The following is a 72,089-nucleotide window of genomic DNA, read 5'->3' on the forward strand; positions in this document are numbered from 1 at the left end:
AAACACGACGACTTTATATTTAATGAGTTTATTCTCAAGATTGTATTTCAACTTTTTTCTCGAAATGTGACGAGTTTTTTTCTCGAAACAACGACTTTATTCTCAAAATTTAATGAGTTTATTCTCAAGATTGTATTTCAACTTTTTTCTCGAAATGTAACAAGTTTTTTTCTCGAAACACGACTTTATTCTCAAAATTTAATGAGTTTATTCTCAAGATTGTATTTCAACTTTTTTTCTCTAAATTTAACGAGTTTTTTTTTCTCGAACACGACTTTATACTTAATGAGTTTATTCTCAAGATTGTATTTAAACTTTTTTCTTGAAATTTAACGCGTTTTTTTTCTCGAAACACGACTTTATTCTCGATATTTAATGAGTACATTCTCAAGATTGTATTTCGACTTTTTTCTTGAAATTTAACGAATTTAATCTCGCATTACAATGACTTTAAACTCGAGATGGTTTTATTTTTTATTATTGCTTGGCGCTAATCCTCTTCCGTAACAAGGCGACAGCGTTTTTGGGGCTTAAAAACACAAAAAAAGAGAAACCACCCTCCAGAGTGGAAATTTTAAAAACGCTCCACTGTCGCGTTCCAATCTAAATGGTAAAAACGCAAAAGTCTGCTAGATTGTAGGTTGTACGCAGGGGCGCGGACTTGGTGTTGTTGTGTGGCAGTGCTGGAATGCATACTACATTGAATTTCACACACTTTTGCGTCACCGTATGCGTCACCCATAAAGCTTGTCTAAACGCAGAATAAAAAGGGATAACGCAATGCCACTTTTGCGTTTTTTCTTCAGATTGTTTCCGTGTAAACATAGCTTAAAAACAGAGTTGCCAACTTAGCCCTGGAAAATAACACTCTTAGTTTCTTTAAGTTTGTTGATTCTTTCTTTGCAACACATATGCCATTTGAGTTTTATAGGTCAACCACTGAATACAGGTGACCACGTTGTAAACAAAAACAAGATGCTACAATTACAGTATGCCTACGGCTATGTATGTGAAGAATCACTGATTGACTGAATCGAGCACTAAAATGAATTTAATATGCTCCATTACAAAGAGTAAAGATGGAAAAAAAATGTCACGCACTACGCACATATGAATTTTGTTTTAACCAAATGTGACTGTACATAATTATTTTTTATGAGGTCACAGTTATAAACATATAGTATAAAATCTGCTGTCAGAGAAGACGGCCCCGAGCTCGGAATTTGGCCTGAACCCAGAGCACTCACTCCCCTATTTTTATACCACATGTTTACTGTGTTTATATGTGGTTTAAAAGTTCTACAGACTCATCAAGTGTCCTCCACTAACCAGATTGCCTGCGGATAAAAACTCCTCCACAGTCTCAGTCTCTGTGTTTTTTATTTACAAAGTTATCATTTCTTTAAAGTCCCCCCAGTCCCCCAATCAAGCTTTTAATGTTGTTTATGTCTATGTGGTGTTTTTAGTATGCTTTAAGTCATGTACAATTCATAAGTCAACACCATTCCTGTGTATTTTATTTTTAAAACTGCAGTGAACCAAAAGACAGTCTCAAAACACGGTTTGAAATCGCTGGTGCTTCTAACGTCACAAACTACCTTGTAACCAATCAATGACAGGATTTCTGAGCTGGTGTGAGTGAGTGAAGGTGGGGTGAATTTGCATAGTCATAGAACTGCGCATACTAAATAAGTGCTGATCATGTCACGCATATTTAATACGAAAACATCTGTTTGAACGGGTCGTTGTCTGTTGGGGATTATCAAAATAAAGAGTTAACCGATATTAAGCAGACAGTCTGCAACTCTAATGAGAGTTAGTTGACATGTACTGTAGTTGCAAAGTACTGTAGTAGAATGTCTAAAGAGGATCATCAAAATGAAGTGTTACCAGATAAATAATTTATAATAAATACAGCAAAATACTAAATAAATAATTAAATTTTAGGGTTAGTAAGTAGCCCTGTTAATGCAAAATGCAAAAGCAAACATGCATAATAAAACAGCTTTTCATGTAATTATCTTGTCTGTATTTTTCCAGATATTAGAAGTATCAAACCGAGAGAGCAAATAGGGCAAAAAATTAGTGCAATGATATGTTTGCTCTTTCTCTCTCACTTTCTATAACTCTCGCCCACTCATGTTCTCTTTCTTCATCGTCCACCTCCTCTTTCTGTCTGCTTTTCTCAATAAGGCTGCTGAAGGCTTGTCAGCAGGCCTCCATGTTTTTCCATCGTTCAGCTCTAGGGCTTGACACATCACAATGATAAGAAAGCAGTGGGGATACATTAATGCAAAGATGATGTCACATCTCTTTTAATTAACCCCATGTGAACTGATGCCCAGCTGCCTGATTCCCACAGGGGAGGAACTTAACATTGCAGGCTATTGCTTTTATCTTGAGAAGTCCCGACATCAAGAGAAACATCACATTTACAGATGGCTACTCCTTACTTTAACAATCACAATGCCCAATAATGTATAAGTCTAGTCAAAATCTGCAAGACATCTGACTGAACCAGAGAATTATAACAGCTAAATCAGTTAGTTCCTGTGAACACAAATGTGCATTTACAGCCATGTTTACAGTAATATGTTGTACCTTTTTTTCAGGGTTGGTGAACTATTTTATTGCTGTAGTTGTCTAGAGTTGATGTTATTAATAATGAAGTGGCAGGTTAGAGATAGTATTAGTTGGATCATCCAATCAGTATGGGCCAACATTTCTAAAGAATGCTTTCAGCACCTTGTTGAATCAATGCCACGTAGAATTAAGGCAGTTCTGAAGGTGAAAGAGGGTCAAACACAGTATTAGTATGGTGTTCCTAATAATCCTTTAGGTGCGTGTATCATAGTTTAGTCTCAAATAGAAGTATACATGAAGACCAAAATAAGGACAAGTAGGTTGAGGATGGTTCCAGCAATCCCCCCAAAGCCAGGATGGACTCTTCCTTACTCTTTATCTTTTGTGGTCTTGAGGATTGATGGAGGATTGCATAGTCCAGTGTTTTCGCCTGGTGGGTCAGCGTCTTTTTGAAACTGGTCTGCATGAGAATGATAGATTCCTTTTACACAGAGAGGTGAACAAAAGATGAAAGAGAGAGCTTTCATCAATTACACCATGGCTAATGAAGAAGACAGATTTAGCACACACTGAGTGCGATAGTAATGATGTCATAAAATCTAGTGTAAATTTTGTCTTAAAATTAATTATACTAATTTGCACTCTCTGAATGTCTGGTGCTTTCATCAAGGCAAGATTAACAAAGGGATTGATGACATCACACTCATGTTAACTCCTTTCCATTAATTTATTAAAAAATGTATTAGAAAATGCAATTCATACATACAGTGACTTGAATAAACTCTTCTATGAAGAATGTGTTTTAATCCGTCATTCAATCTAATTTAATTTCTTACCGTTTTGTAGAGAAATGTTGTAGCACGTTAATCTGCCAGTCCTCGTGTGTTTGCAATTTGAATATAACGATGTATTTAAAAGTTAATGGCTAAACCTATCTTTCCAAAAGTACACAATGCTTCTGCAGATGCAATATAAAAAATGTAGCCAACATTGAATATATACATCTTCGTCAGAATAGATACTGATAATAAAACCCCTTTATCTAAACCTCTATACAACCGCCGGACTCCCACGCCCTCCATGTCTGTAGTTGTTTAACACTTTTCACTCGTTTTTGTAGTTCTAAGCAAATCCTCGTACAACGCGCGATGGTTTGTGGGCAATATCAGCCGTTGATTCTGTCCGGATAAAGTAGACCATACGGGTCTCTATGGAACACTCATTTCAACAAACAACGATTTGGGATGTACTAATTCTATTTTCGAATACTATTTAGGATGGATAGTATGCGAATTGGAATGCAGAAAATGTGATTGGACTCTTCACTAACGAGCTGATGGGTTAAATCAGGTGTGTTTAATTAGGAAGACATCTGAGGCCCTGTTTACACGAGAACGATTCCGGGTGAAAACGTAAAAATATTTTATCGGATATGCCTTTCGTTTACACGGCAACGGCGTTTTTGAGGCTTAAAAACGCAAAAAAGTGAAACCACCCTCCAGAGTGGAAATCTTAAAAACGCTCCACCGCCGTGTTCCCGTGTAAACGGTAAAAACGCAAAAGTCAGCTTGACAGTGAAGATTGTACGCAGGCGCGCGGACTTGGTGTAGTTGTGGTATGCACTCCTAGCTGCCTGAAGTGCATACTACATTGAATTTCACACACTTTTGCGTCACCATTTGCACGCGGATTTCCCACACAAAACACTCATCTAAACGCAGGATAAAAAGTGATGACGCAACGCCACTTTTGCGTTTTCTCTTCAGAATCGTTTCCGGGTAAACATAGCCTAAAATGTGCAGTGCTGGGGGACCTCCAGGACCAGGATTGGGGACTACTAAAGTTTCTTTAGAGGGTTCAGCCCATAGATATCCATAATAAAGGTTCGATATCTTGTCCACGCTGCTGGCCAATGGAGGTCGACGTCTGCACCTGGCGGCCATCTTGTCACAGACAGGGTTAGTTAAAACATTGTGTTTTAAAACATGGTGCATGTACTTTTTAAATAACCATAACTTGCTCAATTTTCTACTGATTTTCAAACGGTTTGGTTTGTTATAAATGTGACAATGCATACTTATGAATAATAAGTGTATAAATAATCATCCAGAATTATAGCCGCGCTAATAACGTTTGTAAGAAACCAAACCGTTTGTAAATCCGTCAAGATTTTAACGAGATAAGAGTGTTTGTGTTCGTGCTGATCACTCATCTTACATCAGCTTGCCTGTGACAAGATGGCCGCCGGTGATGACGATAGAAACTCGACCGTAAGACATCTAGCCTTTATTGTGGATATCTATGGTTCAGCCCTGGAATGGGCAACGTTTGTCCTGGAGTGTATCCACAAGTTTCCTACGCCCCATGAGGCCTTGCGTCAAAAGTGGGCGCGACTTCCGGTTGGAAGTAAACAAAGCGCGATTTGACATGCGTGACACTCGTTCATTCAACAGTTGACAGTCATTCAAGTTATAGCGATCCAAACTAGCTAACGATGTGGGAACACAACCTTAACGAAATTCAAAAGGGTGAAATAACAGTACCTTTACCCTCCGCAGTAGTTGATTGGGAGTATTATAATAACATTATTAATAATCAATACTCATCAAGGCATGGTGACAGACAGTTGTGCGAGCTGACAAACAATTAAAATAAAAAATACACACTTAGTCATTGTGCTTTGGAGTTTATTCAAAATTATAAATGAATGTGCTGCTTGAATACATTAACTGGCACATTTGGTATTCTGTCAACACAGGCTTTGATCCTGAGTTTAGCTGTAACATCAGTAGAAAACAGCCAAACACATGCTGATAGAGTTTATAGAATATTAAGAATTTAAACAAATGTACACAGGAAGATTCGTCGTCTTTTGGGAGGTGATGGAAACTACAGTCGTTGGCAGGATCACTCTGATTTCGTTTTCAGCTTATGTTCAAAACAATCACGTTTAAGCCACTAAATTAGTTTAGTCCGGCTCTACATACAACCGCGAACAGCACATGTTGTCCCTGAGCTCCGTAACGACATCTCTCATAAAGATTTGCGTCTTTAAATAGTAAAATAATTCTCCGAAAAACAGCTAGCCTCTTCGCTAACTAACACACAAAATACCATTGGAATGCTACTTCCGCCGCGTCACCGGAAGTTTCACCCACTTTATTTTTTACAGGAGCGCCCCTCGGAAACTTGTGGATATATCCTGCAGAGCTTAGCCCCAATTTCGATAAAATAAAACAAAACTCACCTGCCTGGGGCCTTAGTAATCCTGAAGACATCGATTAGCCGATTAGCTTGTTCGGGTGTGTTATAGGCTTGGAGCAAAACTCTGCAGGACAGTGGCACTCCAGAACCGACGCTGCCCATCCCTGGTTCGGCCAGATCTTTTGCTCTTGGACTAATAGTTCATTACACTAACTCAGACTGAGTGCTTTTGGTGTACAAAGCCTGGTTCTACATAAACACTGCAATATAAGGCAGGCTGCTGACCCCCAGTGGCTATTTAATCCTGTTTGATTTCAACTGCTTTAACTTTCTTTTAACTGTGAGGGGGTTTGGGGGGGTTTAAACTCGGTAGTTTAGATCATATTTAGATAAAAAATGTATGACAAATAAGGGCGGTTAACTTTGATTGACAGCTGTGGGCTGCGCCGAGTGAATTTGACGTCTCGGCCATGATCTGACACAACAGATCATACCACATACCGTATTTTGTATTTCCCTTGATTTTCCAGTATTGCGCCGCCCATACCCCCCATAAACAGCCTCAAACCCGTTCTTCAGAGAGTCTATGGGTGACGTCACAGACACTTTGTCCATATTTTTTACAGTCTATGTCCTCAGCCCTAATATGTATAATAGTTTATTTCAGCCCACCTTCATACAGTAAGTGTTGACTGGCTATAAATGATATAGACCATTTCACAAGATGTAAACAACACTGGTCCAGAAGCACTTCCTGTTTCAGTTTGTAGCTGTTTTCTTTATTTCACATGTAAAGAAAACATCTTAAAGATGTTTGTTTAACCTTTTGATTCAGTTTTAAATGTTCTGTTGGTTGTTTTTTATCCCAGCATTTATGTAGTGTTAAAAAACTGAAACAGGAAGTGCTTCTGGACCAGTGTTGTTTACATCTTGTGAAATGGTCTATATGACATCATTTCCATTTATGCCCCCCCCCCTCCCCCCTCCTCAAGAGTCAGGGATTTCTTCTCAGCACCAGAACGCCGTAGAAATTTTTAGCAACTTCTACATTTATGTGTGTTCTTGAAAATGTATTTCTGACAACTGCTGTACAAACCTTCTTTCCTCCTGGAGTCTCAAATGTTTACACGTACCTGCAGAACAGAGGTGTCAGACGCTCTTCAGGCACCGGCACCAATGACCTGATTCTGTTTGCAAACCAAATCGACATGGAGAATTGTGACGATCCTTGTTTCTGTGCCTCATATTTGAGAAAACCTGAGCTGTGTTTAAAATTGCCCCCTATACCCTCATTGACTATTCCCTACATTACTTCAGTAATACAGTCCCCTTGACGGAGTGAATGAAAGCGGTGGAGTGAATTCAGACACTGAGAGCGCCAGAAGGGCTGCCGCTTTTGCAGTTTCTTCTTGCTGTTTAGTAATCCTTTGAAACTTACCAAACTGGCTGTATGAAAAGATTTATTTTGAACTCTGTAATGAAAGCTGTATAAACCATAATAATCAAATGGATAGATGACTCGGTGGCGGACGCATCGAGATGCGGGAATTAATTCGGCGTGACCCTCATAGTGCATTTTGGTTATTTACTTGCCGTGGAGTGTGTTGGTTGCATTGTTGTTGTGGTGCATTATGGGTTTAAAAGAGAGCACTTGATAACGTCCACCACACTGTTAAAAAAGTTGCTGCCTACAATTTTAAATTTTTTATTTTTTTCTTTACATTAAACTGACTTAAATCAGTTGAGTTTTGAATAACATAAAAAAGTTGAAAATTGCTCAACTTATTTTTGATGAGTTAAAGCAATGTAAAATCATATGTTGTGATAACTTTTTGCTCATATAATTTTTTACAGGGCATTGTTTCGGACAGCACTACAAATTGCTGTCCCCTCAAATAGTGCCCCCTATTTAAGGGTATAGGGCACAGCTGTGGTGTTGCCTAGCAACCAGCTTAGAGGGAGGAGTGCTGGGATATGAAAGCTTTTGAGAGGATGGCAAGTCAAGCATGGTTTACCATTTTTTTAAAAAGGAGTAAACAAAAGTGTTACCATGTTACCTTGCCTAATACATCTCCACATCTCAATCTATTCATTTATTTAAGAATTAACTTAGAAAATGCCTCCTGAATGATTTGATTTTTCTATTTAATTATTTATTTATAAATTAAACTATCAATTTGAACAGTCATTATAATGAAGGTACAAATATAGACCAAGTATATATATATATATACACATATATATATCATTTGTAATTTCCTTGAAACATTTAAAAACATAAATATGTGCTTTTCGAAACAACATGAAATCAAGGAATTTTAATTTAAAAAAAGCAATTTCTAAACTTTTTCAAAGTCCACCCCCCACCCCCCTCACTCTTTTCAGTCCTCTATCCTTAATGACATCATCTTTGGTGTTCTATGATCAGTCAGAAAACAATTATAAGAGTATTGCGTCCTCTAGTGGACACACGTGAAGCTACAATCATCAAAACTTCAATATACTTGGAATGTTATTCGTCAATTCAGATCTTTAACCTATTCTTCTAGACCTATATTTTTTGATTAACGTCCTTCATGATTATCAATTTCTAAATTTGTCAAAGATACAAACATTAACACGATCAACAAAATTAAACTCTTTAAACTTTAAAGTGTTATCGTTCTGAACCAATGAAAAAAATCTTTACAATAAGTCTTACCATTAAAGCCAAATAGATACCTTTGACCCAAAAAATGTCAACATCTTAGGAGTAAACGGGGCAAATAATCTACAACAGGACAACTTCCAATCATGTTTTTAGACAAGACTCATACTAAGGGTTTAAAGAATGCAGAATTCATAATCATAATTCATAAATCAAAACAATGGGCGAATTAAATTATTTTATTGACAAAAACAACTGATATACATCTAAAATACATGTAATAATATATTTCAAAATACAACATTTTAAATATGCACTGGTCTAACATTAGAGTATCTGAAATAAAGGCAAGCATTTGCAATAGATACGTAATCATTATCTGTGTAATACGGTAATTCTATGTCAAGTGTTTTACAGTGATTTCTCAGGATTTCGGAGTCTTGACATCCTATCCTTTAGTTTGGACTTCAGCAGGTCAAATCACCCTTCACAAGTCAACCTTCGAGAAGTTTCCATCGATGGACCCTACGGATGCAGCTTCGCTGACTAGGACTGTTTTTCTTGATCCAGGAGAGCGGATCTGATTCCCATCTTCTGGAGTTCTTCTACCAGGTCGCCGCTCTGATGCATCTGAAGGAGGATGTCGCAGCCCCCGACGAACTCCCCGTTGAAGTACACCTGTGGTATCGTCGGCCAGTTGGAGAACTTCTTTATTCCTTTCAGGTGGAACAAAGTCGCATGTCAGTAAACAGTTTAGTCCTTAACTCTTACATGCACAACTCTGGAAATCATCTTGCATAACCTGATATTCCCTTTTTAATTCCACTTAAGTATTTCAGGCTAGGCTTTGCTGTTTGGAAACTAACCTCAGGGGTCTAAGGGTTAACACCCCTTTCTTCCTGCTGCGCAAAACTGATAAAGGAGCTGACCGGGTGACTGCTGGTGCCGTTAACCTACTCGTGCTGGATTGATCAAAGTTTCAGACCCAAACTAAAGTGCATTGTATGGAAGCTCATTTCTGCCAAAAAAATTCAAACTTTCTCATAATAGTGAGTCATTATAATGAAAATGTTTCTAATTATTATGAGATGTTTTCTCGTATTAATGAGAAACGTATTCATCAGTTACTATTTATTACTGTGAGATGTCGTTATTACAAGGAAACATCACATAATAATGAGAAACTTTATTTATTTATTTTTTTCAAAATACAATTTATCATTAATATCTCGTAATGATAGATCAACATAATAATGAGAAACTTTCATGTAATAATGTCTTGGTTACTCAAAAAAAAGAAGAAGAAACTTTCTTATAACAATAACTTAGGCCTAACATCTTGTAATAATGAGACATTTCTGATTACTATTATGATATGCTTTTTTTATTACAAGGAAACATCACATAATAATGTAAAACTTTCATAAAAACGAGTTTTTATAATCAAGTTTCTCATTAATATCCCATAATAATGGATCAACATAAAATGTATTCTCATGACTTAATATCTCACGATGAGAACATTTTTAGTATTAATGATTTTATGTAGTAATTCATTTATTTTAGTAATGCCTTTCTCATAATAATGACTTTGTGTCTCATTAATATCTTGTAATAATGACTTCTTTTCTAATTATTATGTGATGTCAAGCAATTACAATGAGATGCTAAGTCATTATTATGAGATGTTTTCTCATAATTATGAAAAACTATTTTATAATTAGTTTCTTATTACCGTGAGTTGTCAAGTCACTATCACAAGGAAATTATTCTTTCTCATAAAAAGATCAACATAATGATGAGATACTTTCCCATAATGACTCAATATGTCATAATAATGAGAAACCTTAATAATCTTTATAAACTTTTACGTAGTAATGCCTTGGTTTCTAATAAAATGAGAAACTTTCTCATGTCTCACCTTCTCTGACAAGATTCTCGTGAATATTTCGTAATAATTACTTCACAGCTCATAATGAGAAACTGACTTTTAATAAAGACTAGTCTTTGAATAATTGAAGTTTGTAATAATAATAATAATTCTAATTAAACTCATGTTAAAGTTTGATGTAGTAATACTGATAAACTTCCTCATAATAGCGTGTCATTCTTTTGAGATAGGAGGGTTTCCCCAAAAATTCCCTACCTTATACACGCACTTAGAAAGTCTCTCACAATTATGAGATACTAAGTCACAATTATGATAACTTTTCTTAATTTTATGATTAAAAATTGACAGCTTAAAATAGAAATTTTCCAAAAAGGTCAGTAACTTTTTTAGTATGTCAGACGTTTAAGAAGACCCACACATCAGATACAACCGTCCAAGCTTAAGGTTATCAAATTGTAACGTTTTAAACTCCCAAAACTCTTCAAACAACAATGACCACCTTCTCTGATATCCTGATCATCCAGCACGTTAAAAGAAGCGTAGCTGTCGACCCCGTGCATTCTGAGGATCTGAACGACGGCGTTGCTGAAACCGCACATGGGCTGACCAGGAGTGCCTTTCATGAAGACCACCACCTTGTCCTTCTTCACAATCTCCTCCATATTATGCTTGCCCGCCGAGGAGCACATGAGGCGGGCCCAACCAGACAGGTTCTCTCCATTATTCTGCGCTGTTCTGTAATGCCACGCGCCCGGTCGAAGACACCGAGCTGTCGATCTGAGAATGTTGTTCATTGTACAAATCTGAAGGGTTTTGGTGAAGATATTAAGTGGTATTGTGTATGTGTGTTACGTCCTTTAACTGAAGCCACAGTGACAGAACTTCACCGAAGAAACTCCCTGACCGTAAGCTCCGCCTCATAGAGAATAAACACTCAACAAAGGAAAGCTATTGGTTCTCGTCATTTTCCTGTCCTCTATGATTGGTTGAATCCTACGTCAGTCATGAAGATTACACAATTTGCTTTTTATCTCTTGACAGCTTATATTTTAGCGAAGCAAAATGTGTATCTAATATTACACGCACATTCACTGCAATTTAAAAACGCCTAATTTTTCTTTCTTTTGTAATTTTTTTTATAAGTAGTAATTAGTGGAGGCATTTACATCCGGTTAGAATAACAGTGACCTTTTTTCTTCCGGTACGTACATGCTCCAACTCATTTCTTTGAATCGGTTCTTTGAAACTCTCTTAAGGATTCTTTTAAAAATGATTCAGTGATTCGTCTATATTGCCGGAATTTCAGTTAATTTGCAGTGATTGAAACACACACAGCCATTTAAAAACACTATAATCTAGTTATAATTTTGTCATAGTTTTATAACAAGTAAAAACAGTGATCACTCGTGATCACTCGACATTGCTCGAACGGATAAAGAATCGTTCGTTCGTTCGTTTGTTTTTTAAACGATTCAACCGATCAAGCGCAAACAATGAGCCGAATGATTCAGTCACGGGTCTGTATTTCAGTGCATCTTTTAGTTCGTGTTCGGGTTGATGAAGTCTGCGGTTGTTGAAAACTTCGTGAATTTTCTTAGTGTTTGTAAGTAAGATGTCTGCTACATTTGTCCACATAAGTAAGTGCAGTCTCGCGATCCTGTCTCCGCTTGCAGTTTGGCTGGAGACTCGACGAGGCTGCATAGACTAAAATGAAGGAACAAAAGGCGTGACTTCTCTAGACTTTGAAGTTTTACGTGCGATATTCTTTCAACAAATCTCGTCCTGTTTCCACAGCGGTAATGGTTTGTTTTATACCGTTACCAGTTTCAAAACAGGCAGAGTAATACAGCGTTGGCAGTCAGATATTGTCTGACAGGAGATCTGCGCGCCTTTCAGACACTTAGAATTGCCACAGTGAAACGTTATGTTGTGAATGTAGGAAAACCCTTACATTGTCTAATTCAGACTTGTTTTATATATCCGTAGGTTCGCCCGGATTCCATCATTGCTCATCATAATCTCAGTAAAGTGTAAAGGTTTGTTTTATTGACTTTTCAATAAAATACATGCTCACTAAAACAAATCCCAGATTTGCACGTTTTTTTTTACTACCATAAGTCAAACAAGTGTTTACTATTAGGTGTTTAAGTGTTTACTTATAGCATAACAATATAATGCTGACGACACTGCTGTTTGAAAAGGTTCTGCCAAAATTTTTCTCTAAATTTCGAGAAAAAAGTCGAAATACAATCTTGAGAATAAACTCATCAAATATCGAGATTAAAGTTATTATAATGCATTTCATGTTGGATAAAAGCATCGCGCAAATTAGACTGATTTTTCCTTTTAAAAATTAGACTGATTTTTCCTTCTAAAAGAATTTGCCACTTGCAAATTATCTTTAAAGGTGCCATCTGTAAAAATTGAGGTTAAAATATCCCAAAAATGAGCTACACGCATCAAAAGAATGAGAAGAAATAAGGTTGATGATGTCATAAAAAAAATTACAAGTTATAGTGCTGCCGAGATATTAACCTGAATTAGCATGCTAAATTACTAGCCCCAGCTCGGCAGGTGTCGTAATACCAGTTTCGGCCATGGGAGGCGGTATGCGGGCAGGCAACATTACCAACAGCCAAACTGCAATACACGAGTAAGTCGGCGGCTTGTGTGTACTTGAACCTGATGTCAGTCGTGTGGAAAATACAGCCCACTACTACATTTCAGTTCAGGGAAGAGTTAAAAAAATTATTGGTCGATAGAAATGATTCGTGTAAAGTGCCAAAACTGCGTTTATTGTTTGAATTGTGTAATAAAATTAACAGAATCTGTGAGCTGACATCGGTCTCCGTGTCTTTTTCTGTGCATGACAAAATTGATGTGTCGTGAGAGTGCGTGAAAAGTGTTGTGAGAGTTGGCAGCTCTGAAAGACGCTAGCTTGGTCCACATCAGAGAATGCTGTCTGTCAAATTAATTAAAACTAATGATAAAAATATAATATGAACAAAACGAATATCATAAAACTAATAATAATAGCCTGGGCTTTAATTTTCCCATATCGTCGAAATGCACCGGCTTGTCTATGAGACGGCCTTTATAATTTAGTATTGAGATGTTGTTCATTTAGTCTCTAATCTGTAAAAATCTTCAAATGCTCCACGTGAAACTGCTGTCTTCCAACCTTTTACTATCGTGTCAAATGATTTGATTAATATGCACGAGGGAGACAGAGCGACACAGTGCTCGCCCGTGTTGTTTGAAGACATGAGAGAGCGCGTGGCCGTGGAGGTATTTCTGGAGGTATACTGCCCCCATCTGGTATTGAATATGTTGTATGATTTGATTTTAAAGGTTCTATAAGCGATGCTGGGCCAAAACATTTTTTGTCACATACATCAAACGTCTCCTCACTATCGGCTAGCTGCCTGTCCCCTAAACACACTGTAAAAAAACGCGGTCTCTGTAGACACCACAGGCTCCACAAACGGCAACAAAAACAATCATGTCTTACCCGGACCACGAAACCTAACAAACAGTGTTCCAGCCAATCACTGGCAAGAAGTATTTGAGGGTGGGTCTGTGGGGTTAGTGCACGTGCACATGAAGGGTGTGTGTGTGAAGGAGAGCAGCGAAGCATCAGAGGGAAGTTTGAAAAATTACCGACACACGACCAAAGAGACGTCGTTCTGAGGAACAAATTAAAAAGAAGAAGGAGTCGGATAAAGAACGTGCGAAGTTCCGAATTTACATCGGTAGCAAAGCTTTTGAACGATGGCGAGAACTCCGGCGGTAGAAGGGCTTCCAGTCCGACATTCAGGTTGCTCTGTTTTTGCTTGACAGGTGGGTAACGTTAAATAGTTTTTTTTCTTCTAAATTGACGCTTATGTTCGCCAAACCCACACAAGGATATAATTAGCTAGAACTATGCACGTTCACAATTATTTCAGGAAGCACGGAAGGGAGGGGGAGGAGATGAGATGCGGAGGAGGGAGGGTCTAGCTCCGATTTGTTTGAAAATATTCGAACGTTACACCCAGGATCGCTTTGAGAACCTTTAAATGCCAGAGGGCACCAGTTTGTATGCTAATTATTATTCTGTCATAGTTAGCTAAAGTCAATAGTATTTCTTTGTTATTGAAAGAAAGTCTAAAATATAGCTTGATCAAGCGATTCAACTCTGCCATGTCCTCTATGGCTATATGTGAACACTGTTTTCATTTCGAATTTTTTCTCAAAACACTACTTTATTCTCAAAATTTAACGAGTTTAATCTCGCATTATAATGACTCTCGATATTTAATGAGTTTATTCTCAAGATTGTATTTCGACTTTTTTCTCGAAATTTAACGAGTTTAATCTCGCATTATAATGACTTTAATCTCGTTATTAAATACTTTTATTCTCAAGATTGCATTTCGACTTTTTTCTCGAAATTTAACAAGTTTAATCTCGTATTATAATGACTTTAATCACGAGATGGTTTTATTTATTTTTTATTATTATTGGTTGACCCTAATCCTCTTCCGTAGTGCGCGTCATGTTTTGGTACATCCAGACATATTTAATTGCATGATGTTTTTTTTTTTTTTTTTTTGCCAGATGACAACATTTATCAAAGCGATCCTGCTCACATGGATCCGCGAAAAAAATAAATAAAAAAATTTGACGCTGTATTATTCATGCCAGGCCAGTAGTTGGCGACTGAACATGCATGCGCATGACATCACTGTTTTCACAAATTTTTGTAGTTTACATGGGGACGAGAACAAGGGGGTAATACATCAACCGGAAGTTGAAGCCTTTGCGGGAGCTGCCATCTTGTCGCAGAACTTCACTTGCATCAGCATTTCCATTGACTCCCATTCATTTTGGCGTCACTTTGACAGCGAATAACTTTACATCTGAGGCGTTTGAAGACCCAATTTGTCCTTTATTTATTTCTAAAGAAACACGACAATGTACAAAATGCTCCATTACCTTGTAGCTTATGTTATGGCCCCGTAGAAGCAGTTTTTTGTAAAAGTAGGCTAACGATTGTGTCATACCCATGCGACTCTCTGTCGCACAGTGGAGAGATTACCGTATGGACAGGAGAAGAAGCTCGCGCGCAATCGGGGAAACGTGGAGGTAAAATGACAAAATAATTCATCAGAATACCTAGCAAAAGTTTCTCCTGCTCCTACTCACACTCTCTGCCTCTGTGAGATTTGGAAGGGAATGATTCAGATTTCTCATGCCACAGCCACTAGTAGAATAGAAGTAGTACTATGGAAGACAGACGGGTTGCTCTCGTCACATCTACGTCGTCAAGTTTTGTTTGAGTCTGCGCGTCAGGGACAGAAGTGCTAAAAAAATCGCCAAAAACGGGCTTCAATCGTCTCAATGGAGTTCCAATGAGATCGCTCTGTTCACTTCTCATACTGTCTATGGACGAGAACGGTATAGTTTTCAAAACCCGTTTTCAAAAGTTTGCATTTACAGGTCCCCAAAACGTGTAAACAAAGAGCCAAAATGCTTAACTTTTCCGTTTTTTTTTTTGTTCAAATATCCTTTGATGATGAGGATTATCATCAAGTATTAAAAAATTATTTTACAAAAAAGAAAAGAAACTTGAACCCCCAAATGATAGTTATACTATGAACAAACCATCCATTCAAGTATCCACATTATTTGTTAAAAGTGAAGGTGAAATCTCAACACATAACATGACTATGAATGAGTATTATATTGGCTTGAGGCGGTAAAGGATTTGCAGGAGCTGCCACAGGTGTATGGAGGAGACGGGCGTGTGCTGGCAGGATTTGACGCTCTTCTCAAACCCGACGACTGGATTTCCTCAAATGCTCTCCTGTAGCGTCACTGCAGCTATGCTTGGAGCATATTCCTGACTTTGAGAAGTTTTTGTGGTCCTGTTCAGGATGTCCTTAACATCGAGTAAGAGAGATGGACGTGTAAAAGACAAGAAGTGCGCGAAAAGAGCCCAAGGTAATATAACCCATAACGGTGTACATATATCATTTAAAGGTAAAGTTCTTAGAATGATTGATATTTGTATGATTACGCAATGTTTTTAATGGCAAGTTTGCTCCATTGTATCATAATATATATTATATTTTCCTGTTCTGTTCTTTTTTTGTATTTGTTCTTATTTTATATTAAATTACAAACTCAATTTGACTGAAATGGACATAAAACAGCAGTCTGAAAATAAAATGGAACTTTTTTTAAGGCAAACTTCCTCGTTTCATTTCACTCAGTGCATGTCTCTTAAATGAAAGCGAACCTGCTTGTACCTGTTCTCACCCGCTCTAAACCTGTTACAATGTTCTGAAATGACTGCATGCACAAATGTTGACTCGAAAAGTTGTTCACGTGCTCTGAGAAAAAGCCTGAGTTAGATTGCTTTGTTGACAGAGAAGCAGGCAGTCCAACAGAGAACCTTCACCAAGTGGATAAACATGCATTTGAAGAGAGTGAGAATTGTTTTTATTACTAAATGCCAGTTTATTAATAATGAGAAATTAGCATATACATTTAAAAGTAGTCATTAACTGCCATGTCTACTTCATTTAAGTTCCCTTTTGTGCTGTAGTGTGACCCACCTTTACAGGTCAATAACTTATTCACTGATGTTCAAGATGGAAAGGTTCTCATGGCTCTTCTGGAGGAACTGTCAGGCTGTAATATGGTTTGTCATCATCACATATTTTACTGAAATATACAAAGTTTGATCTATATAAATCTGTCGTACATAAATGCGGCTTTCCTAAACACATACGAAGCATTTTTCATGTGCTTTAGCTTGATCGATTCAGGCCATTCCAGCATCACATCTTCAGACTGAACAATATTGTGAAGGTCTTGAATTTCCTCGAGGACAGAAATGTAAGTCCTAATTTATTTATTTTTCCCCATGTCTTAAAGTGAATCCCTGTACATACATGGTGGGTGGGAAATATGGTCAAAGTAAATGGGTAGTTCACTCAAAAATGAAAATTTTGTCATAATTTACTCACCTTCAAGTTGAGGGTTGCCATTTAATTCCATAGTAGGAAAAAAATAGAAATAAATAAACTCATACAGCTTGAAGGTGAGTAAATTCTGACTATATATATATATATATATATATTGTGGCCATTTTGTACAAAATGAAACAAGGGGGTAACACTTTAGAATACGGTTACTTTGTTGATGAATAACTACCAGTGAACCAATGAGTAACACAATATTAACAATCTACTATTATTAACTAACAAGAAACTCTGATTAACGAACTAGTAAGTAATAGTGCACATAATAAAGTATTTAACTATTAATTAATCAATAACTACATCATGATTTGTGCAACCAAACACAAAAGATTTTTGGGGAACTTTTTAGAAGTATGTGATGACACTTGAGTCATTACTAGTTGGTTCCCATGATCTTCACTTTAGAATACGGATTCAAATAATAAGTAATAGAGTGCCGAAGTGATGACATCACTTTGTAGAACATTTCAGAAGCTAGCGGCGCATGGGTTCCCTCGATCCAAAAGCTATGCTTTTTCCCCATAGACTTTTGGAAAATCGCAAAAAAATAAGATTTGTGTTCAACAAAGAGTCGTGACCCTTACACGTTTTGTCTATCAAGATAATCTTTACAAGTTAATCCAAAATGTATACATTTTAAGCCTATATAACGTTTAAAAAAGCACAAGCAGGTTATAACTGGTGTGTTTTATGTCATAGATAAAAAACGTGAAAATATTTAGAGGCTTTGTTCAGCACAGACCAACCCGGTCTCATCCGAAGACGTCATATAACTGACGTTTTGGGACGTCTTTTGACCATACGTCAATATTCGCCTTTTTAGGGCCCCCTTAAACGTCGGTAGATGAGGTTATGGGATCCTAACTCTACCCCATACCTAAACCTAACCCTAAACCTAACTCGTCACCTAACTGACGTTAAAGGTAAAGTGTCAGTTGTATGACGGCCCGGGATCGCCATCTACCGACGTTTAAGGGGGCCCTAAAAAGGCGGACATTGACGTATGGTCAAAATACGTCCCAAAACGTCAGTTATATGACTTTTTGGGATGAGACTGTGTTACACAGACCTTATTTCAGGCGATTTAGCAAAAACCCATTCAAAAATCCCATAGACTTTAGAGCGAGGGAACCGGGACTGCTAAAATGCTAACTCACTTCAGCGTTTTGGCCTACAAAGTGACATAACTTCCTCACTCTATTCCCATAGAAGTATGTAGTAACACTTGGGTTTGTTATCATGATTCTTACAGTAGTTATAATGAAAAGCCAATAAAGTGTGGAATCTTCTAATAACTCACAGGATATGCAAACACACACATATACTGTATATATGTGAGCTTGGAGATGTATACATAAAAAACATATTTTTGGGGGAGGTAGGTTAAATCATAAAATCACTGTATAAGGTATTTGGGTGGCTGATGACTCAATATGTGTCGGTACTCACCATGACTCTAATAATTCAATGTCAGTCCAGAGGAATGCCGGGAAGTACAGGACAAGTAAGGTCCCGACAACTGCATTAAAAAGTTCATTTCTTTAAAATTATTCAGTTTATAAATAGACGGCATATGCCAATTATTAACAGCTTTCCCAAATCATAAGTCTGCTATGCTATTAAATATTGAGAATGTAAACAACCCTTATTCATTTACAGCAGCAGTTAAAATGTTAATGTAGTGCTAGTCATTTGTCCTGCATTGGTTATTGATTAGTTTTGCATGAATTATTCAATTTCCTCAGTAGTTCTCTGGGAAGCATAAAAAAAGAGTTATTGATTAGTTAATAGTGAAATAACACTTTCATTTGTGCGCTATTACTTACTAATTCATTAATCAGTGTTTATTTTTAGTTAATAATACTAAACTGTTAAACTTGTAGTTCTCTGGGAAGCATTAAAAAATAGTAGTTATTGATACGGTTGAACTACTTTAATCTGTGCGCTATTACTTACTAGTTTGTTAATCAGAGTTTCTTGTTAATACTTACTAGATTATTAATATTGTGTTACTCATTGGTTCTTGTGTAGTTATTCATTAACGAAGGAACCGTATTCTTAAGTGTTGCCAACAAGGGAAATTAGTATGTGACAATGATTTAATGAGGGAACTAATTAATAAAACACAGCCATCAATATATATTTTTCCTTCCAATGTTATAATTTATATTATTTCCACAGGTGAGTCTTATAAATATTGACGCTAATGATATTGCTGATGGCAATCCTTCAGTTGTTCTCAGGCTAATCTGGAACATCATTGTATACTATCAGGTAAATCACACTAACATTGTGTAACGGTAATGAAAGAGTGTCATTGTTCTTGTGAGTGAGTGTTTGATCGACTGACTAACTGTGGCTGAATTATTTGACCATTCAAAGATTAAACAGGTTACAGGACACCTAGAGAAATCCCCTTCCACCTTCAGTCTGCTGTCATTACCTTGTGGCAGTGATTCTTCAGGCCGTAGTTCTCCAGCATCACCTGGAGATGACATATTCGGCACTCTACCCTCAAAAGGCAAAAGGTCTTTGCAAAATCTCAAGTACCGCGGTACAGCCATAAAGACTCTGCTTAGCTGGGTGCAAAACTGCACAGCAAAGTAAGTCACTTAATTTACTCAGCCACAATAAAGACAAATGTGTTTCTTGATATATTGTATATTTGCCATCATTCGTCATACTCACCTTCATGTAGTTCCAAACATTTTCCTCGAAGTTGAAATGGAAACTGACGCTTTCAATCTTCACCAAAATGCAAAACACTACAAAAACATTGTTTTGATCGCTATATCCGTTATCTCCTTCTCCAGTGAGCTGTCACTGAGGACCATGTTGAACTTCGTAAACAACTCATTCAGAGTGGTTTTGTGACGCAGTAAAATTACTCAAAAGAACAAATTGCTCCAAATGAAGCATCGCTACTTTTTTCTTGAACTCTTATGAACACACCAAGTAGGGTGTGTGGATCTTATGTTCAGTAAATATAAATTGAATTTTAGTCTGTGTCTCTCTCTATACTACAAGATGACTTTGGAGTATTGACCGCTGTCATGGTGCTTTTGCATCTATTTCGTCCACATCAAGTTTAATTGGATGAAAAAAGAACATTAACTTACTCAGAAGAAAGACAGCTTTGGAACAACATTGATTTTATTATTAATTGGATGGAGTTCCATAATTGATTCAATCTTAGAAAATGCTGTTTCAATCTTTTCCTTCAGATATGGGGTAGAAATTCATGATTTTGGTAACAGCTGGAGGAGCGGAATGGCTTTTTTGGCACTGGTTAAATTCTTCTGTCCTGAATTTGTGGACATGAGGAAAGCTTTGTCCTCTGAGCCCCGTCTAAACATGGAGACAGCCTTCACAGCAGCATATAAGTGGCTGGGGATTCCTCCACTGCTGGATCCAGATGGTAACACACACACACGTATTCATGTTGGCTTTTCATGTTTTTTTGGGGACATTCCACTGACATAATGATTATTATCCTTTACAAACTGTATTCTCTCCCCTTACACTAACACTCCCCCTAAACATACTCATCACATAAAACTTTCCACATTAAAAAAAAAACAAAAAAACATTACTTTTATTATCTATTTTCCTAATTGGGACCAAAAAATATCCCCACAAGGACAAGGATTTAAGATATTCACATCTTTATGGGGACATAATTGCCATTTTGTCTCCATAACGTAGGGTTTGCCTGGTCCACGCACACTATCCGCTTTCCTTTACTTGAAGAATAGCTGTGTATTGTTTGTGCCTTTTAGGGGAACATGCTCAATTTCTGCAAGACCTGCTTTCGCTCTTCAGAAATAAATATGTTGTAAAAACAGTTCTAGATTTTTATTGCAGAGCTACTACAGTAAATATCGCCTGTAAATATAGGATAGCAAAGTGTTGTTTCTTTTGTGACTGGATAGCAAATAAGCAGAATTTATTTTTGAGTGGGATTCATGTTCAAGCAACCAGACTGCTAGCAGGTGTGTTTGGTTATTTGTCCTGACCTTTTTTTTTTTTGGCACTAGATATTGCAGTGTATTCACCAGATGAGCAGTCCGTCATCACCTATGTTGCCCAGTTTCTTGAATTTTGCCCAAGCATTGGTGAGGTGAGGATGTTTATCTTTCATATAAATGATTGCGTAATAAGGCCGGTCATTTAAAGTCACAGGTAAAGCTAACTAAGACTTGTTTATCTGGAATGGTAACATTCTTGCAGAATTTCTGAGATAGGTCTAACTGCAGAACCGCAGAACGTCATTGCAGTGTGAGGACGACAGCGCCAGCCTAACAGCCTGATGCCGGAAGTGGGCGCGGCAAGGTTTTAAAGTTTAAAACAATGTTATTATAAAGACTTTTTTAAACGATTTAATTGAAAAGACATATTTAATTAAATAGTAGGCTATAAAAGATAAGAATTATGAATTGTCCTATTAACAAAAGACAATATCACTATTAACAAATGTTAATAGTTTTTTCAAAAGTTAAAATGATAATTTATCCATTTAGTTTTTGTCCTCTGAAATATCAAAAGATCTTTGTGTGCTCCTATATATATGAGAAATATATATTTCAGTTCTCATGGTCAGAAAATTTAACAAATGCTGTATGATACTATGCCAACAACAACTTTAATCACAAACCATGATGTAATCTAACAAAGTTCAACAATCCAACTGTAAAACAACAATAGACCTACATGATCAAGTGTCTTTGACACAATTATCAGTCACATTTATCTCACACTGCTATGACGAATGGTTCTGCGGTTCTGCAGTTGGTTAATATTGGAATTTCTTGATCAACTCTGTACATTCTTGTGTACATTCATTTTGCCCTCGAAAATTTGCCAAAAATTGATAAATGAGCTGCCACGAGTATCAAAATTGAAGGTGGTAACGGGATAGTTTCACCTCGGCAGAATGATGCTGAAGAGGAAGAGCCAGACTTTTTCAAATGTACAATGTATACTGTATATATATATATATATATATATATATATATATATATATAATGCATCCATGACCTGCATGGATTCAACTCCAAAATGTTTAAATATTTACTATTAATGGATCCTACTGGTATTTCAGAGGCCAGGTTGTGGTCTTTTGTTTATTTTTTGGGGGGTTTAAGCCCTGAATGATTTTGATTTCAATAATTTTTTTGTAGAGGTTTTTAAATTTTGCATCATTTAGTTGCCAAAGGCTAGTGTCAACAGATCTTGAGTCAAGGCTTAAAATTACAATCAAATTATTATAATTATTATTTTTTTGTAAGTATGGAAGCTCACTTCAGAGTATAAGGTATAAGTTTAAAAGAGATATAAAGTTGCATTCATATGCAATGTGACAATATAAAGAGACTATATTTCTAATAATGAGAAAAATGTACACTTGTGAGATATAAAGCCTCCGGTATGTTCCACTTCCAATTATGCATTTTTATACACTTTTTGTACTATAAGGTGGAAAATACATACACAATTAAGCTAATGTACCACCATAGAACATTGTATTTGAATATTGTGACGTTTATTCCTCAATTCAACTAAAATAAACTAAACAGTTCAATTAGAGAACGATATATTGCTAATCGCATCGCATTCACTGATTCGCAGGACAGTGCGTCAACAGATTCCTCTAGAGGCACGCCAAACTCCATTGAAAGATGGGACAGACCTTGGATTGATTCGGTTAGCTGTGTGTCACAATCTAATGTCTCCGCTGAATCTTTGAGATGCCTTCATAACCCTTCAGAGACCTGCCAAGAAGGACAAGATCAAGAGCTCGGCTCAGAGTCGCTTCCTATCTGTCCTTCAGACAACCCTGTGGGGTTAGATGCTATACCTCAACATTTGCTCACCATGAAGAGTTCCAGCTGGTCAACTGGGCAATCCGCAGACTCCACTGGAGGGCAGTGTTGTGACTCCATAGCATGGAAAAAAGGCTTGATGGTAAACCTGGAGGATGATGGGAACAGTTCTGAGGTTATGCTGGACTCAGACGAGGAGGACGCATATAGCTACATCTTAGAGCTGGACAATAAAGGAGCTGGGATAGGGTCAAATGTCGACTTTGAATTAATTACAGAAATGGATGCTAAGGAAACAGAGTTTGATATAAATGTTGGCAGTACACTTGAATCTCAAGGAAGTGAAAGTCATTTTTGTGATGCACAGAGTAAATTAAAACCCACGGATGTACTGATGTCATGTGATAGCAAAGGTACAGATGAAAGCAAACTGAGACAGGTCAAGGACGTCAATGTGTCCCAAAGGGATCGTGACTCTCTGTCGATGAATCAAACTGGTATAGACAACACTGACAAGACTGCCAGATCATCTGCTGATGAACGTTTGGACTTGGACTGTTCATTCAAAATGAAGGAGAGTATTTACTTGGACGGATTTACTCTGACTTGCAGTGATGGTGTTGATCATGTGCAAGTGGACAATGATCTTAATAAGGAGAAAACTACAGAGGGCCTTTTCCTTTGCGAATTAAACGAGAGTCTATCAGAAAATGACCAATATGAGCGAAACAGGTTTTTAGATAAAAGAATAACCGAAGAAACTGCAGTTGCACATTTGAGGTTAGGATTATTATTTTATATATATATTTTTACATACATTTGATCACCCGCTCATTGGAAATGCGTGCCTCTACCTATACATTTTTGCAAAAACGTACCTATACAAACCATTCACTGCAGATTTACATAAAAAAAAAAAAAACTGAACATGTTTTTAATGGCACTCAGTTAGCGTTATATCATTCTGCAGAAATGTTACCACAGGTACGTTTTTCCAATGAGCCTGTTAGCTTTGAAAATAACCAATAACCTCCCGTTTCTGTGTTTTAGGAACGGGGGTCGTGACCAAACTAGTTATGAGTTGGAAGAGCTACATGTGCTTCTGTTCCTCTGGGTGATCGCCTACTGCTGCCTTATATATCCTCACCTGGACTTCTTCAGTCGATTAAGTAAAAACTAGCAATGCTAAAGTAATATACATATAAGGATTGTTGAACAAAGTGCAATACTGTGCGTCCAAACTCAGACGCAAACTCAGTTCATCTGCTTCTCACTGTTTGTAAGTCGATAAGCGCTGAAACTTGTCCTCTAAATAAAGTGGGTTTAGATCGCATACAGGATTTACAGAGTTACAGACTATGTGAATTGTCAGTATCGACGTATCGGTAACGCTTTAGATTACAGCCTGGAAACTATTGCGTAATTAAAGCGATTTTACAGCGTAACCTTCGGTAATTATAGCGTACCTATTGCGTACTCACAATATAAGTATAAGGGACCAATATTTTAAGTTTGGGGAATAACAGCCCATTCTCACCCCCAAGGCGTCACCTAACTGACGCCTTGGGAAGCATTTGGACATGCTTCAATATCTGACGCTTTAGGCGCCCTTTAGCGTCAGTTAGATGACGCCCTAGGATCGCGTGTACCCTACCCCCACCCCACACCTAAACCTAACCGCGTCCTCTAACCGACGCTTTCCTTTAGCGTCAGTTAGATGACGCCGTAGGATCGCGTCATGTAAGTGACGCTAAAGGGCGCCTAAAACGTCAAATATTGAAGCATGGTCAAAGGTGACGCCTTGGGGTGAGAATGCGTTGGGAATAAAGGAGTAACAACCAGGAGAATTAAAAAATATATATTTATATTGTGAGTATTATTTTAAGTATAGAACTAAGGGGTACTTTAGTTCTACATTACATTCTTACTTTTGGGAGCAATTTAGCAAGAACATACCTTTTTGAAACAATGGTGAACCAGTATATGTTTAGACATTATTATTTTTTTAATTACAGGGTACATATATATATATATATTAGGGGTGGCACGGTACATGAAAAAACACCCGAACCGTTCGGTTCGCTTGTCTCGGTTCGGAGCGCGTGTGCGTCTCACGGTTCGACGCATGCGCAATGTAACCTCGTGCCCGTATGTGACGTGTGTTTTCTTTTCGCGCGACATAAACTTGTTCGACTTGGACCGGCGCTGCACAGAGCGATCGGTGAATAACATCAATCTAGCGTGAGTCGGCTCCGTATGCATTCATCACTTTCGCGGTATTTGATGCGTTACCGATCGTGCAGCGCCGGTTCAAGTTAATGAACTAGCCAGTAAAAGTGGAGTATGGAGCGCTGCAGGTCATGGCACGCGGAGAAATGGCAAGTGGGAGAAATGAGGGAGTTGGAGGATGCGCCAGCGTCGTATAAGTCTATGGTATAAGTCCGATGTGTGGGAACATTTTGGATTTCATGTTATGATATTTTAATTTAACTACAGTGGCACTTTATGTATAGATAAGAGCTTCAGTCATACGTTTCCAAACCCTGCACTTTAATTTTAAGTGGAAAAAAGTACCCTCACATTTTGGGAATAGAAGCATTGTTGATACTGTTTTTGTGTTGAGGTTGAATTTCAATTTCACTTTATGTTTATGGCCTTTGCTATTGCTATAGCTTAATTATCTATAGGCAATGAGGTTTCATGTATATTGACATTTAAAAGACAGTGTTTTAAGAGTTCCTCTCTTTTTCTTTTAAAAGATAGAATTTTGGTAAGAGCTACAAAAGTTAGCAGTTGATACATGAAAGTTAATTTCTTTGTGTAAATAAGATTTATGTGATAAAAATGCACAAGTTCTTGTATGATAGTGATACACATTCTCCTTTTTTTGCCAAATAAACAAAAAGCATGTCAATTTCTTCTCTCTTGCTGTATCTAAATCTCACCTTTCCTCTGAGATAGTCCCAAAATGTGCTTAAAGTCAAAGAGTCAAATTCAGTTTGTGCATGATTGCATGAATATAATATATCTTTTTAATACTGTATCCTAAAGTGTGGATAATTAAGCTATATATCACATGCTGAAGTACATTTCTGGAGTGTTAAAGATTAAAAGAAAAAATAACAAGAACCGTACAGAACCGAAAACCGTGACCCTAAAACCGTGATACAAACCGAACCGCGGGTTTTGTGAACCGTGCCACCCCTAATATATATATATATATATATATGCATTTAGTAAAAAAAAGTAATCTTTTTAACAAAAGTGCACTGAAAACAAAAACTATTGCAAGTTTTGATTAAATATTGGGGAACGATGCTTTTGTTTCATGTAATGGTGCTTGTTGTTACCCCATTCTTGGTGTGACATTGCGGGCTGTAAATTAAAGTGGTGTTTGTTCTTGTACCATGTAGTTACTGGGTAAGTACAATAAAAATAGTTACACAATCTTAGGACAACCACCACTTTCTCTGTAACCACATGAAACCATATTTCCCAGTATATTTTTTAAAAAATTACAATAGTCTTAGCTTTTCTTGCCTTGAAACATGTTAGCCCAAACATAAACATCTGCACTATTGCTATCAAAAATAAACTACATATATATAAATGCGTAGATGTACCCTGTCATATACAGTAAGTACTAGTACACAATTATTACAAAAAAGTATGAAGTTTGAGTTTGACAAATGTAAGATTGTTGTATCATAAAAGTAGAATTAATAGTGAATAATAGTGAAGTACCCCTTAGTTCTATAATTACTTAGAGTATATTTTGTTAATTATTCTCCTGGTTGTTACCCCTTTATTCCCAAAACTTTACATATTTTGTCCCCTTATACTTACATTTAAGTACTTTATAGGTATATTATAATTGCAGAAAGTTACACAGTACTTTTCGGGCTTTAATCTAAAGCGTTACCTCAGTATCACATCACAAGAGCATGTTAAGGGTCATAAAGAGTGTTTAAACTTTCAACAAAAAGTTTAGCTTTGTATGACTTTTACAAATAGGGTGTGGCGTTATTTTGTAGGCCAACCCAGAAGTTAGCATCACATTGATTTCCTTAACAAAAAAGCCAATAGTATTTTTACCACTGCCTTTTGGATTATTGCAGAAAATAACTCCTGCTGCACTATAAATATGACCTTTTTGCTGCTGTACCTTTAATATCTACATAACTGTCTTTCCATGTGACATGAGCAGCAAGTTTCAGTGTTATTTATTTTCAAATCTTTACCCAGCAGATTTTGTTTTTAAAGTTGCCAGCCTTTGATAAAAAAAAATTAAAAAAAGCAAAATGTCAATTGTGGGGAAAGAGTTAATACTGTATATATATTTTTTTTCTCCTTTTGTTTTTGTTTATGTGAAATGGGTTCCATGACATTTTTTGATAAATATGTGGATGTTAATCTGACATCTAAAAAAATTGCACAAAATTGAAAAGCATTAAAGAATAAAATAATAATAAAAAAATTAATTGTTGTGACTGAAGATAGTAATGCCAGTTTGTTTAGCTTCATTCTATCATTTGACAGTTGAATGCTTCATCATTGAAGCTAAATTTAATGGAGACGCCGACTTTAATATTCTCATTAGAACAGTAGTGGAAATATTTAACACTTTATCAGATGTATACACATGTTGGAATTTATAACAAATGTTTAAATGCACCAATAAAGTGATTTTCAGTTCGTCCCAGCAATATGTGTGTGTGTGGATCTGGAGACAGAACAGGCCAAACTGTTGAAATATGTACGACTAAGCGTGGGCTGGATGAGATTTGTGCCCTCTCTACAGAGAGCCAACAACTTCTGAGAATGTGTTTGTTTACCGTCAAGGTCAGGGCCGCTAATCAATGTCAATATTTCAACATTTCCCTTGGAAAACGATCCAAAGAGGAGTTTGGACAGTTACTCGTACCCCCAACTGATGTGGTTTTCGTGCAGCATTGAGTTATCAAGAGATGTGGACTGTATATTTTGATAGTAGCAAAGCCGCTAATCCTCACTTCTCCAGGGGAATTGGACAAGCCTGAGAGACGCAGGCGCTAAATTGTATTGGAAGCTACTATGGATGCCCTAGTGCTCTACAATAACCTTGTCTTTGGTTTGTTTGCTGCTTATAGCAGGGGAAGGCAGAGAGAAAAGCATTGCTTCTCCTCAGTTGGACTGTCCTTTGCCCTTGTGAAGATATGGAGAATCTCACATGACCTGATCTCAATAAGGTTTGATGAATGGGCTTCTCAACTTCACAGAGGCCTCTATGGAGGTCACATATTCCTGGTCATCCATAACCTAAAGACGACACTTACAGGTCTTACTCAGTATTATGATAGTCAGAATTTACAACAAGAGACTCTTAAAATGTTAAAGAGTGCATTCAAAGTATTTAGACCACCACACAATGAATGTATAAAGTATTACATCAATAAACATTACATTCCCCATATTTATTTGTGATAATGTGGAAATTAAAGAAACGACAACAACACTTCAGTCCATTTCGTAGCAGCAAATCAACAAAAGCTCCTTTGCCAACTGCCGGTATAACATTGAAAGACAAAATTTACATTATATTCAAGTCAAATCACCTTCTGGTCATAAAGCGCTTTTAAAGGGATAGTTCACTTTAAAATTAATTTTTGGTATGTTTTAGCTTACCTCCAAGATGCAGTTGTCTTTGTTTCCACAGTATTTTCAATTTTGATATTTTTAGGTCAAACCGTTCGTGTCTGTCAGTCATATAATGGATGTTTATGGGGCCTCCTCAAAGAGCATGCACAGAGAAGTCCAAATTGAACATGATTTAATGACTCGTAAACGTAAGTACACATTGATGGCCCAAGACATGAAACGAGCGGTTTGTGTGAGAAAACGAAAAGTATTTCACGTCCAAGCACCGAAAGTGATCTCTGGCGTGTACGTCACTCATTGTTTACACAGAGATTTCAGAAGTGTTATCCTTCACTGTGAAGATCTAAACATATTTAGGAAATTGCAATGGAAGATGATTTCGATGTATCAACAGACAATGTTGATTTTTTTTTTTTTTTACACAACCAGGCAAGATATCACTTCCGGCGCTTATAAATATAAATATAAATACTGTTCGTTTTCTCACACAAACCACTTGTTTCGTGTTTTAGGCCATCAACGAGTCATTAAATCATGCTTAATTTGGACTTCTTTGTGCTCTTTGAGGTGGACTCAGGGTGGACCCCATAAACCTCCATTATATGACTGACAGACAAGAACGGTTTGACCTAAAAATATCAAAATTTTGAATACTGTGGAAACAAAGCCACCTACATTTTGGATGCCCTTGAGGTAAGCTAAAACATTTCAAAAATTAATTTAAAAGTGAACTATTCCTTTAAAAGTATGGATTGTTTCAAAACAGCTTTACAGTTATAATAGAAGTAAACGTAACAGATTGTTTAGGCTTTACAACAGCATTAGGATAAAGCTATTGTCCAGTTAAAGTTAGCTTTGATTGATTCACTTCTGTTGCGAAGATCAAAGATTAAATAAATGTTATTATATAAATTGAATGATCTCTATTTTCAGGTCAATGATTAAACAAGGAAATTGGAAACACATCAATTGGGTCAATTGCTCACAAATCTTTGCTTCCATTGAAACACAAAGTGATCTTTTGATCATTCTCAAATCAAAGAGTTAGTTTGGGAGTTTGTAGCCTGAGTGTTTAGAAGCTCATTATTATTTTTGTCTTGTTTTATAATGATCAAAGTTTAATTGACAAATGCCGATTAAATGGTTTGCGGTGTTTGAGTTATTTTCACATAAGAAAAGTTATGAGAACAAGAACATAAGAACCCTGCCAAATAATAAGAAATGCAGAAATTCTTGTTTTTGACTCCCGTTCAATGTGTAAGGATGATAATGAAATTTATAATGACAAAAAATAAATAAATAAATAAATAAAAATAAAACCTTTGTCACACCAGTCTCAGGCTTTTGGACCACACTGAATTATTCAATCTGATCCAGTTCAGAAGAAGCTGTCTTAAGCCAGCCATTCTGTTTGTGGCCAATTGCAGCTCTGTAAACAACAAGCTCAAGAAGCTTCATTCTGAATTCAACGGTTGTAAACATGCCAATAAAATGGAGAGAAAGTGACATTCCACACTGTCTGAGACATTGATTTTCTTTCCCCCTTTGACAGGTTTGCAGAGATCCGACTTCCAAAGTTTGCTTTGGAAAAAAAACATATACTTCAGAAACCTCGAGAAGCACGGTGTTGTGAATCAGCCAATTGTACACAGCCCTCAAAGGGGAACGATCTGGTGTTGACTCTTGTGAGTGTATTCATTTTAAGCACCGTCCTACTGTCCCACTGTTGATTGATTGTGTCACTCTCTGCAAGCTCTGTATGTAGTGAACTGATTGTGGATGAAAGTCCAATAAAAAGAGTGTACAATTATAATAACAATGCATGAATAAAACATTACTGAGTCATATTATAGGAACCTTTTTTTCCGCAAAATGAACAAAACATGCAAATACATTAAATGTTTAATTGGAGCGTTAACAGTAAATAACGTATTTGGGTATTTAAATTTGTTTAAAACTTAAATAAGAGAAACTACTCATTATGGACAGCTAATTTTAGAGCTGTGCTTCAATTGACCATCACAGTATCTTAAGACGTGAATACTTTTTGATTAACAGTTTGCGAGGAAGGCAGTCATATCAATCTTAATTTGCAATCTTGATTTTTAAATCAACACATTTTAAGTAGGTACTGAAAACCCCTGACACAGAAGTCTAAAACTGTGTTGCATCACTAAATACAGAGCAACAACTAATCATGAGTGATTGCGTTCACAGAACGGGGGTGGAAACAGGTTAATGTTTGAAAATGTGACCCGGCTGATGCTTGAAGGACTATAAAATGAGTCCACTCCATCTGAACAGTCTCCTGTGAAGAGGACTTTGATGGTAAGTTACAACTGTTATGCTTAAAGTGCTACCATTTTACCAGAACTTTAAATAGCTACTCTTTGGAATTTTCGTAAATAAAATGAAATGCAGTGGTGGAATGTAACGAAGTACAAATAGTTTGTTACTTTACTTAAGTACATTTTTCACGTATCTTTCACGTAAGTAAAATAAATAGTGCATACTTTTTACTTTTACTTCGTTACATTTTGCAGCAAGTATTATACTTTCTACTCCACTACATTTCTACAACTTCTGTTACATTTTCTGATCAGTTTTTCCCCTGCCAAAACTTAATTTGACCGTCCGTTCGTTGCACGTTTGTCTCACCAGTGACGTTTGGTTGCCATAGATATATCAACCCGGTCACACTAAATGCGTCTCGCATGCAGTGTGTTTATCGTGCAATTTATACACGAAATTTGTTTTTACGTGCATAGGAAACGCACTTTGTGTAATATACGTTTGGTTAGGATTATGGCAAGCCAAGAGGTTCAGAATAACACCATAAATTAATCACGTTTACTGCCAAACATAGTTATTAACATATAATAAGGATAAGCATGCTGTGTAGCTATATTGCCTAATTGCAAGCTTGTTTCAGAAATGGTGACAACATTTTTTTTCCACCATTATTGAACATCATTATAGGAGTATTAAGTTGAATGAGTTAGAATTAAATATTTTAAAAACATTAGACAATAGACATTAAGAGAATAAATTGTTATGCAAATACTTTTACTTTTAATACTTAAAGTACATTTAAAATCAGGTACTTTTTATTTAAGTATGGTTGTCATTGTGTTACTTCTACTTTTACTAAAGTAAATATTTACCTGGATGTTTGTACTTTTACTTAAGTACTGGGATTCAGTACTTCCTCCACCACTGATGAAATGTAAAAATCCCAAAGTTTGTACAATGCTGTGCCTTCTGCTCATAAAACAGGTGGATAAAATGTGGGGAAAGATTTATTGCTGTGCGATTGCTGCCCTGCTGGTAGTAACGGCCTGGGCCGCACCCCACGAAGATCACGACCATGGGGGCCACACACCCGATCACCACCACCATCTCCATCATGGGAAGGATGAACCCCACCCCAGCCACGAGGGGTCCAGCGATGCCTGCCACCTGCTTTCTCCCCACAACGCTGACTTCGCCTTCTCTCTCTACAAGAAACTTGCATTCCATCCTGATGCCCAAGGCAAGAACATTTTCTTCTCCCCGGTCGGGATCTCAATGGCTTTGAGCATGATGGCTCTAGGTGCCAAGGGCAGCACTCATTCACAGATATACAGCAGTCTGGGTTATGGTGGGTTGAAGCCTGAGCAGGTCGACGAGGGTTATGAGCACTTGCTCCACATGCTGGGCCACAGCCAGGACGCCATGCAGCTGGAGGCAGGAGCTGGTGTGGCCATCAGAGAAGGCTTCAAGGTGGTGGACAAGTTCCTGAAGGATGCTCAGCACTACTACAGCAGTGAAGCCTTTAGCGTTGACTTCTCCAAGCCTGAAATTGCTGAAGAGGAGATTAACAAGTTCATCGCCAAGAAAACCAATGACAAGATAACCAACATGGTGAAGGGTCTGGATTCTGATCTGGCGATGATGCTGATTACCTATATGTACTTCAGAGGTACTAAATAAACTTCTTTCGTTCTGAGATATTCCTGTAATAATCATTTATTTGATCTTTGAAAAGTCTTGGTTGATGCTGACCTGAAGTTCTTGCAAATTGTCTTGATAGGCAAATGGGACAAGCCATTTGATGCAAAACTGACCCACAAAGCTGACTTCAAAGTGGACAAGGACACCACCGTGCAAGTTGACATGATGAAAAGAACCGGCCGCTATGACATTTATCAAGACCCTATCAACCAAACTACGATCATGATGGTGCCTTACAAAGGTAACACTTCCATGATGATCGTTCTTCCTGAGGAAGGGAAGATGAAGGAGGTTGAAGAATCCATCTGCAGACACCATATTAAGAACTGGCATGAAAAACTTTTCAGAAGGTACTACCATCGATACAGATTTAAATTCATGCACTAGTTGACTTCTGACCTGAAGTTTGATGGTTGTTTAGTTGCACACGATATTTGGGAACTTGACATAGTAGCTGATAAACCAGATTTTACATTTACGCCCTTCAGTTCTGTGGACCTGTTTATGCCCAAATTCTCCATCTCTGCAACTTCCAAACTGGACGACATTCTGAAGGAGATGGGGATAACTGACGCATTTGGTGACGCAGCAGATTTCTCCGGGATCACAGAAGAAGTCAAAGTCAAGGTGTCGCGGGTATGTGTGGTCTTATTTTTACCTTTTGAAGCACCACCAATGGTTGATAGACCTAACGAATTTGAAAACTCTTGAGAGTTATGTTCACATTTTGAACCCAATCTCCAGGTTCTCCATCAGGCAGTCATCAGCGTGGACGAGAAGGGCACAGAGGCAGCAGCTGCAACCACAATAGAAATAATGCCCATGTCCCTACCAGACAATGTGGTGCTCAATCGACCTTTCCTGGTTCTGATTGTAGAGGACAGCACCAAGAGCATCCTCTTCATGGGCAAGATCACCAATCCTACTGTGTGAGATCCTACTCCACACATAACCTGCCAGCCCTCTGCGTAATCTTATGTAGATCTTATTGTAAGCTCCAATAAATGTTGATTTGATTGTAATCTTTATTTCAGAATAAATTCCTGTTTCGCATGTAAATACTACTTATTGTACTTTACATATCCCTAAACCTAACCTTAACCAATGTAGTTACCTTACAGTACTCAGTATTTTCATGGGTAAGTACATTGTAAAGTGCACGCACTTTAAAATAAAGAGCAACCAAAACCATAATACATGCATTTCCCAATACTGGTCTCAACATAATGCTGTCTGTAAAAACTGCAACTTTGAGCTTATTAAATTGTCTTATTTATTTATTTTTTACTTATTTATTTTTATTTTTTTACATACGTTTAACGTAATGTATCAGGTAATTTAACACAAATGGATTTACAGTAGAATCAAACTCATCAACGGAAATTTGGCTGAATGTATCAGTGGTGGTAGTAATTGCAAGCCATGTTTTGGGTTGCACAACAGAGGGAAGGATGAGATAACCTATGGTTCATTCCCCTCACCTCTCTGACCTTTAACCTTTTGATAAAGCTTCTGCTCGAGTACAGTGAGTCAATACCTCGACCAATCAATACCTCGGCCTCCATAAATCCAACACAGCAGGCTCAGGCATACAAGGTCTCTTCTACAAGATCAAGAGTGCAAATAAATTAAAATGAAACGAAAGCATTATTGTGTGTAGTATGCAGTCAAAAAATAGATCACATCAGAGTGATACTCATCCAAGATAAATCTTGCAAAGACTCTGGCAGTACCTCACGTGTTTCTGCTCAAGCCTGATGCGGCCATTTGGTTGTTACTTTTTTTGAGGGCTGACTAATGAGTGGTAAGTATATGGGGTGGGCAATATGACCAAAATCTTATATCACGATATGAGTAATTTTATTCCATGATAATATATGATGATATCATGATAATTACACACACACACACAAAACACAAGAAAAATACAATAAAACAACAATACAAATTAAACATACCAGAAAACTTACCAAGCGAAATAGGTAACCACATAAATTGTATAAAGTAGTCTAATGTACCAAAAAAAAACACTGCATAGTCTTCTTCGCTGTGTAAATTAAGTATATATTGATTCCCATTAAAGTTGCAAACATGATTCAGTCAAGAGCGATGGGATCGTTTGATTAACATTAAATGGAGTTCACCCAAAAATAAAAATTTGCTGTTAATCTACTGACCCTTATAAAGCTTTTTTTTTTTTTTTATAAAAAAATGAGATGCCCACTCACAGTTAAATGAGGCCAAAGATTAATCAGATGCAAATAGAAATAAAACCAGTCCTAATTGAAAGAGAACAAGTTGACAAAAAGATGAAATCCAATATTGGGATTCCAGTGTAGTATAGTCTGGCTAACGTCAGACCACGTCTTATTGACATTGAGACGTGGTCTGGGAAGCACATGTTCATTTTCTAATATTTGAGGCGTGGTTTACGAATTACCAGAGCCGTTCCTTGCATGCACCGAAAGTCTATCAAATGTGCTTGTACATTGCTCATAGCCAATCGTTTTTAATTATACCACATGACGTATGTAGAGTGAATGAAATTAGACGAGGAAGAAGACCATGGGTCAGAGATTTATTTGCATTCTAAACTAACTACTAAGAACAATATCCAAGGCTGCATCGAAAGGTAACTTTGTATCTGCTGCCATGTTTGATCCATAATCAAACTGCTTCAGTGTGTCACATAGACGTAGTCATCGTCTTGCAGCTCCCTCCCCGCTCTGTGATTGGTCCCCTCGCTGAGGCGAAAATTTGGTCCATGGTATCCAGACTGCACCCTTGTTTAGGAGAGGAAGTTGCTGGAGGCATCAGTTTCAGAGAGATCACAGGAAGGTTCACAGGTGAGCAATGAAATGAATGTTACAGTTTGTGAAAGAGGTCTTTGAAGGGAGAGAGGCCACGTGTGTGCGTTTGTGTCATGGATGGTGCTTATTTCCATCCCAGGTGCACGTGTGTGTCTGGAGTGTTTATATCAAATTCACAATTTCTTTTCAAACGTTTTGATTAGGGTGAATGTGAGGATGTGGCCAGGTGTAAAGAAGACATAGATGAAGAGGAAAAGGCAGCCAGACATGAAACAGGCAGACCAGAAGCAGGCAGACAAGAAGAACAGAGTTAGGGAGAGGTCAGAGAGGATAAGGATGAAGATGAAATAGTAGAGAGAGGAGCAGAGAACTCAGACGTGGCTGTTACTCACCATCAGTTCAGTAAGGCCAAGCAAATAGATCCAAAATTAATTGCTAAACAGTTCTTCCCCAAATATACTCTAAATTTTCAAACTCAGTGGTAACAGAAATTTCCATGGCTCCACGTGAGTCCTGATGTTGAGGTTGTATTGCACTTTTACTGCTCCAAAGCATTTAACACTGAAACATCACCTATTACCGAGGAATGCTGATTCAGCATTCATTTCACCTGGGTTTAAAAATGGGAAAAAAGCCCTTGAGCGATTTAGTGTGCATGAGAAATCTGATGAGACAGCCATGACAACGCGCTTCTATGAAGATCGATCAGAATCATTGGTGCTCAAAATCATTGGTGTTTTGCAGATTATGGCTAGGCAGGGCTTACCTAAAAGGTAAATGTGAATGTGGTGGACCATGAATGGGGTGAGGGAAATTTTGAACAGGTTCTGAAGTACAAATCAGAGGATGACCCCTCTCTAACCAAGTGATTTATAGGTGGTAGAAAGGATGTATATACTTCAGCTATGGTTGAAAATGAAATCCTGACTTTGTTCAGCAGCATGATCATACGCAAAATAGTTGAAAACATCAGATAACTTTCACACCTGCAGTACTCTGTGATGATGTATGGGACATGAGAAGTGTCTGGAAAAGGGTAGTGTGTTTGAGATATGTTGACATGGATTTAATCCCTTGTGAATAACTCATTGGTCTTTAAAGGAACACTCCGACTTTTTGGGACTTTAGCCTATTCACCTTACCCCCCAGAGTTAGATAAGTCCATACATACCTTTTTCATCTCCGTGCGTGCTATAAGTCTGTTTGACGCACCCACCGCTAGCCTAGCTTAGCACAAAGACTCGATGTGACTGGTTGCAGCTTTCATACTGATCCAAATAAGTGGCAAAATAACGCAAACGTTTTCCTATTTACATGTTGTGATTTGTATAGTCACATAATGTACAAATAACAAAGTCAAATGAGACACAGACATCTTTTAACCGTATAAAACCTGGGAACTATTCTCTGAAGGCGAAGCACTGCTACTTTGACGGCGTAATAACCGCATCACCGAGACAAGCCGTGGTGAGGAGCGGAGAGTTCGCTCGGTGTTTGGGTAATAGAGTCAGAAATTTATAAATAGTAAAAGCGTAGTTTAGAGTCATGGGTTTTCGCTCTATTTTAAATAGCTGCGACTGTAAACAGGGGAGGTAATACCATGTTTCACAGAATTCCAACTATAAACGCTGACTGGATGAAGAAATGGCTAACTTACTCTGGATATTTATCCAAACACACCTAAGATTATCAAGGGACATTATGTTTGCTCGGTACATTTCAATGAGGACGACTATTTTGAAAAAATGGAATTTGCCACACGGACCATAATGTGCTGAAGGATACGGCCATCCCATCGATAGCACAGACAGGACAAGTGGATCACCTGCGGGCCTGCGGCTGAGGTAAGTGTTCCGTTATGTTTTTAGATGACCTACTGTAACAGTGCCATTATTAGCCAGATCTAATGTAACGTTAGTGACACTATTATACGCTTGGGAAAAAAAAACGAGCGCGTTCACCGCGTTGAACTTGCACCCTGCGCGCGGCGCGCCTAGTAGCCTAAATTTGAAATAACCATGGAAATAACAAACTTGAGCGTGCAAAAGGGTACGATAGGCTGTGAGTTCATTGTGCAAAAACAATTTGTGCTATTACTTTCCCCTTATTCTATCCTATAGTAATGCAATACTGTATATATAGGCTTCTGTTGAATACATTTGGTTCAGCTAATAAATTGCATTTAAAATATATTGATTCCTGTAATAATAATTATTTATTCATGTGATATTTATAAATCTGGGTGCGTTTTTGGTTGGAAATCAATGAAACATGGTACTGTATTACCTGGTCTCCCCTGTTTATTGTCACAGCTCATACAATAAAGCAAACACCCATGATAAACTATGCTTTTCTATCTAACGTTAGTAATTGCTGACTCTTTATTCCAACGCTGAGCGAAGCGAACTCTCTGCTCTTCGTCACGGTGCGTCTCAGGTGATTGTTATCACTCTGCCCAAGTAGCAGTGCTTCCCCTTCAGAAAATATAGTATTTATACGGTCAAAAGATGTCTGTTTCTCATATGGCCTTGATATTTGCACACTCTGTGACTATACAAACCACAACATGTAAATAGGAAAACGTTTGCGTTATTTTGTCACTCATTTGGATTAGTATGAAAGCTGCAACCATTCACATCCAGTCTTTGTGCTAAGCTAGGCTAGCGGTGGGTGCGTCAAACAGACTTATAGCACGCACGGAGATGAAAAAGGTATGTATGGACTTATCTAACTCTGGGGGGTAAGGTGAATAGGCTAAAGTCCCAAAAAGTCGGAGTGTTCCTTTAAGAGTTTTATTTGACAAAATAAGAAAACTTGCCTATCACTGGGTTGCGTGTCCAAGCATATGATGGGGCCACAAATATGGCTGGCAAATACAATGGAGCACCGGCCATTGTAAGAAAAGTACAACCTCTGGCTCCCTATGTTCATTGTGCTGCCCACTGTGTTAACCTAATTACAGAAAGGTCCTGTACTGCCTCAATATTTATCTAGAATTCTCTGGATTGTGTCAATGAGTTGGAAGTGTTGTTTGGCCTGTCAGGGAAACTGAATGACATATTTAAATTAATTGCAAGGTCTGAGGAGGGTGAGGGTCCATGTCACACTGTAAGGCCTCTGTGTCCAACAAGGTGGACGGTCCGCACTGTGCTAAACCAGTACGAGTGCATAATCAAGGCTTTGGGTGAGATGGTAGTGAGTGAGTCTGATGCGGCTAGCAAGGCACGGAGGCTGTATGAGACATTTCAGCTGGGAAATGTTGTCCTTGGTCTTGTGTGTGCTTTGGAGATCACATGGGATTTGGAGGTCTGGAAAGATACATGGTGTTGTCCAACAGCACCCAGAAATCAACCCAGACATCCTCAAAGTTTAACTTTGTTTGAACATAGTTCAGAATAAAGTACAGCTTCCAGTCTAGTACTGAAATTGTTGCTGTTCTTCAAGGGATGACCGCAGAGGTCCATGGTCTCCTTAACCAAGTAGAATTAACAGTTCCTTAACAGTTCTCTGACTCCTCATAGTTGCGTCCGTGTCATTAGCACTGTCAGAAAGGAATTTGAGCAGCTTACGGAAGCTGAAAACATGGCTACGCAGTACCATGACCCAAACTGGGTGGCGTGGGAAGTGAGCTAGGGCTCCCTGCCCATGGACGGGGCATGCTAAAGAAGTTAGTTCAAAGGATTCGATTGGCCAACATAAACGTCGGGACTCTGACTGCACGTAGCCGCGAGCTGGCTGACATCCTCTAGAACCACCGCATCGACATCGCGTACATACAAGAGACAAAAAAGAAGGGTGCAAAAGCCAAGGACATCGGCGAAAGATAAAAACATAAAAACGTAGAAGGATCTACCACGGTATCAACCCAAAGTGAAATGGAGTCGCAGTGGCCGTCAACCAGCAATTCCGGAACGAGATCATTGATGTCTTGAACATCTCGGACCACATTTATCTCCATCAGGATTGTCTCCGGCTCGATCGACATCCATGTCTTCTGCTGCTATGCCCACCAAACTGGCTGCTCCGACGAGGATAAGGATGAAAACCTGGATGCACATATGCGGTCTGTGGAACCAGACTTGTTCATCGGTGGAGACCTAAATGGGCATGTAGACTCAGCGAGACATGGCTACGAACAAGTACATGGTGGACAGGAGGCAAGGTACCAGCAATGACAATGGCCGCCGCAGCCTGGATTGCACCGAGGCCCACGATCCCGCCATCGCCAATACGTTTTTCAAGAAGAGGTCCACCCACTTGGCCAACTACAACAGCAGTGGAATTGCGACACAGATCAACTACTTGTGAACACAAGAGCCAGCTGGCAGCAGCCTTTGGAGGCCTCATCATCAACCCCTGTCAACCAGCAGAAGCCATGTGGAGTGAGATTACCACCCAAATCCACACCATCGCCACTCATGTCCTTGGTAAGACGAAGCCAGGAAGAAAATTTATCGACAAAGCAGTCTGACGGTGGACTGAAGAAGTGCAAACAGTGATCAAGGCAAAAAAGAGTACAAGAACTGGTTTCTGAACACAACAGCCCACTGACCTCAACCAATACAAGACCCTCAAGTCTGTGGCAAAAAGGGCAGTGGCCAACCCCAAGGCGAAGCACTTTGACTAGCTGTACGATGAGCTGGACACATCAGAGGGGGCAAACAAGATCTACTTGCCCCACTAATTTTCCGGAATCTCCAATGAACAGTTCCAACACCTCCCAATACCAAGCATAGACCCTGTCGCCGTCCAGTCCCACCAATCACCACCACCGAAGTGTCACAGGCTGTCAAGAATGTTAAAAAAATGGGAAGGCAACTGGACCCGATGACATTCCTGCCAAAGCCTGGAAACTCATGGCGCAGAAATCCTCACGCTACTCTTCAAACAAATCATTGCAGTTAACAAGCCTCCCCAAGCCTGGAAAACTACCACCATGGTGCCGATCTGGAAAGGTAAAGGGGATGTCAGCGAGTGCACTAACTACCACCCAATCCAAATCCTATGTCACACGATGAAGATATTTGAGCACATCCTGGACTCCCACCTACGCTCTACCAGTATCACACCAACCACCCATAGACGCTTCTTTACACTGACGACATCTTCCTCACCAAAGAGACCTGCCAGGAACTCAACGTCCAAGTGCATCAGTGGAACAACCACTTTGGCGAAAGCTGCCTCAAGCTCAACCAGGATAAAATGGAATACATGGAAGGTGGCGCCCAAACCAACAGCACAATCACCTTCTCCGAAACAGTCTCTCAGACAGCGAATCCATATAACAAAGTGAGTCCTCTTTCACTGCTTATTGCACTACAAGGCTTAAAAACGCATTCAAATAATAAACTTTCGTGATGGCTCAGGACGGCAACATCGCTTGACTATCATTTCGCAATGGAAATTGTAGTCCAAAATCTCAACCGGTTAACACAATTTATTCCTGTTAATTGTGTCTACAGAAATATTGTCTACCCCTATAGTTGTAAATTTATTTTATTGGGTTTGTTTTATAAGTGCATGCTCAAAATGTTAATTAAAAGAACCTAAACCCTCTGCGCTGCACAAGTCCTGCACAAACACGTCTACCGTGTTTTCATGTGGTTTTGCTTTCAGTAATTTACGGTGACAGAGATGCAAGTTGTGTGTCATCTGAAGGGTTTAGATCCATTTATTGTTCTGCACCGGAGGAGCTTACATTAGTTGTGTTGTTCTATGCACGACTCAAATGCTCTGCTCTTCACTCGGATATAAAAGCTGTCTTTTAATGAAGACTTGAAGGATGAACTCGCAGCTCGATTCATTAGACTCTTGTTGTCTCAAAATTGAAAAGACTTGTCCCTTGTTGTGTCAAAATTGACTTTTCAGTTATATAGACGGCGCCATGTTTGATCAGAACATTACTGTTAAGAGACATACTCTTCTGTTGGGGGACTGTCTCAATAAAGTTTTAGCAGATTTTAAGCGGACAGTCTACTAATACTTGAACGAGAGTGTACTGACATAGTTGCAAATTTACTTTAGTTAGTAGAATCTCTAAAATGGACCATCGAAAATAAAGTGTTACCAGGCCATTTGCTGGTTTCTTCCTGTTATGAAGAAGTACCTCATGAAATCTGTAATCCGGGTTGTAAAAAACGTGTAAAAATGTTTTAAAGTAATATCAGGAATTATTTCTATTAAAAGTTTCATATGTTAATTGAGTTTAATATTGCATCTATTTACCCTTATGCAAAGTATACATAAAATATATTTATGTATATGTATATGATGATCAATATTAAATGATTTAAATGTTTATTTGAAAATATAAGCTATATAATAATATATATACAATATATATTACAACTAGTCTCCCATGGAAATGTATTATGTAATATATCACATTATATTTAACAGTGCATTCCCAAATATTTTTTTTTTCTCTGCAAGGGTAATACATTAAACATATAGAATGTGTACTTTAGCTGGAATGACAGTTATTTTGTGCTTGCCGGACTATGAACATTGCTCTATTTGGTGTTCCTGTGTGCACTAGTGTACTGACAACAAGCACCCCCACTCCCCCATCTGCATTTGCCACCAACATGTGCAACTGAAAACCTACTGATATGTGTTTGTTTACTTGCATCTAAAACACCATTAATCTGTCTAGCCTTGACCTTCAGCCATTAGCATGCTGCGTTATACAACTCTCCCATCAAATGCTACTGAATTAAGCAGCATCGACCTGATTTTTCCCATTCACAAGGTGGCACTGTTGTTTCTCTGGACGAATAATGCGAGAAAGGCAAAGTGAGGGAGAAAGAGAGAACAAGCTGGTCTCCAGCACAGCAGATGTTAATTTTTTTTTTCAGTTGGCTATTGAGCGCCAAGCAAAGCAGCCAAGCCTCCCAATTCACTGACCATTTAACACTACTAATGACTTTCATGCTCTGTAAGGCCACACATAACTGGCATTCATTTTGAGGCAAGACCCTCATCACTAAATCTACAAAATGGGACACGAGTTTAAGGACAAGGCAGGTGAACGCTCTGCGCTGGCAGCGCTACGAGCAGGCGAGGGCCGTGTCCCTGGGGTGGATGGTTGCAGAGTTAATTGAAACTAAATGGATTCTGCGGGCACGGCATGAACTACCAGCATGCGTAGTCACAGACGGGCGATAGAGGTGATGATAGACATCATATGGCCACAGCAGGACACCAGCAACACACCAAACAAACTAAGCCCAAAATGCTTGTATTTAAGACATGAACATCAACGGGAGACTCTTATCAACAAGAAAATATGTTCTTTTAATAGTCTATATTGTAGTTGCTGCTATATTTAATCCTTTCCCATTTTAAAATCGTGACTGTTGAAGAATAGGGCTGGGTATTGACACAAATTTCACAATTTGATTCAATTTCGATTCACAAGCTTGCAATTTGATTCGATTTCGATTCAATTCAACATTGATTATTTTGGACATCATTTACAATAAATGGCAAATTTTCTCAAGGAAATCAAATCTCTAATTAATGCTGTAAACTTTGGGAGTCTAGCCTACTAGGCTTTATTAGCCTAATATGAAGGTAATAATTATGTTTTGTAGCTATACAAACACTTAAATTACACTTATTTATTTTTATAATAAGAAGATTATATGAAATATAAACATTTAAATGGTGGCTGTCATAAAAACTTGCCAGATTTATTCAAATATACATTAAATATTGAAGAACATTAAGATTATAATGCATATGTAATATGGTGTATTCATTTAGCAAAATGCTCCTCTCTAGAGTTATTTTTTTCTAGCTGACTAACGAGTTTATGTGGGTTTTCTGAGGTAAATATGACGATACATGTCATTGATTACAAGCTGTTTAACTGACGTCTTTCCACGGTTGAAACGCTGATTGAGCGAATCAATGTGACATGATACGGATTTCGATAAGTTGTACTCTATCTTTTAACACACTTTCTAATCAATCATGTTTATTTCGCGCTGTAACTGGTATTATTAACCCGGAAGAGAGATCAGCGCTGCTGCTTCTCTTGAGCTGAGCCAGAGCGATCTCACGCCACAGCGCCAAAACGTTATTTATGTTTTTGAATTTCTAAAGAAAATGGACGTAATTTGAAATTTGACACTTTGTTTCATATCAATAGTAACAAAGCACAAAGATTATTGCGATTTTTTTTGGATGCGCGCAGCTGCGATCCAATGTTCCATTCATTCAAATGAAACAGGATGACTAATCGATTCTTGAGATTTAAGAATCGATATCGGTTCGTAAAAATGAGAATCGATTAATATCGAGAAATCGATATTTATTACCCAGCCTTATTGAAGAATGTCTTTAAGTACTAACAAACTGCATTGCACCATCTTAAAGGGGTGGTTAAGAATGGTCCAGGACATAACCAGCCAGTGTTCAAAACTATCTGCTTGCCTTAGCTGAATTCAAAGCGGTAAGCTTGTAATAATGTTTTTTAATCCAGTGGTACTGGTGGATTTCCGCAGGAGATTCAAGCATGTTTTTGCACCATGATATATTGCGTGTGAGGGTGTTGGAGGTGGAGATTTATAGTCTTTTCGGTTTTGCGTGATATGATAACTTATAAGCGATTGTTAGATTTAATCAGCAGGATTTACTGCAATGACAGAACCAGAACAAAGTGGATGTTTCTTACTAGTTCAGATGACATTTTCCGTGGAAATTATTATGTTGGTCAAACTTCTGAAAATAATAATCTGTGATTCTGAATGCCAGTATCCACACCGGCGCAGTGACTGACAGCCTCACAATCCCCTCAAACATTGTGTTCATCCACGCTGTGCCATGTCGAGGGTGTTGAAGTACAACTCACGTAAAGTTGATAATGCCGTGAATGACTGTAATTCGAACAGAGATGGCGACAAAGAGTAAAAACGCCGGACTGCAGCTTTAATTATGAATGTACAATTGGCAGTTTAAAGATAAATGGTTATTGTATATGACAGTTCATATTTATTTTGAGGTAAATATAGTGAAATTCAAACTCCGAGATAAAATATACTGTTTCAAATTCACATCTATGCTTTTAATTATTATTTAAATGCAATTATGAAATACAATGATGTATAAACATTATATGAATTTCAATTACTGGCTACAGAGATTTGTACTCCTTTCAAATACTTTAGGAAGACTACACCATTCTCACATTAAATATGCAGTAGACTCACCAGCCACTTTGACAGGTACATCTTTCTAGTGCCACGTTGGACACACTTTTGCCTTCCAAACGGCCGTAATTCTTCATGGCATAGATTCAACAAGCTGCTGGAAACATTCTTGAGAGATTTTGATCCATTTTGACATAATAGCATCAGTTGCTGCAGATTTGTTGGCTGCGCATTTATGATCTGAATCTCCCGTTGCAGTACATCCTATAAGAGCTCTATTGGACTGAGATCTGGTGACTGGAAGCCATTTGAGTTTAGTTGACATTGACATAGACAAGAAACCAGTTTGAGATGATTTGAGCTTTGTGACATGGTGTTTTATCCTGATGGAAGTAGCCATCAGAAGATGATACACTGTGGTCATAAAAGGATGGACATCAGCAACAATACTCAGGTAGATTGTGGTGTTTAAATGATGATCAACTGGTACTAAGAGGCTCAAAGTGTGTCAAGAAAATCTCGGCAGGATGGATCCATACTTTCATACTTTGTTGCTTTAGAAAAGTAAAATAACAAGTGTTTATTTTTTAACTTAATAGAATATTTTAATTAACCTTTACTTTAATAGCAAAACGCTTACTGGATGTCTTTAGATCAATTCATCAAACGCTATGGGCACAAATAGTACTCCTTTTGTGGAATGAATACAGCTTGATAAAAAATGGGATTAATTCAATTTCAATTTAAATGAACAATAGAAATAACAAATCCTGAATACAGGACTGATCCAGAACAAGGCCAGAAGCAACATTTGTGATTCAGTTAACATGCAGGTAGACATTAATTACGTCAGATCAGCCTGACTCTGATAAGCAGAAAACAGAATTGATTTTTAAACTTCTTATTTATTTTAATGTGGGCTTACTGAATAATTTGCATCTTCGTTAGTTATGAGCTCATGTGGCATACGTCCAATTAAATTGTTTTTTTCTTCTTTTGTTTGTTTGTTTTTACGTGTGGCATGGTAATTAAAAATGTGTGCCAATCAACAACACATTACATGTAAAAAATAAATAAATAAATAAATAAATAAATAAAAAATTGGTTTAAAATTCATCTTTATTATTATTATTATTATTATTATTATTATAAATGTAAATAGATTTCCCCTCCGGGATAACTCATTAGCATTTTACTCTACAAGCCCACTTACATTTTTGTTGGCAAATTTTCTGTTTAGAATACGATGCAGCTTATTAGTGTGACGGATCCCGGTGTTCTGTCGATTTTTGCTGCCTTGTCAAAAAATGCTACCGTAGCGCGAATTGATCACAGAATGCCGAATAAAGTCGTATGAAATACAATTATAATACAATTCTAAGTTATGAGTAGCTACTGTATACTGTAGACTACTGTTTTTATTTTTAAAACGGTGTGAAAAGTAAAAAATATCATAAAATATTCATCTTTGACTTGTCAAAGTAGTACACCTTTCCTCATAGTAACTGAAACTTTCAGTTATTCTTTTTCAGCTGGCTGACCGTACAAATATTCATATGGTAGTAAACATTTTTTAAAGGGAAATTATACATTATAACAGGAAAATGTACCTTTTGTAAAAAAACAAAACAAAAAAAAAACAAACTGTGAGTCTGCACATGCGCATAACCGGTAAGTAGCAAATCTCGATGGGTAGCATGAATTTTCAGAACACCGGCTTTATTTATATAAAAGCACAATCTGTGTTTTGAGGTAATTCATGCTGCAGTCGACTGCACTGACCTTGCAAGAGAGGTTGTAAACAGATGCTAAGTTATTGTCTTCCGTGAAGCAGTTTATAATGAAATGTATTTTTGTAAGCAAGTACTTTACCATGAGGCAGGTACAATCATATTTCTAAAGTCGTGACAGCAAAGTCATTTGAGCAGATATCCTATTAAACCAACAGACCTGTGGCTTTCTGCAAACATGGCCTGAATTGCATGAACTGATACTAGCAGAGGACAAAAATTATGCTACTGTTAATGCACAAGCATCTATTTTGTTGTATAATAGCTGTGCAATGTGATGTGATGACACGAGCTGGAATGAGGCAGGTCAGATTTACTGTGGGCTTTACAAAGTAACTTGAAGAACAGACAGTGACACACTCATTCCCGTGGATTCAAATGGACTGTAATGAAGAAAAATGTTACTTGCAGGGACAATTACATCTTATGCTTCCTGCTGGGAAATGTTTGTAGGCTCCCTCTGTGAAGAAGACATCAGTAGCAAACATGAACAGATTAACAGGAAAATTCAAGAAATCCAGTTATACAACAAAGAATCAACAATCTTTTGAGACACTTTAAGACAATTTTGAATATGAAAATAGTGTTTTGGAATGAATCAGTTGACAAAATGATCATAACCTATAGACAGTTATCGAACAAATTGGTTGAATGAATGATTCTGTAGCCATGTTTCCATCGACACGTTTTTATCCGAATTAAGTGATATCGAATGAAGAAACAGTAAAATTCGATGAAATTTCATGAAAATCGACTCAAATGAAATACGTTCGGTCACATCGGATTTTCTCTTGATCGATATACGGCTAATGCGATAAAAGCTGATGGAAACGTTATTTGCCGAATAAATAATGAATTGCGATTACGTTTTATGCCCTTTCATGGTTGCAACACGTCAGAAGACGAGTTCATTTCCGGCCAGTCTGTTTGCGCACACATGGCGGATGTCAACAAAGACAGATGGAAGTGGACAAAGCAAAAAGATGCTTCAACCAAAGGGTTTCCGTGAACCACGATCTCCCAGAACTGATGGAGCGCTGTCGTTCCCACACCACAGTCACCTCCGCTGTCGTCGGGCATACGTGCATCGGCATCATCATAGCAATGTTTATCGTCGTTGTTTTCTTGGGTTAGTTTTGCTTGTTTTTACGTGGCTTGGTTGAATTCTAATGTATAATGTCTGTTATTTCAACGCATTCTCATCCTTTAACGGCATATAGAACGCTATATGACAAAACGGCGCTATACTACGCACATGGCACCCGTTATCGTTAATATAACACGCGCTGTGAGGGCTAAGTTTAGGTGTGGGGTAGGGTGTGCGTGTCATATTTATGCTAAAGGATTTATAACGTCTTGGGTTCGCGTGTTATATTAACGATAAAGGATGCCATGTGCGTAGTATAGCGCCGTTTTGTCATATAGCGTTCTATATGACGTTAAAGGATGAGAACGGGCTGGTTATTTCTAGTTAACAGACTGCGGCGCTGCTAGTATAACACACCGTTGCCATGGACGCAGTTCAGAGAAGGAACAGACTATTTTCTTTAGCAGAAGCAATACTCGTTTTTAAATCAATAAACTCGTTTTTAAGTCAATATTTTGTGTCAAATTATTTATTTATTTGGTTGATTTATATGTAGGCTAATAAGCAGGATAATATATAGCGAGGCGGTTGTTATAGCGAATACAACCAACAACCGCCTCGCATACATTATCCCATTCATATGTCGCTATCAGCTGGCACATAAGCATTATTAGACTTCAACTTGTGAGATCATTTTTGGTAGCTGGCGCGATCCGTTTTGTCTAACAAAACTTTGTTCGCAAAAGTTTGCTTGAATGTTGTTCGATTCAGTGCGAAAATAAATGGAAACACCTTAAAGGGTTAGTTCACCCAAAAATGAAAATTAAGTCATTAATTACTCACCCCCATGCTGTACCAACCCCGTAAGACCTTCGTTCGTCTTCGGAACACAAATGAAGATATTTTTGATTAAATTTGAGAGCTGTATAACTACCACATTGGCTCCTAAGGGACTGCCTCTTGACGGCCCAAAAAGTCAATGAAGAAAATGTTTAAATATCCCAAGTGACTACAGTGGCTCAACTATATGTTTATCAAGCGACGCGAATACTTTTTGTGCAAAAAAAACAAACAAAAATAACGAGTTTATTCGACTATTTCTTTTCTTCCTTGTAGGCCAGAACGAGACTTCCTTATAGATTTCCACGACGCATGCGCGAGATTTGCGATCTGCTCACACCAGCTTCACTACTTCAGATCGCAAATCTCGCGCATGCGTCGTGGAAATCTATAAGGAAGTCTCGTTCTGGCCTACAAGGAAGAAAAGAAATAGTCGAATAAACTCGTTATTTTTGTTTGTTTTTTCGCACAAAAAGTATTCGCGTCGCTTGATAAACATATAGTTGAGCCACTGTAGTCACTTGGGATATTTAAACATTTTCTTCATTGACTTTTTGGGCCGTCAAGAGGCAGTCCCTTAGGAGCCAATGTGGTAGTTATACAGCTCTCAAATTTAATCAAAAATATCTTCATTTGTGTTCCGAAGACGAACGAAGGTCTTACGGGGTTGGTACAGCATGGGGGTGAGTAATTAATGACTTAATTTTCATTTTTGGGTGAACTAACCCTTTAAAATGTCTCAAATCAATTCGATATACCAATTTGATCGCAAAACAGCATGTGACGTCATTACGTACAGGTTTTTATTCGCTTTAAAGCCGTTGGATGGAAACACACTTTCACCAGCTTTATCCGCATGAGTTTTTTAACCGAATTTCAGATAATTCGATTGACAAGTGGATGGAAACATGGCTAATGACTCACTCAGCGAGATCACTCACCACCTTTGACTGGTGTAGCAAATAATAATAATAATAATAATAAATAAATAAATAAATAAATAAATAAATAATGTCACATTTATATAGACCTTGTTTCCAATATGGAATAATAATAAAAAAAGACAGTCACTTTTTTTTTTCTCTCAGTTGCTATTTCAGACTTTTTCATTTATAACTTATTTCATAACTTTATAACACGATTCTGTGAAAAAAGTCTGAATTGCAAGATATAAACTTGCAAGTCTGACTTCATTTCTAACAATTCTAAGTTCATAATAGCTTGTTTTCATTGCTTGATTTATGTATTAAAGACCTTGTTTCCTATATGGAATAATAATTTTAAAAAAAAGACAGTCACTTTTTTTTTCTCTCAGTTGCTTTTTCAGACTTTTTCATTTATTACTTATTTTATAACTTCATAACACGATTCGGTGAAAAAAGTCTGAATTGCAAGATATAAACTTGCAAGTCTGACTTTATTTCTAACAATTCTAAGTTCATAATAGCTTGTTTTCATTGCTTGATTTATATAGACCTTGTTTCCAATATGGAATAATAATTTTTTAAAAAAGACAGTCACTTTTTTTTTCTCTCAGTTGCTTTTTCAGACTTTTTCATTTCTAACTTATTTTATAACTTGATAACACGATTCGGTGAAAAAAGTCTGAATTGCAAGATATAAACTTGCAAGTCTGACTTTATTTCTAACAATTCTGACTTTTTTTTTTTTTTTTTTACAGAATTGTGAGATATAAACTTGGAACTGCAGAGAAAAGTCAAAATTGTGAGACTAACTCATAATTCAAAAACATAATAAATAAAATAATATATATAGTAATAAATATACCATGCTGTAACGGTCATCTGGAGTGCCCTTGAGAACCACCAGAGGGCACTCCAGATTAGACTATTATCACTCACAAACTACATTTCCCATAACTCACTGCTCGGACTCATCTTCACTGATCACACTCACCTGTACCTGATTCACTGATTGCATTAACCTGTGTCTCATCCTGTTAGTCTGTCTATATATACCTTGTTCATTCATTCACTCAGTTGACTATGAGTAATGTGTTTGTTAAATTCAGTTGACTATAAGTAATGTTGTTCCTACATCTCAACTAACTCTCACCAGAGTGTTAGTAGAGAATTAGTAGACTGGTAGGGTTAGTGATAGAATAAGTTGACATGCAGTTGCAAAGTTACTTATAGTCACTAGACTGTCTGTTGAAAGAGCATCACAATATAGAGTTGGCAGATATTAAGCATACAGTCTACTAATACTCTAATGAGAGTTAGTTAACATGTAGTTGCAAAGTTACTTATAGTTAATAGGGTGCTCAAAAGGGACCATCAAAATAAAGTGTTACTGATACTCTTTATTCGTTTAAGTAATATATGAATTGCTATTAATTAAATGTGTCATCATCATGTATGTTATTAATTACTTAACAACAAATAGTGTAACTAATAGTGTAAATGAATGTGTTTATTAACACAATGGGTCAAAGTGATGCATTTCAAAATCCAGTTTTCTGCTTTAATCAATCATTCCCTAATAATTTGCAAAGATATTATTATGTTATGACTTGTTTTATGAGCCACGACAACAGAAATCACCATGATTGGCCATCTTTCATCAGGTACAGCCCAAAATCTTACCGGGCATTAGCCTATTTTAGATTTTTTCTTTTTTTTTTTTTTTTTGATTGTGAAATACATTCTCTTAACCCAGTTTATTGTTCATTGACTACTATTCGAATGTTTATCTAGCCCAGATGTGTAAACATTGATCCTCCAAGGCATCATCAAAACTCTGAGAGCATTTGCTCAGATCTGGCGTCAAAATACAGGCGTTTGGATGTCAACCCTCTTCTCAGAGCAGTTCGTAACACATGCGATTTTTAATCTCACAATTCAGACGTTTTTTCTCTCAATTACAAGTTTATATCTTGCAATTATGACTTTTTCCCCTCAGAATAGCAATCTCAATGTCTCAAAATTTTATAAATGTTATTAAGTCCCCAATTATGAGACATCTCACAATTGCAAGAAAAAAGTCATAATTGTGAAATAGAAATTGCCAATTACTTTCTTTTTTGTTTGTCTTATTCAATGGTGGAAATAATCTTCTCTGGATTAATTAAGATTTGTCTAGTTTGAAGAAAGTGTGTGTGTCTAGTTAAGCGAAAGAGAAATCTGAGAGTGCAACTCTATAAAGGAGAGTTATGCCATTGGGGTTTAGACATCACAATTTCTCTTTCTGATCGTGCACACACTACAGTAAGTCTTCAAGAACTTTTTTTTTTTCATGAAAGCTGTTTATTTTCCCTCCAGCCATCATCAATAAGTCATAACAAAGAAAAGAGAGAGAGAAAGAGAGAAAAAAAAACCCTGCAAAGGCCATTTCTCTTTCCTGCCATTATGTGCTCCTGGAGATGGCCCATAAATTAAACATCAAACATAAACATAAAAAAAAACACAAAGGTCTTCAGCTGATGTGGATCGGGGATGTGAAGATGGTGTATGGAAATGATGCTCTTCCACTTCAAAGCACAATCAGATGTTATTAACATAGTGAAAGAGGCGGTGTTGAGGGAGGGGATGCCGTTCCATCGTTTTGTCCACAAATTAGATTTTGGGAAGAGACTCATCATTTATAATTATTAGACATCTGATCATCAAAGCAATCACATTAATTCAGGGAAGAATACTTATTAAAATATATCCCAAGTCTTCTGTAGATCTGCAGATGGCATAGCTATTGCCAGACCTTATCGTATGAATCGCACTGTCATCTTGTTTTACAATTTGTGGGCAAAATATACTGTACAATATGTCTGGTATATGTCTGGTCTTGTAAATGAGTAAGGACTTCCTGTGTATCTTTGCTTATCTTCCATGCTTCATTGGCAAAGTATCTTCATCTCCCAGAGTGTGTCTCCTTGTCTCCAGTGTCTCCCAGTTCATCTTCATCTTCTTCGTCGTGCCTGCAAAGACTCACCTCTCTTCCAACACCGGTGAGTGCTCCATCATCCACGGTCTCATCTCGCATCATAACAGAAAGGACAGTCAGTATCTCTGGTTCTTCATCATTCATAGACATTCATTCACAACAGTTCCCACCAAATAATATTTAATAAACCTGTTTCTCGCCTCAACCATCTTGTTTGGAGTATTGCAACCAGACAAACAAAACACTGTGATCTTCATCTGAGAAAAGTGCTGCTATACAAATAAATTTTACTTACTTACTTTACTTTCTTACAACTAAACTAACTAGTCCAGTTTATGGACCCCTGGGGGTCTATGCAGGTACTGCGGGGTATCTGGGTTGAAACAATCTTCAATATTCATAATAAATGTATTAATATTTAAAAATATATTTAATTCTGAGAAATTGTGAGTAATACAATGTAGATGGAAATGCCTTCAACTAATCATTACTCTTTGAAAACTGTAAAAATATGTATACATTACATATTTTTCCTTATATTTTATGTTTGACATTAAAGAACCCCTGTATTATGCAAATGACAACCATTTTGCTATTGTCTACCAAGGAGTTCCGGAAATAACATGGTGAAAAATATGGCAGCTACTAAATTACTTTTCCTGTCTCAAAAGCATTATTGTCATTGCTTCAATATTTTACATGATAAATTACATTGTCATAGTAGAGCAGATTGTTATTCCCCTGCAGTAAACATCAATTTACAAAAGTTATGACATTTTGCTTTTCAAGTTTCTTTCTAAAGAGATGTGGGAACATAGAAATTGGATTATAAACGCTTTTTCCCAGATGTTCCTCGGGTTATCACTGACCTCAATTCACTGCACTGAAATGAGCTGTGAGATTAAATGTGAAATTAATAATGCAAGATTCGTTTAATGTAAGTTTTCCCCCTATCAAATTCCCATTGAGAGAAAAGGTGAGAATTAGTCATGTTTTTGTTTTTAGCAATCAACCTATTACGAATGCTAAATGAAGCGAATAAAAGTACACAAACCCTTTGGAATTAGCTTGAAATAGGATTTTCTTTTAACTGATAGATTTAGCAAACTTTTATCTGAACGAAGTCCAAACTTGCTTAAGGAGTAATAAGGCACGAGAGGCAGTGCTTGTCCACCAAATGAGCCGCACACATCCTGAACAGTGAAGCCAAAGCATTTTGATTGCCCCCTGGCGGCTGTGTAAAAATGGGGTGTAATATCAAGATTGACAGATGTGCTTGTGATTAACTGGAAGCCAGTTTGTCAATAAAGCTCCGTATGCTTTCGAATCGCTCTAGCGGTACTTTGATGTCATACAGAAATCGATCTGCACAGCGCCACTTCAAGCCGAACACACCTTAAATCTGCAAGTGGTTCAGCGGCCATGTGCTACAATTTGGCTGGCACTTGTAACCGAAGCTGAATTTTCTTTCCCATGTAACATTTCAGCCATGGTCCCTCACTGACTAAACACCCCTGCTCTGCCCGCTAAAGAAGCCACGCCCCAAACTCTCGCTATAGGTTGAGTTGGAAAGAGATTGACAGATCTGAGCAAATGCTCTCAGAGTTTTGATGATGCCTTGGAGGCTCAATGTTTACACATCTGGGCTAGATAAACCCAGGAATGTCATTCTAATAGTAGTCAATGAACAGTAAACTGGGTTAAGAGAATATATTTCACAATCAAAAAAAATAAAAAATAAAAATAGGCTACTTCACCTTTAATGCAAGGTACACATTGTAAGATTTTGGGCTGTACCTGATGAAAGATGGCCAATCATGGTGATTTCTGTTGTCGTGGCTCCTAAAACAAGTCATAACATAATAATATATTTGCAAATTATTAGGGAATGATTGATTAAAGCAGAAAACTGGACGTTGAAATGCATCGCTTTGACCCATTGTGTTAATACACATTAATTTACACTATTAGTTATACTCTTCTATTTGTTGTTAAGTAATTAATTGCATACATGATGACACATTTAATTAATAGCAATTCATATTTAAACGAATAAAGAGTATCAGTAACACTTTATTTTGATGGTCCCTTTTGAGCACCCTATTGACTATAATAGTAACTTTGCAACTACATGTTAACTAACTCGCATTAGAGTATTAGTGGACTGTATGCTTAAAGTTGCCATCTGTAAAAATTGAGGTTAAAATATCCCAAAAATGAGCTACACACATCAAAAGAATGAGAAGAAATAAGGTTGATGATGTCATAAAAAAAATGACAAGTTATAGTGCTGCCGAGATATTAACCTGAATTAGCATGCTAAATTACTAGCCCCGGCCCGGCAGGTGTCGTAATACCAGTTTCGGCCATGGGAGGCGGTATGCGGGCAGGCAACATTTTCCACCAGCCAAACTTCAATAGACGAGTAAATCGGCGGCTTGTGTGTACTTGAACCTGATGTCAGTCGTGTGGAAAATACAGCCCACTACTACATTTCAGTTCAGGGAAGATCCTCGACATTGGAACAGTCCTTCGACGGACGTCGATGACGTAGCATCCTCGAAATTCCGGCTTCCGAGGATCCTTCCTTGACATTGAGAAACGCCTAGAGTCTCATCCAAAGACGTCATACAACTGATGCTTTTGACCATACGTTAACATCCGCCGTTTTAGGGTACCCTTAAACGTCGGTTAGATGACGATCCTGGGGCGTCATCCAACTGACGCTTTACCTTTAACGTCAGTTAGGTGAAGGTGTACGTTTAGGTTTGGGGTAGGGTTAGGATTAGATAACGCCATCTAACCGACATTTAAGGGTACCCTAAAACGGCGGATGTTGACGTATGGTCAAAAGAGTTAGTTGAATGACGTCTTGGGATGAGACTGCGCTGGTTGAGGTGTGCTTTATAGTTTCCTGGTCGATGACATCACATGGCATTCCTTCACACCATTGGACTGGTTTCATGCGTGTTTATACCACAGTGTTTCTACGCAGCATCTCGTTCCCTCTTCAGGGAACTAGGGTTGCATACATAACCGAGGCGGTCTTTTTATGTGGTTTAACTATAATTAGCCTACACAACATAGAGGAAAAGAAACAATCAAATAAAACTGAAAAAAAAAAATAAAAACTGTTACCCCTAAGCCCTGAGATCACTGCCAATAGATTATTGGCAAGGGGTTTGTTTTCAAACAGAATAGCTATTGCAGAGTCTCTCCCTCCCTATCTAAAACACTTATTCCAATTAATCTTGCCTAGCAGCAATAAATATTTAAAGAAAACCGTTAAATAACCTGTATTTCACTGAGATTTGAGAGATAAAACTTCAGAATCCTGAAGCAATAATGATTGGGGTGTTTGGTGTGCTGATCTTTTAACAGAACAGAATGAGAAAGCTGTATATAGTGTTTTTTTTCTATATATATATATATATATATATATATATATGTGTGTGTTTAAAATTGGTCCAGATAAATCTAAGTCAATGTAGCCAATGAAGGATTCCTTAGAGTGTATAACCTGAATTCAGAATTTAAATTGAAGCCATGGCCTATATATATATATATATATATATATATATATATATATATAAAGAAGTTTATAGTGGTTTCAGAGAATGTAGGAATGTACAGCTACTCTGACTGTGAAGAAAGAGTGCTAACACACTTTAGAGTGATTGAGAATGACTTTGATACCACAATGCTCTGTCTTTCTATGGGCTAAATCATAAGTACACTGAGAGATGTGAAGATCTGAGAGATAAGTACACTGAGAAAACATCAGATGCTGTCTGTCATTTGTATTTTTTAACATTGTAAGAAGTGTGGGCATTGGATAAACTACATAGGGATTCAGTGTACTTACTTTAACAAGTAATTTGGTGAGGTCAATTTGTAAAGAAAGACCACGCTGTGCACATATATATATATATATATATATATATATATATATATATATATATATATATATATATATTCAAACACACATACCTATTGACTGAACACGTTATGCATGTGTACGCGTCAGCATTTTCACATTTTTTTTTAAGTTTACGCGGAGATAACGTTTTTCGTCTTGCACCTTGGAACCTATTTCAAGGTTTGTGTTCTCGAGCTACTAGGCACTTTTGTTGTGCAAATGAGCTGGCCAGAGCGCATTAAGGGTTTTCTGTTAGAATGGTAAGCGGCCCCTAAGTAAATAGGTAATAACTGATATTTGCAATGGAAGTGAATCAATCAAAACTAACTTTAGCTGGATATTAACTCTATTCTAGAGCTGCTGTAAAGCCAAAACAATCTCTGTTTCTTTAATTTCCTATTATCACTGTAAAGTTGCTTTAAAACAGTCTTTATTGTTAAAAGCGCTAAATGAAGGTGACTTGCTAAAAGGGATGATAAAGTAATGGGTTACTGTTTAGGATGGGGGAGTTTCACCTGCAAAGCTGGCCACTGTTACACTTGCAAGGATGAAATTTCTCAAAATTATCCTATAACCTTGAAGAATATAAGAACAGGAGAAAGGACTGGCTCAGTCGTTCTAGACAGGTTTAGCAACTGTCACAGGTCTGATTGCTGTCACAGTATATCTGATGGATGTCTACATGAGGGTGCTGGAACCGAAACTCTGATAACAGGATTGAAATCTCAATCATCTTTGCAAGGCTGAGGTCAGCAGGACACGTCCCACCACCTCATGCCATCAAGCGGCGATGAGCCTTGGATAAAACACACATCTCAGCTTGTCTGCTGAGGATTATAGGGCTCATGTCACAGGCAAACAGAGAGTAGGAGCCGAATGTGGTGGTTTGTTCTATAATCCAGATCACAAATGAGAAACAAACAATGACCCAAAGCTGGGAAGAGGATAAATAGGGGGTAAGATCATAATCAGACATTCACAAACAGAAGCTCAAGCAAAAAGAGCATTTTTTTTTACTAAAAATACAATTTTGGGGGTAAACATTTTGAAAGTGACTACATTAAATAAAGCGACAACTTTAGCTGCAAGTCTAACTTGCGACTTGTTTTCAACCACAGATGGCAATAGAGAGTCCAGAGTTCTATAATGCACCTTTATATAGAGTACTATATGTAACCCCTCCACCCAGGTCCCACTCGATCCGCTCCAAGCGGGCCTCGAACCCGGGTCTCCAGCGTGAGAGTTGGGCGCTCTAACAAGGAGGCTAAAGACTAGAGTACCTCTTGAGATCAGGGGAGTGAGGTTTACTCGCACAGCAACTACCAGCTGGCCTCCGTTACACTCACTCCCCTAAACCTCACTCACATCCGGGTCACGGCACCAATGTAACCCCTCCACCCAGGTCCCACTCAACCCGCTCCGAGCGGGCCTCGAAACCGAGTCTCCGGCGTGAGAGTCGGGCGCTCTAACAAGGAGGCTAAAGACTGCGTCTGTCGCTTGAGCACCTCTTGAGATCAGGGGGGTGAGGTTTACACGCACATAAACTACCAACTGGCCTCCGTTACATGTAGAAATCCTAAAACCCATAAATTAATTATCACTTTTGCACCTCCGGTTCCATCCCAATTAAGACATAGGGATTTTTAATGGGCTTTTGGTTAAAATGCCGGAATGCTTTTACATTGTATACTCAAACTTTCCAAGTTAAATAAAGATTGCAACCACAGAAACTGAAAATTCTCTGGACAGCAGCATCTGTCTAAAAAACAACCTTAACCATTCTATTTCATCAGAAACAATCTTAAAACAGGGCTTTAATTGTAAAATAACCGAACTTGTCCTTTAACTCATGGGATGGCCCTCAAAAATATGTCATCCCTGCAGCACACTTAGCAATTATCTTTAATAAGAAAAAAATGGTTAATGGTTATAAAATGGTTATTATGAGTTACACATAATTATTAGAAACTTGATAATCATAAAAAAAAATAAATGAGGAGTGATCACATTTACAGTGGCAAAATGATAATCTACTTGAAATGAAACCCACAAACTATAGCTATAAATTGGATTCATGTTCCGAATGAGAAGTTGTGAAACTTCTTTTTCTCATGAAAAGTATTTCACTCCATTATTTTATGTCGCTTCATAAAAGTCTGTTGCAAAATATTGTGTTCATAAATTGGCTGACAATGCATTTTCACATATTTTTCTGCTGAACACAGCAAGTCAAAAGCAGTCAATTCCACAATGAATATGTGCCACTCATGCACTGAAGATACAGGATGTGTGAACTGGCACCAAATCAGCACTAACTAAACTGTAAGGACCAAGCTGGACCAAGTAAATTTTTGGCTGGTTAGCAAGACAGCTCTTTCAGCGCTATTGACTGGGTTGCCAGTTCTCCACAACAAAACCTGCACAATTGCTAATCAAATCTACCCCACGGCTTTTTTAAACAACCCACGACAAGAGTGTAAAAGCAGTCCAATTCCATGGGGAAACTGCACACTTGGCAACACTTCTATCTGCATATTAGACTATCATTGTATGGACTTACATTACTGATGCCAGTAACCTTATAAAATACACTTTAAAGTTACTCAAGAAGCCTTGGGAGCTGAACCCAAATTTTGGTAAGGGGCTTTATACAGTATTTTCAACCCATGCTCTAAGGGGTTGGCCCTTCAAAACAGACTGGGCCAACTGAACAATGAGAGCAAACTGGGCTTTTCGGAAAGGCGGAATCTAAAGAGACACAAACTACAGAGTGTTTCAGGCAAAGGTTGAAACGTGCAGTATGATAAAAAAAAGGGTGCAGACTGTCTTTGACCACAGGTCTATTCCAACCGACTAATGTTTGTTCTGCTGCCATTTTACCTGCGGTGTGACCGTTTCTCTTTTGTTCTTTTTTTATATTTCTAGTTCCATGTTAATACTGGTGGTCTAGGTAGTGTCAGAGCCGTACTGTTAAGTATGTAACCTACTTTAGCCCCCACCCTTTGTTACATTGCCACCAGCAGTTGTATTAGATACTTAAGTGGTTTTCTTTGGTCGCCAATTTCCTGGTGACTGTGGGAGAAGTGAGTAATTTTCTGTACCTGAGAACACCAAGACGTATGTATTAACTCTAACGCTGGTGGTCTAGGTGAAGAGCGGCCAGTCTCGGAGCCGTCCCTTAAAATGTGACGTGCTGGTAACTCTAATAACTAGGGATGAGCGAGTACAGCATTATCTGTATCTGTATCTGTATCTGTATAACCATATGAATTATCTGTATCTGTATCTGTACTCGGACTGGGCGGGGCCTAAACCCGGAAGTGGGTTGGGTAGTCTTGAAATGGGCGGGGCTTTAACCGGTATGTTATTTTAAGCATGCAATTGATATGGGTTGATCAGAAATTGTTATATTTATTGCTGATAAGAAAACTATTTACATGACAGCATCAGCATTGAGCTTCAGATCAATGGTTTTGCTCACGATAACAACGAACTACAGAACAAGTTTTGCAACAATGAATACAACACATGTGGTTGCAAATATGAAGTAAAATGTAACGAACAAGAGTTTTCATCTCAACTAGGGCTGGGTGATATGGACCAATAGTCATATCCCAATATATTTAGGCTGAATTTCAATATATAAAATATATCCCGATATTTTTTCTGCAAAGTGAGAGCAAATGTTCAGTGAAAGCCAGATATGACATGTCACAAGTAGTTTTATTGAAACATGAACATTTGCAAAATCAAATGAATAAATAATTAACAGGTTTCTTCACCTTAGGGCTGCATGATTATGACAAAAATCTTAATTGCAGATTATTCCCTTGGAATTGTAATTGTGATTTATTAATTGGTTTATTTATTTTGTCAATACAACGTTGGTATGAGCGATTAGTCATTTAAAAAAATATAAAAAATAACACAAAGAAAAATAGGGGCATTAAGGGGTTAATATAGACATGACAGTTACCTTGGTGAATAGACAATACTGTTAATGAAACATTGAAACTGCTCCTGGTGAATAGAATTAAAATCATACCTGCTTTGTTTTTATTTCGTGTTATTTACAACGCAACAGTGTTGCATGCTCGTTGTTTCTTTTGCACTTTATATACAGTGAGGCGATCCAGCGCGCGCCGCCGCATTTGCGCGTGCAATTGAGTGTGCGCTACGACTAACGTTACAGTATAACGGCTGACAGGACAAAGTCCGTTTTGCTGAGGTGAAAGACTTTATTTCATGTTATAATATAACATGCTTTAATCAAGCACGCAAAGTGGAAAAGGAGTGACTGGGGCGCGGGGAGCAGTGCAGAGAGCTCTGGGTCAGCACTAAGCAGCTTGCTTGGAGCAAGGCGTGCAGCGCAAACTCTAATTACATATCACATTTAAAATATATATTCTTTATATTGATATATCGCTCAGCCCTAATTTCAACATTACTTTTTTTTTCTTTTTTTTATCCGAGCACAGATATTGACTCGTATTACTCGTATATTATTTGTACTCGACAAAAGTGCTTTATCCGTACCGGATACTCGTTTCAGCCGAGTATCCGGCTCAACTCTACTAATAACCCAACCTTTTGTTATATTGCCACCAGCAGTCGGTCAATTGTCTTTGGATTTGTTTTCTGTGATTCAATCTGTTTGTCCAATTAGTACTTTGTGCTTTGCTTTTGTTTTTGTTTATAGCCAGTCCCTCCGGGATTTCACAATTTTTTTTTTGTGATTTTTGCGATCAAAATGACTGATTTTGTGGTGGTAATTTCCAAAAATTTGTGAAAAAATTTGCGATTTATATATAACATTTACCATAATAGTATTTAGTCCTTCCAGAAAAATGCGGAGTTTTTTTGTGATTGTTGAGGGCAAAAATTGATTGATTACGCGGTAAACTACTGGCAGCTGTGGTTGCCAGCATCATACCGTAAATTTATGCAATTTTATGCAATGAAATTGCAGGAATTTGCAAAAATTGAGGGAACTTGCAAAAATTGCGGTTTGATGAAAAAGAGAAAAAAAGTGATTCCCCCGAACATCCTGTTCTCACTAGGCTAATGTAAGAGTCATTTCTTATTACTTCCTTTGATAAGCAAGCATACTACATCATAGAAAGTGCTGGGAATATTTAATTTCTCATCTTGTTTTATTTCAGACTGTAATGAGTGTAAATAAGGTGTGGCCCCTTTAAGAGCTGCGCGCTCTCTGTTGAACTCTCTGCAGTGTTATATGTGCGCCTCGAACACCCCATGTGTGCAGGTAATTTCTGTTTGATGCTACTTTTATCTTATGTTGTTTATTAAGTAACGATGTGATGGTAGAACGTGTGACAGACAGTTATACGAGTTCGATTTGTGAGATGTCAATTGCCTCCGTGAGTCTGTCTGGCGTTACACTCACTCCCCTAAACCTCACTCTCATCCGGGTCACGGCACCAATGTAACCCCTCCACCCTGGTCCCACTCGACCCGCTCCGAGCGGTCCTCGAAACCGAGTCTCCGGCGTGAGAGTCGGGCGCTCTAACAAGGAGGCTAAAGACTGCGTCTGTCGCTTGAGCACCTCTTGAGATCAGGGGGGTGAGGTTTACACGCACAGAAACTACCAACTGGCCTCCGTTACATGCAGAAATCCTAAAACCCATAAATTAATTATCATTTTTGCACCTCCGGTTCCATCCCCATAAAGCCATAGGGATTTTTAATGGGCTTTTGGTTAAAATGCCGGAATGCTTTTACATTGTATACTCAAACTTTCCAAGTTAAATAAAGATTGCAACCACGGAAAGTGTCACTTCATAACGTTCCCATGGAAACAGGGGGAAATGGCTGCTCTTGTGTGAAGCAAATGCAACATTTTTCAACTTTCTGCTAAGATACATATAACTTTTTTTGCAACGAAAATGCGAGGATTATGAAATTATGCGAACCCCGCATATTTTGCACGGAAATCGGCAATTTATGCGGCGAAAGTGCGGCGTATTTGAAAAAATGCGGCCCCCGCATACTTCTACAACTTGATACCTGTGTCTGTTTGCTAATTGTAAAATGTTTTGTTTTTATATTGTTTCTTTCAGGAGCTCAAGGCCACAAGTGTAGGGAGGCTAGCTGTCCTTGTCCGTTTGGTGGTTGTGTTTGGTGGAGTGTTTTGCCATTGGCTCCTGCTTTTCCTTCACTTAATGAGTGTGAGTGTGTTTGAGTGGAGTTTGGAGGGTGGTGTTTTAGGATACACACTGCCCAGCTAGCAGCCCTACTGGTAAGCCTCAGCCTGAAAGTCTTATTTTGTTTGGTACATAACATTGCCCTCTGAGTCAACTGTCCTGACATTTTCAATAATTATTGTGCTAACAATAAAGTATTTTGTATTTATATCCACGTCTCTTATCCTCTAGCGAACCTGTGTCTTATGGAATTTCCCCGTTCACGAAGCGGGGTGGCGTAGTCTTGCTCTTTATCTTCTACATTAGTGAATACTATATCTATATCAGTGCCTCACCTCCCCTCCTCATATGGGTAAGAGGTTGAATGCTTGCATGGCCAAAATGAAGACCGCTTTTTTTGGATCTATAGCTGGTGTCTGCTTTGAGTAATAAGCTGAGTCAAGCACATCATGAAGACGGCATTTCAATCAGAGGAAAAAATCAATTCCCGTCAGTTTGAATCTGGCTGCGCGGAGAAAGTCCCTTCATGCGAGCCTCAGAGGACAGCCGAGGTGTGTGTGACCAGAGACACAAAAGACAGCACCATTAACCTACGTTGTCCCACAAGCTTTCAATCAACCTCCTCCTGTCCTCACTCGCGTGGATGCATGTGTGAGGGTAATGACTGATTGCAAAGTGGGTCCAGCACTGATTTACAATGCCGTTGTGTAGGGTGAACATAGAGGGGGTGACTGTCACATTATACACCTATTTTACAGTCAGGATAATCATTTATGGCTTTCATCAGGACTTTGTAACCATTGATATATTGCAAATCTAAAGGTGATCATTGCTGAGTGCAGGTGAGAGCAACTTTTATCACATGAACAGACTTTATTTGCATGAGTCGAGTCTATGGTGAATCCATTTGGAGGGGAAGTTCACATGAGTGCAAACATGAGGATTAATGTTGGAGCTAATGATGATCCATGTCTAATGCGTTAACTGAAAAATGACTCTAAAATTCCTTTTCATTTCAATGTCACTCAAACCTTGTTTGATCACCTCACAATTCAGCTGCGGCCCAGGCTGTGTGACCGTGGAAAAATCCAGTAAGTGCACACAGCTGTGTTTCATTAGTCCTAAAGCTAGAAGCATCCATCTTTCTTCATGTCTGATTCCCCCTTCCACTTCAACACAGAAGTTTCGTCCTTGATCGACTCAAACTAAATCAAAGTCCAGCTAAGCATATGAATGACTGACGAAAGGCCATCACTTCTAACTCAGAAGGAACATTCAAGATATGGTCTCTCCATCAATGTCAATCTTTCAGATCCCAGAAAAGTTCAAAACCGAGAGAATCGCATAAGTCCTTCAGAGAGAGAGAGCATTTGTCGGTTGGCCGTATCTCAACTCATCATTTGTCTTTCTCTTACCGGTCTTTTTTGGACCGAAGTATCAGTGCTTGTGTCGAAATGTGGAGATAAATGAGTGTAATTCCTGTGGATTTGAGTTTAATTTTGAATGGATTGCCATACTCGGGCCAGTATTCTGGGATGTGTTGAAGAAATTATTTATGAACCATTTCAGACTTTACCTCATTCATTCATAACATTCATAACTGGAAAAATTCTGGAAATAGACAAGGTAAGTTATAGAAAACTGATATCCAGCTCAACCTGTATGAGGAACTACTTTCTTCATTCTGATGAGCTTGTATTAGCTCAAATGTTTAAAGAAATATTTCATTTGGACATTATTTATTAACTCTCATGCCATTTCAAGACCATATGCTGGTCCAAAGAATGTTTTCCTGGTACAGGGTAAGCCAATTTGCATAAATATAATAAAACAAATATATTTTAAACAATAGTTGCATAATAATAATATAAAACAATATGAAGAGTTCAGATGCAAAAGCCTCTAAATGCCATTTGAAATTTTCTTCTTTATTGATGATTTTTTATCAAACTCGTATATTTAAGTTCAGTAATTTCACTTAAATAACAATTAATGGGCTATATGCACGCATAAGTTCCGCATTTGACGTAAGGATGCTCGTCCATTTCCGGTTGTGTAGATTAAAGCGGAGGAAAACCGGAGAAAACGGGATTATGGCAGAGTCTTCAATATTTACTGTCCTCCCGTCTTTGAAACGAAACGTACATACGTTTAGATGTAATTTTATATATAGTTATGTTTATTTAATATAATTTTAAAAAGAAGCATAAACACAACGAGGGGTGTCTGTTTTATCTGTTTTTGTGACTAACGTTTCTTTAGTATAACCATGGAGTATAAAATTCAATATAAATTCTCGGTATTGCATTGGACTCTATGATCGGCGGAAGTTATCGAGCATCCTTAACTCTTTCCCCGCCAGCGTTTTAAAAAAAAGTTGCCAGCCACCGCCAGGGTTTTTGACGATTTTCGCTAAATTTGAATGCCCCCGCTGAATATTTTCTTCCATGAATATATGAAGATGATATATATAAAAATAAAGATCTGAGCCTCTGCTTTTAGGCAAAAAGAAACGTTTTTATTTTATCTTCATCTGTTCTTTTTTTATTGCCTCTTGAACAGAGGTAGGTTTTGTCAAAAACACAACATTTTGGACAAAAAACTGAGAAAAAGGTATTTTTATCAAACAAGTGCATTTAAAAGCAGAATACATTCAGATGTTGTTTCCTTCATATATAAAACTTTCCAAAATAAATTAAAAACATAAAATAAATGTAAAATATATCAAATTTCCCAGGATGTAAGGGAAATGTAACTTTTGCAATAAAACTTCTGCCTCTGCCTCTCTGTGTTCTACCTGTGAATAATGAATAATTGGAATTACAATAAACAGGCCTAGACACACACACACACACACACACACACACACACACACACACACACACACACACACACACACACACACAAATACATATTACAATGTGGTCAATGTGCACAAAGAGAGAAATAATTTGACAATTAAACCTTCATATTTAGACAGCCACACATAAATGCCTGCACACACACATACATATTATAGTGTCATAATATTATACGATCTATCTGCGGCACGTCCATGGCTAGCATGAACATGTGCATCTCTCTCACTGACTACTTCGTCCCGATCAGATTCAGAATTATCAAATAAAGAGTGATCGGACTCCGAGTCCATTAACCTCCAGTACTTCAGCCATATACCTCTGCATTGTCTGACTGATACATTCTCACTACTCCACTGTTTGAGACGATTGCAATCTGTTTCTCTAAACAAAGAGTTGCGCAATCATTCAGGACATGCGCGCGGGTCTTCCTTACCGTATACCACCTAAAACACGGATACCCGGAAAATTCCGTGTTTGGCGCAGATGCGTTTTTTCATTAAACACGGAAAATTCCGTGTTTGGCGGGGAAAGAGTTAATCCTTCACCGGAAATAACGCCGTGCATAGAGCCCATAGGTAATTATCATTGCCATTTAAGTGAAATCACTGAACTTAAATATACAAGCTTGATAAAAATGATCATTCTAGAAGAAAATTTCAAATGGCACTTAGAGGCTTTTGCATCTGAACTCTTCATATATAACAATCACCAATCAGAGGACACTCCATCCCAGACAATCACCACACATCCACATACTCCATTGCCCATAATCCTTTGCACAGACCATCATCATATTCACCTGTGTCTCATTGTCCTGTTTCGCTCACACTATTAAAGCCTGGTTCATTCTGTTAGTCTCTGTGAAGTCTTGTATGTGTCTCACTGCATTTCTGAGCGTGTTTGTATCCTGTTTCTCCCATGTTCTCTCAATTATCCGCATGTTTCCTCGGCTTTCTCTCTTTGCTTCAGCCTTGATCCGTTATTGTTTGTTTGTGTATGACCCTTGCTGGATTACGTTTTTTGATTACCCTGTTCAGTAAATACTGCATTTGGATCTTCAACCTTCTTGTCTCAGAGCAGTGTGTGACAATATTTTATTAATGCAATACATTTACATGGCATAGTTGTATAATATTAACCTAAATATATTCTAAATAAAAGTTAAAATGTGTATAATATATGTCATATTTGAGGTTATGATTTTGTGATGTGATGCTGAACATTAACGGTACAAGAAGCAAAAGTTTGTGTCCTAGTTTTACTGAAGGCTGATATGAGTTCAGTTATAATTAAAGTGATTTACCAAGTGCAGTATATACAGACAATACTTCAAGGGATACTGGAGAGAAGTCTTTAGTTTTACAATGTCTATCATTAAATTACTCTAAAAGAGGAAGCAGGTTTTCAGTGGCAGCTGAGATCAGTTCAGGGTGGGAGTTTTACAGAAACGATGGTGTTGATTGGGATGTATGAGCTATTTCTGGCAGAGCCTGCTCAGAATCTGTGCAAAAAACAAAACAAAACTTTTATCCTTTTCTGTTGTCCATTTACGATTGATCACACCCGCTGAGAAATCTTTTACATTTTCTAATTTACAAAGACAAGTGCTTATACAATTCTTGGAGATTCAGAGAGGTTAAAATCAACATTAGGACGTGGATCCATGCCCTTCTCATGCAATGCTTATTTGAAACTTTGACAGTATTTTGGAAAAGTCACATTCACAACTAGTATTGAAATGAATATGCAAATATATGATCTGGCTATAGATAGATTTCCAGATTCAATTTGGTTTTTCACTGCTGCATCGCACTCTTGTGTCATCCCAACCCTGTATTTTGTCTGAATATTTTCCTCCCAAAACTGTTTTTTAATCTTTTTTTTTCTTCTATGGAACAGAAAACAAGATAATATAGTGAATAAAATACAATAAAATATAATGTCAGTGTACATCATGAGTCAGTTTAATGCTTAATAAGACCCAACAAAAGTTATCCAATACATTCACTATGGTAAGCCAAGTGATTTACTATGGTAAGTGTTTATATTTTAGACCTGTCAGAATGTTTTTGTGCAAGTCACTCGCCCGTGCGTGTCTCGTCAGATCCGTAAATAGAGAAAAGATGCTGGTAACACGTTACAATATGGGTGCACTAATATACATTAATTCATGCTTAACTAATGCACAGATAATCATGAGTTAATGTATAACTCATGAAGAACTAAACCATTAATTGATGATTACTGCATCAGCAACTAATAAAGAGTTTATATGATTAATAGATTAAGTAATACACGAATTTCTATTAATTCAACGTGCCATTGTGTAGTAATTCCCTAATAACATATTTTATTAACTAATAGTGTAAATGAATGTGTTAATTACCACAATTAGTCAAAGCTATGCACTTCAACTTCTAGTTGTCTGCTTTAATTAATCATTAGCTAACGATTTACAAAGGTATCATTATGTTATGACTTTACTTGTTGGTGCACATCATTATTAACTAGTCATTTAGTAATTGCAGTAATTCGTACATGAATTTGCAGTAACAATGAAGTAATTAATCATGTATTAATGCATATTAGTGCACCTGTCATATTATATGGAAGTTGAAATACAAGGCTTTGGCTCATTCTGTTAATTAACATATTAATTGACACTATTAGTTAAAAAATTTGTTATTATGGAATTAATCCACAATTACATATTTAATTAATAACAATTCATGTATGAACTAATACATTAACCTTACATACTCTTAATTAGTTCCTAATGTGGTAATCATTAATGAATAGCTTAGATAATCATTACTTACACATTAATTCAGTATTATCTGTGCATTATAAGTTAAGCATGAATTCATGCTTATTAGTGCACCCGTATTGTAAAGTGTTACCAAGATGTTCTCACTACTTTGACGTGTGTGTAGTGTGAGAATGGCTTTGGTTAGTTGTCACAACACGAAAGGCTGACATGGAGCAGCTCAGTCCTCAACGGCAATCAAACGTTTTAAACAAACGCAAAATGCTGGCAAAAAAGAACCAGACAGAACTCGTAATAAAACAAGAATCAACATACACTCTAAAAAACGATTCGTTGGCCGAACAACCATTACTTATATAAGTAATTGGATCAAACATAAAAAATTAAGTATTCATAACTTTTCAACGTTTACTTAACATATATAGTGTGTGTAACACAAAAATATAAGTTACTAGGTGCACTTAAATGTATACATAAATAAAATGAAAAATACATAAGGCATGTCAACTTGCGTCAAAATTAAGTAAATCTAGCATATCATTTTAAGTACTATATGAGCCACGTGATATGCAATTTCCCGTGATGCCTATAAAAATTAAGCCATTTTATTTCACAGCACATGTGAAGACGTTGAGAAGAGGTAAGCTTATTTTTTGTACTTAGGCCTAAACATGATCATTTATTGCATTTTTGGTCAAGAAATTTACTTTTAACTGAATTTCAGAATTGCTACAAATTTTGCATCAACAATTAGAAACGTGTTACTTACGAATGTAAACGTTTGTAGTCTACATGTTAATGAATGAAATAAGTGTTTTGCACGCGAGTATTTGAATGTGTTTTTTCAAAATATATGACCATGATGTTGGCTTATGCATTAATGGTGCGTTCACACAGAACGTGAATTTAATTATTTGCGATAGCAGATTACATTCATAGTCATTGCAAAGACGCGAAGACGCATCATTCGCGCCGGGCGTCGCGAATTGGGTGACTCGTTTGCCGCGAACGTCTTCCTCGGTAGAAAAATTTGAACTTGAGCGGGCTGCGGAAGATTCAAGCATCTCACGCGACGTGTTTGACGCGTTCGGTGACCAATTCGGACGGCGCTTTCTCCCCCACGGATAGCCTAGATTATAGGCCTACTTTATTAGCGAGTTGTTTTTGGATAAAACAAATGTACCTTGCATATTTACAAATTCCCATATTCTCTATCTATACATGGATCGCGGGGAAGGGGGCTTTGGGCGCGGGTTAGCCTTTTGGTAACGTTAACATAAATATTACATTCAAAAACACATTGCCTACAGCTCCGTGTGCACAATTTATCATTAAATAATGGCAATCTTGATTCTAGCACAATATTATTCCTAAATGACAGCGACAATTCAGTAAATTAAACCTTCAAAATTATTATCAAAATAAGTAAATACCCTTTAAACAAAAGTTTAGCTTGAAATAAAGATTGTAGATCTTTACTGTTTTCCAGTAGTTATTTTTAAAGAGATTCGTTCAAAACCTCTGGACAAAAGTCATTAATTAACTTCTATTTTGTTTAAATTAATAGATATTAATAGACTAATTTTTATATTTATAGGCATTTAATAATGGACTAATTTGTTACATTTAATTGTTTTTTATTGATTTTTGAAAAAAAAAATATATATAGGCCTATATATCTTCTGCCCACCAAGCCTTCATTTCTTTGATCCAAGAAAAAACTGTAATATTGTGACTATTATTATTATTATTTTAACAACTGTTTTCTATTTTAATATATTTTAAGATGCAATTTAAAAGTTTTGGGTAAAAAATAAATAATAAAGTGAAATGCTTTATTGTGTGTGATTTGCATATTTAATTTATTTTAAGACATGTAAGCTGAAGATCTAAAATAAGTTAAAATGGTTGGTTCAACTGATTTAATTGTCTTATTTTTATATATAAATGAGCTTAAATGTTAAGTAAACAGAACTAAGATTTGTTTTGATCTCACATGGCCTGCACTGTGTTGGATTTACTTAAAAGATATATGCACCATTTTTGCGTCATACTTTTTAAGTAATCCGTAATAATTTAATTAAGTACATTTTTAACTTGGAATAATTTTACATAAAATAAACTTAAATATTTTAGTTCACGTGACATTCTTTACTTAAAAATATATGTAACCTGATGCATACATTTTTAAGTAAAGAATGTTGCGTGAACTCAAATAATTAAGTACATATAACAAAGATTTTCTTGTTAATTTTAAGTAAAATTATTCCAAGTTGGGATTACTTAAAAAGTATGATGCAAAAATGGTGCATATATATTTTAAGTAAATCCAACACATCATTTTTTAGAGTGTAGTCTTGGCTTTTAAGAGATGGTGAAAAGGGAGGGATTTGAAATGCTATAAAACAGATGCGGAGATGCAGTTTTTATTACACAACAGGTAAGTAAGGTGTCATTAACACAACAGATACATTGGCATATTGCTGTAGTTCATTGTAAAATAGTGTCTATTGTAAAGGGTCATTTCATTTTGGGTTGCTGTTGTGCTGTAATAGATTTTTTTAAGGCTAGTAGTGAATGCTTTTTGAGCAATAGGAAAATCTGTAAATCTTTTAGACTGCAGGGAAATCTGATTTTGTTCAGCCAGACTGTGCACACCATTAATTGCAAGTGAAAAATACGATTTGTGTCCAGATATCTGAATGTGATTTGGTGTCATTTAATGTCATTTAACAGAGCGTCCAAACTGAGAATCACATTTCAAAACACCTCCAAATATACTTTTAATCAGATTTGTGAAAATGTTCAGACCTTCAAAAACCCCACTTGGATAAAATCTGGATATGAAAAAAAAATAAAAAATATCTGGGAGTCTGAACATAGCCATAGTGTACCTTTAAGAATTTAAATAGAAGCCTTATATTAATTGAATGCCAAACCAGCTTCATCTAGAGATGCATTCATTAGGATTGTTCTCAGTATGTATCAAGGCAATAAAATCAATCACTTTAGATGAACAAGTTAATGGTAAACCTTATGAGTTTTTATTCTAGATTATTAATATAAGCACGTTTTTATAGGAAGAACACTCATGAGTAAACACAAACATCAAGTCTAGATAAAGTTTCCATCCATCATGGATGGATTAATGCAAAATATTACATTAATATATAACTTGGAGACAGGTAATATCTGCTTGCTAAAAATGAGCTAATTTGTATGGGGTTGCACTATATATAATATGTGTTTGAATTTTCTTATTCTCTCAGTTTGCATTCAGTCTTCTTCACAGCTATGTGATTAGGAAGCAAAATACACCTAAAATGAGAGATTCGTGGCAGAGATTCATGGGTGCTCAAGTCTCTGGTAATTTTAAAGCTCTGTAAATTAGGGTTGATAATTTATATGACAAAGGGTGAAGGATACCACACTGTGCAGACGCAGATGTTGGCCGACTGGAGGTATTAATTGGTCTCATCTGCATGGTGTGCAGGGATATGTGTGAAATAAATGGTTGCTCTTGTTTTAAACACTATCAGCAGGGATGGAGTGGAACTCAAACACAACCCACAGAGTTCCCGCTAAATCAATGTTTCTCAACTGGTGGGTCTCGCGTCTTTCAAAATAAAAGTATTGTAAGAAAAACATTTCGAATCATGTGTTCTGTTGTTATTGATGTTTCTTTGACTGCACACTCCAGGTCGCAAGGCCGTTCCAAGTGGGTGAAGTTTGCATGTTTTCCCCATTTTGTCATGGCTTCACCTACCGGTTAGGACATGCAGTTTGGAAAATGGGTGGATGGATGTTGTAGGCATGAATAATATATGATGCGATCTGGGAAAACCCACCACATGGTGAAATTTGACATATTAAAGGTTGAAAGAAAAGATTGCTTTTTTAAAGTAAAATTTCAACAGCGTTTTTTTTTTCTGCAGGATGGGGTTTGTAAAGAAAGTTTAGTTTATAACAGCTTGTTTATCTTCATGAG

General features: G+C 37.4%; 3 protein-coding genes, 1 long non-coding RNA gene and 1 other non-coding gene across 5 annotated transcripts; 4 read left to right on the plus strand and 1 right to left on the minus strand.

Annotated features, from left to right (window-relative positions):
• Window positions 1–8,658: 8,658 nt before the first annotated feature.
• glrx5 (glutaredoxin 5 homolog (S. cerevisiae)) lies at window positions 8,659–11,244 on the minus strand. Its single transcript, XM_039693506.2, has 2 exons — window positions 10,825–11,244; window positions 8,659–9,150 (listed from the first exon to the last, which is right to left on the minus strand). The coding sequence occupies exons 1-2, from the start codon at window positions 11,117–11,119 to the stop codon at window positions 8,981–8,983; spliced, it is 465 nt and encodes a 154-aa protein (XP_039549440.1). The 5' UTR covers window positions 11,120–11,244; the 3' UTR covers window positions 8,659–8,980.
• A 402-nt stretch (window positions 11,245–11,646) lies between these two features.
• Window positions 11,647–13,164, plus strand: LOC148976830 (uncharacterized). Its single transcript, XR_016145999.1, has 2 exons — window positions 11,647–11,928; window positions 12,312–13,164. It is a non-coding gene; the product is annotated as an uncharacterized LOC148976830 (long non-coding RNA).
• Window positions 11,967–12,242, plus strand: LOC120494323 (small Cajal body-specific RNA 13). The gene has a single exon (XR_005625840.1).
• A 1,853-nt stretch (window positions 13,165–15,017) lies between the features above and the next one.
• Window positions 15,018–24,519, plus strand: clmnb (calmin b). The gene is made up of 10 exons (XM_039692059.2): window positions 15,018–16,310; window positions 16,740–16,798; window positions 16,918–17,013; window positions 17,127–17,210; window positions 19,538–19,630; window positions 19,739–19,959; window positions 20,581–20,774; window positions 21,394–21,476; window positions 22,985–23,958; window positions 24,229–24,519. Exons 1-10 carry the CDS (start codon window positions 16,244–16,246, stop codon window positions 24,356–24,358), a joined length of 2,001 nt encoding a protein of 666 aa, XP_039547993.2. The 5' UTR covers window positions 15,018–16,243; the 3' UTR covers window positions 24,359–24,519.
• Window positions 24,520–31,056: 6,537 nt separating this feature from the next.
• Window positions 31,057–33,867, plus strand: LOC120494064 (alpha-1-antitrypsin homolog). Its single transcript, XM_039693159.2, has 5 exons — window positions 31,057–31,143; window positions 32,092–32,776; window positions 32,888–33,158; window positions 33,297–33,444; window positions 33,553–33,867. Exons 1-5 carry the CDS (start codon window positions 31,141–31,143, stop codon window positions 33,739–33,741), a joined length of 1,296 nt encoding a protein of 431 aa, XP_039549093.1. The 5' UTR covers window positions 31,057–31,140; the 3' UTR covers window positions 33,742–33,867.
• Window positions 33,868–72,089: the final 38,222 nt, after the last annotated feature.

Source organism: Pimephales promelas, chromosome 13, assembly GCF_988280905.1.
Source record: "Pimephales promelas chromosome 13, fPimPro1.hap1.1, whole genome shotgun sequence".
NCBI classification, from domain to species: Eukaryota; Metazoa; Chordata; class Actinopteri; order Cypriniformes; family Leuciscidae; genus Pimephales; species Pimephales promelas.

What these genes read in the sequence shown, in the direction of transcription:
- glrx5 (XM_039693506.2), bottom strand. Translation starts at nt 11,119, where the DNA reads ATGAACAACATTCTCAGATCGACAGCTCGGTGTCTTCGACCGGGCGCG. An exon ending in TGATCAGGATATCAGAGAAG is followed by an intron (nt 9,151 to 10,824) that starts GTGGTCATTGTT and finishes TCCACCTGAAAG; the next exon opens with GAATAAAGAAGTTCTCCAAC.
- clmnb (XM_039692059.2), top strand. Translation starts at nt 16,244, where the DNA reads ATGTCCTTAACATCGAGTAAGAGAGATGGACGTGTAAAAGACAAGAAG. An exon ending in ATTTCCTCGAGGACAGAAAT is followed by an intron (nt 17,211 to 19,537) that starts GTAAGTCCTAAT and finishes TTATTTCCACAG; the next exon opens with GTGAGTCTTATAAATATTGA. An exon ending in TTTGCCCAAGCATTGGTGAG is followed by an intron (nt 21,477 to 22,984) that starts GTGAGGATGTTT and finishes ACTGATTCGCAG; the next exon opens with GACAGTGCGTCAACAGATTC.
- LOC120494064 (XM_039693159.2), top strand. An exon ending in TACCTATATGTACTTCAGAG is followed by an intron (nt 32,777 to 32,887) that starts GTACTAAATAAA and finishes TTGTCTTGATAG; the next exon opens with GCAAATGGGACAAGCCATTT. An exon ending in TCAAAGTCAAGGTGTCGCGG is followed by an intron (nt 33,445 to 33,552) that starts GTATGTGTGGTC and finishes CCCAATCTCCAG; the next exon opens with GTTCTCCATCAGGCAGTCAT.